General features: G+C 44.9%; 2 protein-coding genes and 1 long non-coding RNA gene across 3 annotated transcripts in view; all 3 read right to left on the bottom strand.

Annotated features, from left to right (window-relative positions):
- The window catches only part of LOC142565833 (uncharacterized), a 136,690-nt gene extending 131,520 nt beyond the window's left edge, over positions 1 to 5,170 (bottom strand). Inside the window, exon 1 of the long non-coding RNA XR_012824886.1 lies at positions 5,033 to 5,170. This is a non-coding gene — a long non-coding RNA (uncharacterized LOC142565833). The remainder of the gene's footprint in view (positions 1 to 5,032) is intronic.
- Positions 5,171 to 7,709: 2,539 nt separating this feature from the next.
- LOC142565998 (sentrin-specific protease 7-like) lies at positions 7,710 to 9,136 on the bottom strand. The gene has a single exon (XM_075676673.1). It carries the CDS (start codon positions 9,120 to 9,122, stop codon positions 8,040 to 8,042), a length of 1,083 nt encoding a protein of 360 aa, XP_075532788.1. The 5' UTR covers positions 9,123 to 9,136; the 3' UTR covers positions 7,710 to 8,039.
- A 29,755-nt stretch (positions 9,137 to 38,891) lies between these two features.
- Roe1 (grpE protein homolog, mitochondrial Roe1) lies at positions 38,892 to 69,746 on the bottom strand. The gene is made up of 3 exons (XM_075676864.1): positions 69,602 to 69,746; positions 67,382 to 67,523; positions 38,892 to 39,891 (listed from the first exon to the last, which is right to left on the bottom strand). Exons 1-3 carry the CDS (start codon positions 69,697 to 69,699, stop codon positions 39,463 to 39,465), a joined length of 669 nt encoding a protein of 222 aa, XP_075532979.1. The 5' UTR covers positions 69,700 to 69,746; the 3' UTR covers positions 38,892 to 39,462.
- Positions 69,747 to 72,089: the final 2,343 nt, after the last annotated feature.

Raw genomic sequence — 72,089 nt, 5'->3', positions numbered from 1 at the left:
GGAGGAGAAACGAGAAGGTCATTTGCTCAGGCAAGACCCCTAGCTTCTGTTGTCCGCCTGCTGTTTGTAGCGATGACTTCGGCGAGACATACAAGGATAGCAAGAAAGCTTTTCATTGTCGCTGTACAAGCCGCTATCTGGCAGGCCCATAGTGTATCGCTGAGACGCTGCAGCTCTATCACTGCCAAAGACAACCCTTTCTGCAAATCTACGCACAGAGACTGAATTGCAGGTGCACTCAAGAAAACATAGAGACATTCTAAAAGAGAGAAAAAAATCTCTCACCGGTTTTATCACCTTGCAGACATCCACAATGACTAGATTGAGGTGGTGGCTCATGCAGTAGAAGTACACTGCCTGCGGCACTTCCTGCCTGAACAGCCCCTGGACGCCCCTTGAGGTACCGCTCGCGAGACTCGCACCATCATATGTTTGAGCAATGCACACCTGAGTATCTATGCCACAGCGATACAACGTTTCCCTTACGCAGCCTAGGAGTGAATTTGCATGCAAGTGCTCAGCGTCGCGGAATCCAAGAAACCGCTCAAAGAAACTTGCGTGGAACCCTACTACAACAGATAATTGTTCCGTGTTGCTTAGGTCCTTGGTTTCGTTGACAATAAGTGCAAAGTACTTGGAGCTTTTCATCTCTTCCTTTATACTTATTAATGTGATGTGGATCAGAATTTCGAGGATCTGGTCTTGTATCGAATGATGAACGTACTTCGTGTTCGCTGCTCCACCATTCAGTTTGTTTCCGGCAATGTCGTCATATTTGCCAAACAAGTTCAATAGCTCAACGAATTTTCCCTTGTTTTCACTTGTGGCACCGTCATCGTGGCCCCTCTGAGCAATTCTCTGAACGGCAGTGAATCACAAAATATGTGCGACTCTTGCTATATAGAGGCAATTTTCCTGCACCTCTTTTGAGTAAGCGTCGCTGAGATGTGTTGCAACTGACTTGCTCTGTCCTCCCGACTTCATCGGCGTGCAGAAAACCCACGATGTCTGGCAAGACTTATGCGTGAGTGAGTTTTCTTGCTTTTTAAAACCAGCATTTTTTTCTAGGGCCCTTTCTCCAGTTACTGTATTCACTGTTGACAAATGCATATTTCTCATTGGCCCCAATAGAAAATATTCTATAAGGCTAACAGAAAGCTGCGTCAGCCTGCACGCTGTAGTCCAACCAAGGAAATAGGTGGTACCAGCCCGAGTGGAAGCTTCTGCTGAATTTTCCGTACTTCTTAGATGGAAATGGGTTCAGTATTGACTGTGTGGGTCCAACTGTGTGGAAATGTCCAGCTGGCCTGCATGGTCGACATCCACATCCGAGGCGGTGAATTCGGTCGCGGAACCAGGTTCATCACTTGCTACCCACGATGCGGAAAGCTGTGCACTCATTATCCATTTGCATCGACGAGGACGGACAAGCGTCGCCAAAAGTGATGCTATTCACCGTCTCTTCAAGCGGAATCAAAACGGAGCGCTAAGAAGGATTTTCTTGTACATGGAGCGTCTCCGAATCTCCCACTGTTGAAGCAGAAAGCTCGGTGTGGACGCATTGTTGCTTGGCCCGTTTGCTTGCATTCGAAAAAAAGTCGGTAATGGACCTTTTCTACGACATCCTAAGGCAACCCAAAGGTCCTGTGGCGTCGACCACACGTTGGAGCCTCTTCCGGTGGCGATATAGGCTGGCGTTTCTTCCCACGATACGAGCACTGCTTGCGAGCGAGCAAACGAATTGGCAAAAGTGCTTGGTGCCCCCGTCACCTTTTCTTTTCCTCTTCTTCGCTTTCTTTTCTTCTTCCTTCGACTTTCCCACTGCTGCTGCTGCTGTCTGGGACACCACGTCGAGGGGTGGTTCAGAGCGCGTGTATACATGACAGGAGTGCTACAGAAAGGCGACGCGAGAAACTCGTTTCGACTTTTCACCGTGTCGAATGTGCACATACCCTCTGGAGCTCTCTGGGCATCGCCACACTAGCCTCTTGACAACTGTAATTATCCGTGAACCCCCGCAAAAGGATTGCAGAAACTGCAGCGCTTACCTTTCTACTAACGTGCAAGTCTATAGGCTAGCTAGATAGAATGGTAGAGAGGAGGGAGGAGTGGAAGCAAAGATAGGGTAGGATAGACGCAGTCGCTAAACGACTGAATAACAGGCTTTCCGCTCTTCGCTCACAGTTCCCATTTAACGAGAAGGGAGGGGGGATAGAGAAAAGATGGCATAAGAAGGCAACGAAACGCTACTACTATAGGCACGACTGCGGCTACTTTGCGGCTATGGCATTGCTCGAGGTCGCGGATTTGACCGATCGAGGCAGCCGCATGTCGACGAGCCTAAATAAAAAAACATTCATGCACTTTGATTTAGCGACACGTTAAACAACACCACGCTGCCAAAATTAATCCGGAGTGCGCCACTGCGGCCTGCCTCATAATCCGGTTGTGGCTTTGACACGTACAGCCCCATAATCCAATTCAAGTTTAATGCTTCTGCCACGATGCGATGTGCCATGTGAGGCAATGACAATACTCAACCCTCTCAGACGCTATAAAATATGGCGCACAACAAAGCCTCAAGCAAATACCTCACCTTGTGGGTTCTGTGTACTACAGGTGGAAAATTCGGGCCGCACCATAGAGGCCGCGCCTTGAAAGCGATCTGCGATGCCGACAAAGAGTGCCGACTGCTGATAACTTCGCGCGATGTATTGTCGCCGCTTAGCGTTGAAGAGAGACGCACGGACCCGTATCTTGAAAGCGATCTGCGACAGTAGCAGAGTGAGGCGTGCTCTGAGAGCTCCGTGAGCGCTGTGTCCTCGCCGCTTTGTGGGCGTTGCAGCGAGAGGCAGCACGAACGCGAATTCGCTCGCTGCTGCGGGCGCTACCTCGAAAGCGGTCGTCTTACGGGACCGAGGGACAGTTCTCTCGTTGGCTAAGCATAGAAATGCTTACGCATTTAAAAATTGTTTCGTGTCTACAGTGGAGGAAGGAAAAAACTGAGGAGAGGCCCTACTCCGTCCGCGCGCTAGGGAAGCCACGTGGTATTTTCTCCTTTTTCCTTTTTTTTTCTTTCTTCTGCTGCAGCGGACGTATTCTCAGGCCACAACGGTGGCTTTGTTATGGTTGTGTGCGCTCACACGTGTTGCTCCGTGAGTTTGGCACCATACGTGGCAAAGGCGCAGTGTGTGCAGGATTGCGTTAGTCTCCGTGTTCTGTTCCGCTGTTTTATCTAGACCGCGCTCTACCAGTTGTTGCTGTCGCCAGCAACAACTCGGTGTAGGACTCGGAGTAAAAAGTGCGAAAGAGCGCGCAGGCAACGCCGTGCACCACTTACCCCACCACGGACGAAGGACGATGAGCGCATATGTTTCCCGTCTTCGGTGAATTCGTGCTAACGTGTCATCACAGACTGAAACCTCTGTACTTCAGATTATGCACGATAAACACCTTGCACGTCAGTGACAGCTGTGTAGTGTTCCTGCTTTTGACAGCGGACGATGCAATTGTACGCGGCACGTAAGAACAGCCATGTGGATGGGTGGGAAAGAAGCGGTTGCTGTGAGTAATGAAGGGACGAACCCCCTTCACTACAGCAACCTTATCTGTGTGCTCGAGGGGGCGCAGGGAAGTTAAGGTTGGCGGACGCGGTGCAAGAGTGAACAAGGTTCGACAGAAGAACGTTAGCCTGCGTGCACGTCAAGCGGCTGATGGTACGTATACGTTGGAGTTGGAGTTGGAGTTTATTTCACCACAGCGTTTCAATGTTTGCATATTCCTACATGAGGCAACGATACAATGTCTGGTGCGGAAAGCGGGAAAAAAGCTGCGATATAAACGCAGCTTGACTGGCCCCACATCCCAGCAATACAAGGCAGAAAAGTGACAGCATTCATAGTCATGAAAACAAATAAATAGGCACATAAATACAACGTGAAATTGGCACAATAAGGAATATAACTATCCAAAAACGAAAATGCAGAAATGTTTGCACTCCTCGAGAAGAAAAAAAAAATTAAAGGTCGTAAAAAGAAATGCAGCATTTTATGCCTCATTTTTTGCACCAAGAAAACAACAAGAAATACATCATGTCAGTAAAGAAAGATTGGACATATCCTGTCGCGAAAGAACGCGCAATCGCTCTACAGAAAAATTGAATTTGTTTAGTTGTGGGGGAGTGAATGTTTCAGCATTTGGAGACCATAGTTTGTTCGGCATCGAGGAACCTTCCAATAATCGCTCTGTCTAGTAGGTCGAGACAAGGTGCTGCGCTCTAAGCATGCTATGGAAGTAAGATTATTATTTCCTTTGTTGAATTCAGTTTTCAAAGACACTAATAAACACGTACTTACGTAAGCCCGGTCAACGCGCGATAGCCGCACGCATACGCGCTTACTACTTGACACCGCAGAGCTTTCTTTCTGTGAAGCTGCACTTGCCGTGAGAACAACAAGCTGCACTTGCCATGAGAACAACATCCCTAATGCCGCAGTCGGTGTATTTAAACGCGTAACGATGTTCTCCTCTGCCGGACTGTTCATCGGCGCGATGTGGCCCGTCACACCTCCTCTGTGAGTGGCCGCCAGAAAACGTGTTCAATAAAGCAAAACGATTCCGATGAAGCCACGGCCAGCATACGTGTTTGTCCTCATAAACTGCGGATGGGCTTGTCATAGGTCGTATCGCGATGGAATACACCGCGATTGGACCGTTGGTCAGATCGCTACGGCGCGCAACGAAACCGCGCAAAATGACGGCCGGCGTGGTTGCGCCTGTAGTTGCGCGCCGAAGACGAGAAATATAGAGGAGAATCTGGCTCGACACGATGGCGGAGTAAGGCCGACTTCCAGCGTCACTTGGCTTCACAAAGAGCGACGTCAGGGCTCCTCCTTCGATTTTCCTTCATCTATGGTGTCTAGTGTAGGCCAAAGAAGCGATTAGCGCCTATGTGACGCGTTGTAAGCATATGTATACACAAGGTGTTGCATATTTCGCTGCGCATGTTTGAAAAAAGAAGATTTGCGCTCACCGCTGCACTGTTCTTGCTGAAAGTTTGCAGAAGTATCGCATGTTGAAGTCGACGTCGCTCAGTGTAACACTTGCCACAGTTTATTGCCTGGTATTTAGGAAAAAAGTACAAATTTGCCTGCACTTAAGGGGATGCGAGCTGCTTCCGCGACGGCGCAAGCATAAGGTTGTATCGCCGCCTACCGGCAGCTGCAGAACGCAGTGCTTCAGGAGCGGCCAACACACGGCAAACCGCGCTGAGCGGCTGCTTTTTGTATCCGCCGGCAGGCAGCGATACAACCTTAACTCGCGCAGTCGCGGCAGCAGCTCGCATCCCCTTAAGTGCAGGCAAATTTTCACTTTTCTTCTTAAAAACAGGGCAATTAACTGTGGCGAGTGTTACACTGAACGACGTCGACTCCAACATGCGATCCTGCAGCAAAATTTCAGCAAGAACAGTGCCGCGGTGAGTGCAAAACCTTTTTTCCGAACATACGTAGCGAAATATGCAGCACCCTGTACGTGCTGTCGCCGAAGGCTGCCAGCCGAACTAACCGACGCTTGAATGACTGAGATACGTACACGGTCGTGTCGATTGAAACGCATTGCTGAACTAAGAAAATGCTGCATTCCCCTGCGCGAAGAACAAGAAACGGCTATCGAAATCGGCAGTAACAGCCCGTACAGCGTCCTGGGTCTGCGTTTCATTTAAGAAATTTTTCAAAGTTAAATTACGATTAGCAAAAAAAAGAAATTACTGTTTAGATACCTCCATGCCTACTCCTGAATGCAGGCAACTTTCTGATAGAGGCGTAAGCTTCAGTTATGGTGCGGCAGCGCGTCTGCCGTGTCCGTGCGAACAGCTGGTGCGAAACAGAAACTGCGCGTGCGTATCAACATAGTAAATTAATCTGACTCGCCATGTGCGCGCGTGGTGAAGTGGTAAGGTGTTCGGCTTGCGATTCGCAGGTCAGGCGGTCGAATCCTGGTGGTACCTCTTTTTTTTTTTTTCATTAGAACGCTCTCTTTTGGTTTCTGTATTTAAAAAACATATGTATCGGCGGTATCCAGGCACCGCGTATTCCTCGCTCTATAGCTGCATTTCGCACCAGTACCCAGCTCCTTTGGTATGCCGCTCCTGTCCAGCGCTCCAGCATCCCGCGCGCGACACTGGGCCCATAATCCGGCATGGCACTAGACACTGGATATGGGGTTTCGCAATAAGGTCAAAAGTTGATTAATTAATGGTAAATAATTATGTGATTAGCCGAAATAAAAAAAGAGTGACTTGCTCCAAGCGACGGCAAACAACATTCCATTGGTTCAGTGCAGCTACGTGGCACTTGCATACTTTTTTTTTAAATTTTGGCACAAGCTACGTGGGATACGTGGTATATAAACGGGATCATAGACCTACGCTTTTAAAATATTTCTTTTTTGTACTCTCAGGCAGCTCAGAAGACGTATTAAATACCTCTTTCAAACATTTTGACATTGTGAATACGAGCAGCCATGACGTCTCTACTAGGCAGCGCTTCGTTTCCTCAGTCTGCGATAGAGCTCCCCGGGGCGTGTTTTCAGTGGTATAAGAGCAATACGCAGCGGCGCTATATTTATATATATATGTATACGATGCACCATGCTCTCTGATACTCCGCGTTTCTTTTATTGCGACAGCAATTACTTGGACCCTCGAGACGAATTTTCGTCGTCTTCGCCGACGTCGGTGCAGGTTCCGTGTAAAGACAGTGCGATAGAATCGCGCCCATGCTCCGTATGCTATGGGTGCGAGGGAAAGCGTGCGAGAGTGAGCCGGCAATAATGATGGCTCGATGCGCGCCGTCTTCTCGTGCGCACAAGAGGAGGAAGGTGAACGGCACTAGGGGACCCGGGGGAGGGGTTGGAAGTGAGACAGGTGAGTGAGAGTCTCCTCTTCAAGCCTGGCCATGGCTGCGCCTGAGCAAGGAGCCGCAGGAGGTAATCTTCGGCGGGTGCAAATTGAGGCGAGCCGAGATGGCTGGTGGCTTCGCGTGCGCTGTGCTCTCGCGCGCCTTTGTGTTGAAGGTCGCGTAAACTCAATTTTCCGTGAGGTATCGAAGCAAGAGCCTCTGCATGCTGCTCTTAATCCTGCCACCGTTGGCAAAGCACGTTTGCGCGTCATCGAGTAACATCCGTTCATCTTTGCCTGCGCACGCGCGACAGAACGCTTGTTAATTTATTTAGTAAGAGAATACTAACTGGAATTTATACGGCCGGTAAAACTACGAACCTTGGTTCGTGTAGTGGTGTGATGCTATCGCTACCAGTGCTTCGCCTTTCTGGCGAAACTGACATTTTTTTTTTCCTGCAGGGTAGCTGTCATTTTGACGCGTGAACTGCCGCAAGAAGCACTGTCGCGACCCGAAACCTATCACCTCTGTGAAAGCAAGTGCTACTCGCACTGCCCTGCCACAGCTTTTTGAGCTCTATAGAAACCGGAGCGACGCTCTCAAGTATGCACCAGTGCCCTGTAGTGAAGGCGCTGCTGGTTTATGCCCACACCACAGTTTGCACTACCTTACTCGAACGCATCAGAGACCGACCGCTTCAGGTAACATTACCAAATACCTCGATAAAGAAAGCAAGAAAGCTCGATAAGAAAGCAAGAAAGATAAAGAAAAAGAAAGTCACTGCATTGTGAAAATTTATTTGCACAAGAAATAGCATGCGAAGATATATAGTTTACTCAAAGACAAAATAAGATAAGCATTAATAAAATGCGCTCAATCAAAAACACGTCGAAAAAGAAGCCCTTCTTCGTCAAAGAATTGACGGTCGCGTACCATTGACGCCCGCATACCAAAAAAAGAAAAAAGAATTCCGACAGCAAAAACAATGTTTTTAGGTAATGAATAAACTGTTGCTTCTTGAGAAAACCGTGTGAGGTGGCTCACCTCCCCCCCCCCCCTCTCCGGTAAATACGTATCGCTCATGCTTTCTCAAGTGGCACTGTGCTCGTGGCCTCCAAGATCGCACAGGAGCGCTGCTTTTCAGCCGCATAACGGCAGGTGGCACATTTTCGCCGGGGTTCTCCTGCGGATGCTGCGACGCACGACGTCAGCAGGACGAAGCCCTGCACTCGCAGTCTCGGGGGTCTCGTGTTGGAGCTCAATGCCTGCAGCCCTCACACGCCACTTGGAATGTAAGTCGGACCCGGGATGCTGTTTCTCGTGCAACTCGATAATGAGCTTGCTCATGGTTGTCCGCTTTAGTGCCACGTCTCCCGATGAAAAGAGGTTGCGGCTCATTTCGACAGGTTCGCCGTGCTTGGGCGCGTTGCGGAAGAAAGCTTCCATGTTCATCAGAACATAGACGCCGCAGTCCGTGTTGTTCGTCTGCTGCGGCGTTAGCGGAACGTACAGTGGCATGTTTGCCTCCGTGAACACAAGAACGGATTCCCGTTTCCTCTTCCACTCCTCCGAGAGGTAACCGCGTATATTCCTCGCTATATCGTTCAAGTTTCCGACGTACCCTCTCAACGAGTCGAAGACGAGTAGGTAAGCGTTGGGACTTTCGTGTGGTGCCTGTTCATGTGGGAGGGCGCGTCCCGCGAAGCAGACGATCGCCAGAATCCAATGGTTCTTGACGTTTACCGGGACGACTATGTAGTCCTTTGTGAAGACGTCCACTGAACGCGTCCACCTTCTCACCCGCTCAAGTTGTAACGCTCCTATAGACAGCTCTGGCGTGGTAAGAGCCGAAGCGCCGAGAGGCCCGGTAAGACAGCTATAAAAATGAGGACCGAAGAGATGAGTGGCGCGGCCCAGTTCTTCACTCATAACTTCGTGAAAGATGGTCTTGCAACCAAATTCAATTATAGTGTCATTCAGACATTCACCTGGAAGCAGTCGCTCCAAGTCCGTCGTTCGCAGCTCCAGGGCACCCCTCACCGCCGGCGATGGGTACGTTAGAACGACCTCGGAGGAGCTCGACAGCTCGCTCTCCGCATTCTGGGCCGTCGCCATGGGTGCTGACGCTCGGGCCTCGTTGCTACTTTCGGGAGACGACCCAGTCAAGTCAGTGTGCGCGCTGGGCGACAACGATCGGTTTTCAGTTGCGCTAGCGGCGTTCATTACTGTCAGGTTGTTTAATTTGGATGAGTCTAGATTATCGACCAGTGTTGCCAGAGCCACTAAAGATTACCAACAGACTTCGGCCGAAGAAGCGGTAAAATCAGTAGATGAACCTAATATATTTATATTTTGATATAATGCATTTCAGGTTCGTTGCTTTACTTTGAGGCCCTGAAAGTAACATTCGCGTGGTATAGACTTCCTAGAATAGATTATATTCAATGATTATTGCCACAAACACAAGTGACAATTTTACGCGGACTCCGCCAACTCCTAGCCGTAGGCTTGTTCTGAGCCCAGTGTTACTAAATATCTTAAGCAATTACGTACGGCATGCTAGAAAAAATATTCATCAGCCATATCAAGTACATACGACCCTGATATTTGTGCACTTACGCAGTTCCGCTTTCTTTAGATTAAATAACGTATCACGTTGCGCTTGTCTCTGAGGCCTGGGGTTTACTTATTTGAATGCCAGACATTTGTAGCTGTTAGTAACGTAGCTGTAGCGTGCGTCGACTGGTTACTCGGTCCCACCCCTGGCGCTTCGAAATTGGAAATGTCGGTGACAATAGCCTCCTGCCAAAACTATATGCTTCAACTGCAGAATGTCTCGAATAAGTCTCGAAGGGTGTGTTCTTGCTGCACTGTGGGCGCCGGACGCGGCTGCAGACGTGTTCGCTATTTGTTTTTGTTTTTTCAGCTTCACCTACTTGGGCTATTTTACATCGAGGAAGGAAAAACTTAGGAGGGAGCATCGCGCAACGTGATTGAAGCCAAACCTGTCGGCCCAACACGTGATCGTCACGTCCAATTGCGCGTTGGTTTTAACGCTCTCGCTTAGCAGGCAGAGCCACAGCAGGGTAGCCGAACAAGTGTGCACCGAATAAGAGGGCTTTCTTTTTTCTTTTTTTTTTCTTCTTTAGCTACGCTTCGTGCAGGCTCGTGCAGACGAAAGTAGTGTGAGGCACAGGCTATGACGTCGTGTGCTGCACTTGGCTCGCTGCCCTGTAGCCAATCAGAGCAGACAGCGCGTCATCTTCTGCATTAGCACACGAAAAGTGCCTGACTCAGCACTTCGCCTGACTTTTCACTTACTGGCTGCGTATACATCCTTGCCTGAAATTAAACGCCAATGTACAAGTATTCTTTCCTCAACAAGTCTAGAAAAACTGCAGTGAAGTACATCGCGAATGCGCAGTGCACGAAGACAACTTCTCAATGAGTATAATAACAGCGCGAAGTCTGAAACAGCCTGCGCCATCCGTGAGTAAGAAAATTTTGTCTCCTTAGTAGATTAGCCTACTCTGTGACACACGTTCCCGCCAGCACTTCGCTGCCGTCGCTGCAGCGAACATCCTCTATCAGCGCCGAAAGTCACAGACAAAACGGCACCACGCGTTTGCAACGCCAGCCTGTTTGCTAAAAAAAATTTAATTATGGGGTTTTACGTGCCAAAACCACTTTCTGATTATGAAGCACGCCGTAGTGGAGGACTCCAGAAATTTTGACCACCTGGGGTTCTTTAACGTGCACCTAAATATAAGTACACAGGTGTTTGCGAATTCGATCCCGCGACCTCGTGCTCAGCAGCCCAACACCATAGCCACTGAGCAACCACGGCGGGCAACCAGCCTGTTTGTCCTCTGCTGCCTACACTCATCGAAAATGCAGTGTAGAAAGTGTAGTTTTCGTGCTACACTACACCTACAAAAAGAAACATGGCTTCGTGTTGGTGGGCGGAGCTACACTTTTTCTACACCAAGTAAAAAAAATGGCGACTTCTTACACTAGCTACACTCGTGTAGCCAGTATTGGCCTCGAGCTCCACCACTAGAAAAGCTTGCGCCACCGTCGGCGTGACGTGCTATGAGGGATCACGTGGATATAGCGGCCGCGTCAGCTGCTTCTGGAGCGCCGAAGCGAGCTGAAAACGAAAGATTAAATTCCCTCGTACGCTGCGGTCCTCATTTAGTGGCGAGATTTTCCCGCTTCGATGTCTCCTTTACAACGCTTGAAAGCACTACAATAGGTAGTGGCTGCCTTTGAAGGCGCGCAACATGGTATGCTTATTGCTCAGTGCCGCAGTGCCGGACGTACGCAACCGAGCCCGGTGTCAGCCTTATTCACACGTAGCCGCAGGACAAGAAGCTGCGTGAAGCTTGGCTCGCGAAACATAAAACCGGAAAACAGTCATCGGCTACAACTCGGGTATGCAGCAAGCACGGACGCGAGGAAGATTTCTGCTACGGCGCCGGGTCTGCGATGTTCGGAAAACGCTCACTGAGACGCTCGCCCGAGTCCGCTGCCCGACTAATGTCATGACGGTTTGGTCTATTTCTCTGGTTAACCTCCTTGCCTTTCCCCTTTCCTCTCTCTCTCTCTCTCTGGTCTATGAACTTGTCGATGCTATAGATACTGGCAAGTTCACTGGAGTGGAAAGGGAGCGGTAAGGATAGGATAGGGATAACTTTATTAAAGTGCCGGCAAACGACGGTTTAACGCGTTGTGACGCTGGCCAAGCGTCGACCCGGGGTTATACCCTACTCTGCACTAGCCCAGTTGGGCCCGTTTGAAGTGGGTCATGAGGCTTGTGAGGGAGCGGTAAGAAGCACACTTAAAAAGAAAGCATGGCATATTGTCATGTTTCTGCTATGAATTAATGCACTGGATTACAAAAAAGAAGCAGCGGGAAATCGCACGCTGAGAACATCGACAAACATCCAGTGCGACGCAACTCGAGAAATAATATTGAAACGTCCAAGGATTTAGAAGAAAAAGAAAGATTAAATCGTCGCGACGGCACATCACAGTCCCCGTAGGCGTCGAAGTCTCTACAATGAAATTATTTTTGAACAGCTCTGATAGCACCCACGTAACAATGGTTGCTTGTATAACGTCAAATGCTCATATTCTGCGGCCTATAGCTCATGTCACGGTGCGAAAGCGCGCACGCGGCGAAAGCGAAACAGTGCGCGGACAAGCATGCAGACGCGCAGTCGGTCGCTGCGAACCTGTGCGATCGCTGCATCGCGGCTTCATTCTATTACGCTCCATTTAGTTATACAAACACTATAAGAACATATTTCACATAGTTTGCTCTCAGCGTTTGCCTACCTTTCACGCAAGAAGCCGGTTCGGGAGACTCCATCGCGGCGACCGCGCGCAGTGGCGTTCGCTGTACGTATTCGGTAGATAGCGTCTGTAAACGATTCTGTGCTTTCAGTTTGCCCAAGATTATTATTTAGACAGTAAAAAACTTCTCTCGCTTCGAAAGTACTTACATAAATGTGCAGGAGAGCTCCCGCGAGGTGTTTTCAGTGAGCGCTGACAGCAAAAACCCATGAGGAGCGAGCCGCGTGATCCCTCATACTACGCCAGCGAGGCGCTTCCGATAGATGGCGACTCCGTAACTCTTCGCCGCCAATAGGTAAAAAAAAAAAAATTAAATTGCCCTACTAAGTATTGGTCAGTATGACCAAGAATATTCAATATCTTTTCTTTTTTGTTAAATGTGCGGAAGCCATCGATCATGATTATCAATATAAGCGAATCGCCGTACACTTTTAAAAAGGTAACCGTATTATTCAAGGAATGATGCGCTTGTTGGCGTATATTCGTTAAACTAAAGACACTAGGTAGCGCAGCCGTTGACCAGCGCATCCATGGCGGTAGCATGAGAGGGTTTGTACATATGCGTGTCTCAAGCGGCGCGGGCGCCGGTGTAGAACTCGAGCGCCATGCACATGCTCGATCCGCTCCTGCTGGAGCCCTCCAGGGCTGCCATTGCCGAGCGCGAACCTTGAAACGGAACAAAGGTCACGCGCTACAGCACGTGCGTCTCAAGCAGAGCTAGTTGGCGTACAGCGACGACCGCGCCCCGCAACTCGGTTGCGCTAGGGCACGCACCTTTGTATCGCAAGTCCGACCACCGACTTCTAACCATGAAAACGAGCGAAAAGAGGCAAGAGAGAGAAAAAAGAAGCTATTCGCGTTTAAATATTTGTAGCTTTTGTCTTTGTTTTATCAGTCACACTGAAAGTCAAGGCTGGCTTTCAAAAAAAGAGTTGTTCACTGCACATTTTCCGCACGTGAGATATACGGGTTCTTTGAAGTTAAACGAACAGCAAATTTAAAGAAGGCGCTACACTATAGCTGCGCGAAAGCTCCTGGCAAAAGCGGTGTACGCGTTTTGGCGAACACAGTTTTCGAGATAAATTAGTCACTAAGCACCTAATAACAAAAACTTCTTCAATAATTATCTTGCTATCACTATTTGTATTATATGTTTATATTTGAAACATTAAGGCGATCGTATTTCAAGAGAACTCCGCGTTTCCACGGTACCAGCCGGTTACTTATATACTCGCGCTGAGGAACACTTTGCGGCCACTTCGCGATTGTTATACGTGATGCCTCTTGTTGTCCCGCGCAAGTTTAAACCGGCTGGAGCTTCCTCAGTGCTGAGCGATCCACAATATCCTTTGGTTGCCCAGATCCTCCAAAGGTGGCCTCAAAGCTGGCCAAACCAGAAGCCTGACCGCTGTCGCTCCTGGAGAATCGCCTGAACCACACTGGCAGAGAGAGAGAGAGAGAGAAGCGGGGTGGGAAAGGCAGGGAGGTTAACCAGAGAAGATTCTGGTTTGCTACTACCCTGCACTGGGGAAGGGAAATGAAAGACGCAAAGAAGAGCGGAGAAAAAACAGACAAAAAATTGGGGAGGTTGGGAACGTACGTGAGAACTAGAGTCTCCCTAATAGGCCACTCGAACGCAAAAATTTCAAGAGCGCCTTGACTGTCTTGTGGTGTGACGACTGTATAGTTCGGCGTTCCACACTGGCAGAATGTCTCATGCGCCATGCTTGCCCGTCTATGGAGCAGGTCCTCATCACGCATCATAGGCAGCCTATGCGAACGTTGTGCCAACGCTCTCACCGGATCCTCTCCATCCTGCCGCCACTACCGCACGAAAGGCCGCTGAATGTGAATGATTCATGGTTATATTGCGCTCAGTTTTACACAGACGATATTAAGTGAAGGACAGGACGTGGACGGACGTAGCGCAACGTTCACCAACTAGCCCCCTTCATTGCTTTACTAAGTGAATGATTCCCTCGAGGAACTTAACAAACCGCGCCTACCAACAGGCACCAGCCTCCAAACTGTGAGGTTAACCGGAGGGCCACGCCTTGTATACTCGGTTGGCTTCTTCTTTCCGTGGTTCGCCGGTGCCGCTTCCGTTGGCCCCTATTTCAACCACTCCCTGCCATGCAGACTCAAATTCTCGGTCAGCTAAACAGCGAACATTACAAGACTACATCCTGCTGACTGACCTTCTTGCGAAGAACACTCCTGACGGACTAGTTGCCGCTATACGAGAAGGACTGAAAGGTGACGAAAATCGTTTATTATTAATAATTCGCCTATTTCTTCAAAGATTCCAAAACATTCATCGCCTTCGACGCACTCTCTCAAAAACGCAATAAGCTTGCCCTACGGCTTCATTCATTGTTCAAGACTGTTATGGAGCTCTTGCAGCCTGATGCCTCTCAGTGCTTTCACCGTTTTCTTCTTTATCTCCTCCACATCTTGAATACGCTTTCCTTTAATTTCTTGTTTCAGCCTTGGAATCGCAAGGGGAAAGGTATACAGGGAATTGGCAGCAAAGAGTTAACGTTGCGTTGTCATCCGATTTACGTCAGAAAGCGGTGCATTCTCCTTTCTGTGTGCGCGATCTTTGGCATGGTGCACAAGCCACTCGCCTGAGTTCCGCAAATCGTGAATAGCTTTCTTTGGCTCTATCGGCCGTTTTCTTGGTTGGTCGGTGGTTGGACTCGGTAAAGAAAACGTTCGTTCGTTCGTTCGTTCGTTCGTTCGTTCGTTCGTTCGTTCGTTCGTTCGTTCGTTTCATCCTATTCGCTTACGTTGACAACATATATATATATATATATATATATATATATATATATATATATATATATATATATATATATATATATATATATATATATATATATATATATATATATATATATATATATATATATATATATATATATATACACAAAGGAAATTCCGCAGAGAAAACAAAAGTTCATGCCCACGCCATAGGCGTATCTACCAGGGGGGGGGGGGGGGGGGGGCGCCCGTTCCCCTCTGTCAGAAGCTTGGGGGGGGAGGCAAAGTAGGTAATTTTCTCTCCCGACCCCTACTTTTCAAAGCGGGCACTGTCGGCTCATATAGAGAGGTTCATTGCAAATCACAGATTTCTCATTTACCTTGTTGATACATGGACGGCATCCATTGTAGAATAAACCTTCCTAAAACCAGCCTGTTCTATTGATTGACTAAGTAAAGTGTTGGCCAGATTCTATTGAAAATGATCGTGGTGAATATTTTATACAATGGTAAAAGCAAGCACACTGGCACATCCAGCAAAAATCTGAGGGCGCTTGAGCACTTATGAGTTGTGAATGCGAAAACATCATGTCCCAATGGAGGCCGCTGAGCGGCCCTTCGAGTTTCGCGCTCCGAGTAACGTACCACAGCGGTACGTGCTGCCCGAGCCGGCACGCAGCAGCAGCCTGCGGTGCCAACGCCGCCATGCCACCGACGGCGTGCGCGACGAGAGACCGAGGAAGCAGCAGCGGCCAACAAGGCCAGCTGGCGCGCACAGAAGCTAAGCCCAGAATGGTACGAATTCTAATAGCACTGAGTATACTAATTGTTTCTTGGGTTTTAGTTATGAATAGTTAATCCCACTTCCTACTAGACGTATCCCTAGACATAGTAGCACACTCACTGATCATTTGATTTCTAATTTCCTGCCACTGGAACACCCTGGCGCACTTGAAGTGAATATCACTGATAATTATCCCGGTTTCATTTATTACGGACATTTTATTCATACTCGTGCTGTCAACCTTACAAAATCAACTCTGAACTAAGATGAATACGTTAAACGTGCAGCCGACATTGAGTGGCCTTTTTTTTTTAACGTATACTGAAGCTAACGTAGCATGTGATTAATTTTCTTCCGTATTAAGAAATGCCTCTTCGAGTCTTCTGAAGTTATGAAATGTCAATAAAAAGAAAACATACTGCTTCGCATGACGCGCGCTTAACAAACAACCTATTGTAGTACATGCGCAAAAAATAAATAATAATAAAATAAATAATAAAAGTCAAGAACAGTCCTTATAACACATTAAATTGATATCACGTTACAACCTTTACTCCAACACACCCAATATACTACAGAAAGCAGCTAAAAGGAATTATGAAGCAAAGATAACGCGTGCTGGTAATAACTGCCAAAGGAGAATGGAAAATTCTCACTTCCCTTTTAAACAATAATACCTCCGAAGTGATCGTCACTCAGCTCCCGTCTTTAGGCCGGGTTTTCGATCAACCTTTTGACATTACACATGAGTTCAATTCATACTTTCGAAGTCACACCTCTAGACCTTCCGCGAATCTTGACCAATCTTTCGTGCGTTGTTCACAGTCGTTCTACCTGTTTCCCACAGGCACTAATGAAATACCTGACATTATAAATAAACTAAAAATCCCTAGTTTTGAGTTTGACAAAATTCATTCGTATAACATTAAATGATTTGCTCACTACATTGCTGTCCCCCATTCGCTCATGTTCAATTTAATTATTAGGACGTGGGTCGTTTATATTACAACTAAATAAGGCTAAAGTCATCCCAGTGTATAGGAAAGGAGATAGAACGTGCATCCCAAGTTATCGTATTATTGCAACTTTCTCATTTTTTAGTAACATAATTGAAAAGTGTGTCGAGAAACGCTTAACCAAAGACTTCTTAAGGCTATATGAATCACCGTTAAGGCGCTCTCTAATAATTTTCATCTCCGATCCAGAATTATCTTTCTCCGTTCATTGGCCCACGTTTCATGAACAAACACTTCTGTTTAAGCATTTCTTAAGCCACTAAATGTACGAATTCGCGATGTGCTTCCCATGAATACGTATTCTGATTCCCCGGAAATTTCGTTTGATAACATATTTCCGAACCAAACAAAAGTACTACCGCACGGCATCTTGAATGGATCATACAAGATCATTTAAAAACACTAGCCAAACGTTGTGATTGCGACGGGCGCATCGCAGTGCGAGGAAAGGCGAGCAATCGAATATTTTGCTCTGCACCCGACTGGTCTTGTTCATTAAAATTGCCTGATTTGCTTTCTTTCTGTTCTTTCTGCTTGAGTTGATGGTAGTCAATTCTAGCTCTACGTAAATTAATCCAGGATAGCTGCCTATCAAGTATTACGCCAAGAAATCGATGCTGTGTGACAATCATTAGAGGGTGTCCTTCCAGATTAAGAGTGAAATTTTTTAACTGCCTCCGAGTTTATGCAAAGTAATGGAGAAAATGATTGACGCGCGACTTCAATGGTGGTGTAATGAAACGAATGTGTTGTCCAACTACTTAGTAGGTTTTAGAAAACATAGATGCACAATGGATGCAATATTAGATATAGTAACCTGTGTGGAGCACGAGCGTGCATGTGGAAACATGACTATAGCAGTATTCCTGGACATCAAGAGGGCATTTGACACTGTTAGTCACGTTCATGTTTTGCTAAGCATGTTGGAACTTGGTCTATCTGGCAGGTCCTTGCGATGGATTTCTGAATTTCTATCAGGTCGCAAAATATTTGTTCAGACGGGTGAAGGAAAGAGTGCTGAACATCTCGTCAAACAGGGAGTACCACAGGGAAGCGTACTCAGCCCCTTCCTTTTTAACTGCGTCATGGCTGATTTAACACGAAGACTGCCATCACAGTTAAAGTTTTCTCTGTATGCAGATGATGTGTGTATTTGGACATCTGGATCTAATGCTCAACTACTCCAGATAACATTGCAAGACGGCATAAATATCATCAACCAATTTTTGAGAGAAAGAGGAATGGTACTATCACACGCAAAGACTGCTGTATTGCCCTTCACTCGGAGGCAGTTAAAAAATTTCACTCTTAATCTGGAAGGACACCCTCTAATGATTGTCACACAGCATCGATTTCTTGGCGTAATACTTGATAGGCAGCTATCCTGGGCACCCCACTTAAAAAAACTCGAAAACGAGGTCAATGTCACAGTGACTGTACTTCGCAGACTTGCAGGCACATCATGGGGCGGATCAGTATCGTCCATGCTGACTGTTTACAATGCATTAATACGACAAAAAATTGCATATTCCGCGCCCATCTTACACGGACTTTCCCACACGTCAGAAGAGAGACTTCAAAGACTTTTAGCTAGAGGACTACGCCTATGTCTAGGAGTTCCACGAGCGACTTCGAGTTCTCTTGTAATAGCTGAGGCTCGCCAATCACCATTTCCTGTTATGCGAACTACAGAAACATGCCGGCATTATTTCCGTCTTCAAACCCAGCATAAAAACCACCCATTGGCTCTAGACATAATGAAACGAGATAGAAGTTATGTTCATATAGAAATTCAAAAAAATCTTCACATATTGCCAGGAAATGAATTTTGGAACTCAGACATCGAATATCCTCCATGGCTGCTTACAGTTCCAAAAATCGAATTGTCAGTAGAAGGAATATTCAGCAAAAGAGACATGTTCATTCAAGCTGCTCAACAACTCGCACTATACCAGATATATATGCGGTATTCAGGATACACACACGTCTATACAGACGGCTCCAGTACAGCAACCTCTTCAACTTCATCATTCATTATACCGCACCTCAACAAACAGGAATCATTTAAGTTATCTCGTGCGACTTCGTCCACAACGGCTGAACTGTTCGCAATCCTATGTGCGGTAAAATTTATATTGTCAGTAACAGAAGCGCAAAAATGGGTAATTTTCAGCGATTCACAGGCGGCTCTAACATCACTCTGCAGCACAAAGGGGAAAGCATTCAGCGACAGTATAATTTATGAAACACTTAAAAACCTCACAAAGGCAAGCGAAGCGAAACATGCAATAGCACTCCAGTGGATACCAGGGCATTGCAACATTCCTGGCAACACAGCAGCCGATGAAGCAGCACGACAAGCGCACCTGAAAGATGATACGGCTCCGCTCCCAATATCAAAAAATGAATTACGCTGCATTATAAGGACAACGTCTGTCAACATGTCTAGAAACACTTGGTTTGACCAGAATTCTAAGAGCTCTGACTTATATCATATTGATCCATTTATTGAATTCAAATTTTCATTGTCATTAGATAGAACTATGGAAACGCTTATTCATCGATTACGGCTAGGCACTGCCTACACAAAGCATTTCTTACACAGAATTGGCCGAGCGGAAACCCCCGAATGTGATTGTGGATTTGTAGATGAAGATATATATCACCTCCTTCTAGATTGCCCACATCACGACACACCAAGATGCCGACTTAAATCAGCGCTAAGTAAATTAGACCGCAGACCTTTCAGTTTAAGGAAACTTTTGGGCCCTTGGCCAACAACGGCCTTGCAGAAGAGCGCTTTAAAAGCACTAAAGACTTTTTTTAAAGACAGTGGCATCGTTGGACGTTATTAGTGCTTTCATTGTTCTGTTCATTTGAATGTCACTCTATATATCCATCTGTTTGGGAATTATGTTATGTTGACTGCTTTGTTGTGACTGTATGTGCTAATATTTTAACACGATGTATATACCACCCGCTCACTAGACAACGTGTTATTAGGCGACAGTATCGATTGTACTTTTGAGACTTTCGACTACATAAGTGTGAAGACATTTGCCATGTATATTGTATGTACCCGCTGACCCGCTGACTAGAAAATGTGCTATTAGGCGACAGTATCGTTTGTACTATTGAGACTTTCGACTACATAGGTGTGGAGACATAGTGTGCTAAGTGTTATTAGGCGACAGTGTTATTAGGCGACAGTATCGTTTGTACTTTTGCGACTTTCGACTACGTAGGTGTGGAGCCATAGGTGTGCTTGTGTGAAAAGGCTATTTGATATGTAACCGTGCACCCTGAATGATGTATGACGGAACCACCCAAGAGATAAGGAGTAGCCGGCGCCTTAAATTGCGCTCCAACATCTCCTTATATCATATGAATAAAAAAAAAAAAATCTATTCAACTGCAATAGCTGCTATTGTGACCGACTCACTATCTGTGTGCTCTTTCTTATCCACGTCTGGTTATTCTTCCGTGCTAAACCTCTTTCACTTGCTAGTTCGCGCCCATCTTCAACGCGTTCGTTTAATTTGGGTACCTGGTCATGAAGGTTTGTTTTTGAACGAAGCTGCCAATTAACTGGTAAAAATTTCGCTTTGCGGCTCCGTCCTTCCTGTTATATGGGTATACCACTGACAGCACACATCACGGCGGCAAGATTGCGAACGAGTTCAATAATAAGAGGCACTATCAGACTCAGTACTCCCTGCTTCTCTAGATTATAAGCACCTGACATTTCCCTGGCGTAGCGAATTCTGCAACACAAGGATTATTTAGGTCTCCGTCACAAAACTAGGTTGCCGCCTTCCCTACCTGAACTTTTACTCACACAGACCAGATTTGATGTCTTCCCCTCTCTGCTCTCATTGTACTGAGAGGCACACAATGCATCACTTCCCTCTATCTTGTTGCCGCTTTACTGCGCCAAGAATACTGAAACTATACCTCATCGAAGAATTGCCTGGACCTAACATGAACCAGTTATTCTATCGTTGGGCTCTCTACTGTGAGATTCAGCAACAGGGATGTTTGCTTCGCTGTCCAGGAATTTCTTGTGGAATCCAACCGAATGCCTTGTTAAATTTGCATCTTTTCCTTTCTTTTTTTTTGAGTGTGTACTTTTCAATAATTCATTATTGATTCTTCCTGCTACTATTGATCTCCATTTTAACCTGTAATTCCACGTTTCAACAGCACTTACTCTATATATAGCGCTGTCTTGAAAATTTATTTTTGATTATAAGCTGGAAACCCCCCCTTGGATATGAGCCATATGTTATTCGATGGGGCAACAACAACAACAACAACGTGGTGGTCTTCACTGTGGGAGGATGCAGCTGTCGCAGTAATAAGTGCAGAGCCGAAGGAATCATAGGTGCGCTGTGCCGCGCTTACCTATACGCGCAGTTGTAAATTTACATATCACACGTGTGCGTTACTGTTGAGAAATGGAAATCCGACGCAAAAAAAAAAAAGTGTCTTGCCGCGATGAAACGATATATAGCTTACTTGCGTCGAGGCCCGAGCAACACGATACTGAACGCCGAATTCGTCTGTGAGCAACGGTTACTCGTCATATCTGTGGATTATGAACGTAGCACGTTAATACGATCCCAGTAACTTTCCCGTCGAACATTTATTCTCACGGGATACATTTACGCGGAGCACGTCTGTTTAGTCACTGCGGGCTTCTTGGAAGCAATTTGTGTGTTCCCTTTCTTGTTTCTCGAACGAGTACACGGCGTGGCACCCCTTAATTGGTTCGTTTCTAAATAGGCACACAACTGCGGGCGCAGCGCGTGATATTCGCGGCGGTATACGTTGCGAGCGATATTGCGTGGCAGGAGACTGCGGGGCATCGCCAGCGGGAGTCGGCGTCGCATTGACGCGAGCCGTCACTGTCGTGGGGAGAGCGGCCTGCGCTGATGACGGCGGCGCGCGACAAAGCGTCGCGCGCATTAGAGTGGGAGGGGAGAGACGGGCGGCGCCTCCATTTGTTTGGGCGCCGCGAGGCAGGGAGCACCTGACGATGCAAATGGGGCCAAATGATGAAATATGCCGCCTGCCATCCGTCGGCCGCGCAGACCGCAAATTGAGTTTGCCGCGCGCGCGCGATCCGCTTTGTTTGCGCCGCGCGGTGACAAATCGAGTTGTGACACGTCATTTGTCGGCGCTAATGCGTCGGAATTCCATTTGTGCGGTGCAAATTACTCCGGGATTTCGGGCGCGCGCGTCTTTCCGGCGCCTCTCGGAGACCGCCGCCCAATTAGGTTTTCCTCCCCCGCACCCGTGCGCGTTTCCCTAATCCCGGCCGCCATTATTTATTCGCCCGATCATTGTCCTTCGATCCGGCGGCCGCTTTAAGGAACTGTTGCATCGCCAGGGAGCCGGCGGCGGCCAAGCGGGGTATTAGGCTCCATTAGGGTCGAGACCCCGCGCGTGTCGATCCCGCGGCGGCGACCAGCGTAATCAGCGCCCACTTGTGGCAGCAGGCCGCCATTAGAGACGCGCTCTCTCGGAGCCGTCACAGATCCATTATAAACGAGTGCGCCCTCCTGAGCGAGCTTCAATGCGGACCTTCATCAGTCGCGATAATTGAGCTTCCGCGCGCGCTCTTCTAATCCGCCGCACCGACAGTTCCGCCTGGCCGCGCGCCACTGTGGAGTCTCTGAAGCGCGCCAGCCGGGTCCACATGTAGCGTTCGCTTCCCCGGCGAGCTACGCTATACCGTGTCCCCGCGCCAGTGTAGAAAAATCCACACGGTTCGCGCGAGCCTGTGTATGCGTGTCCAGGCTGGTACGAAGCGAGCGGGGGAAGGGGGGGAGGGAGCTCGTGCCGGACACCCGGTAACAATTAGCCGGTGCCTGAAGTAAACTGTTGTTCGTTCCAGACTGCCAGAGAGTTTTATGCATATCGTTGCTAGCTGAATGAATGGTGTGAGCGTCCCCTTTGGAAAGAGGCGGCGGGTTGCCCCACCAAGCTCTTCTTATTATAATGCCTAATGCCCTACCTACTTAAAAAAAAAAAAAAAAAAAACACGATGAATTCCCATAACCAAACTTTCTGAACCCTTATTGTAAACTTTGTTTTTGCACGCCTCCTTTGTCGTTTCCCTACTATTCTTCCTCCAATCTTCCAATCGCCGCTTACTAATCTCGACTGCGGACACGTTAACTTTCCCCCTGCTCTCGCTGAACCGAAGGGTTTCAAGGAGTCCAGATATGCCTAAATTGACCCCTTGGCAGGTATCTTCACATTCTAATAAAAGATGCTCCATCGTTTCCCTAGCTTTAGTGCAGCAAGCACGCGCTTCTTCTTCCTTCTTGTATCTCTCTTTATAAGTGCGTGTTCTATAAGGTATCCTCAGATCTCGCTTCGAAAGGTAACGAATTCCCTTTGAGTTATCATAAGTGGTTTCTGCCCTGATTTTGTTTTTTTCCTCTTAAGTAGTTACTCATGGCAGGTTTCTTTTCCATTGCCGCCATTCATGAGATTATCTCAGCCTCTGTGACTTTCCGCTTGACGCTCTTTGTTGCCGTGTTGCTCACCCTACAGGTCACATACTTGCTGGCAAGCTTCCTAGTTCTTTTGCTCCACTGTGAATCAATGTTTTTCCTGCACAAATACATGAAAACTTTCCCAGCCCATTCACTTTCTTCAATATTGCTCAGTCGTTCTTCATACTCAATTTTGCTGTGAGCTTCTCTGACTTCAAAGCTTGTCCAGCCCATATCACACTGCACAGCTTCATTTGTAGTCTTCCCGTGAGCGTCCAATGCAAGACGTCCCAATGACCTTTGGTTCCCGTCGAGTCCTGATTGTAGCCCTGATTTCAAGCAAACAACCGCACTTCCAAATGTAACTCCTAGAACCATTACACCTTTCCACATACCCCGGAGCACCTTGTACCTATTGCATCCCCATAGCGCTCTTTGTTTCATCATGGCTGCATTTCTCTTCCGCTTTACTGTTATTTCTTCCTCTGTTTCCGTATATGTATTGTCTTCGTTTATCCTTATTCCACGGTATTTATATTATTTTACCCGAGGTATTTCTTGGCCCTGAATTGACACTGTCTGTTCACTGTTTTCATTGAATACCATAACACCTGATTTTTTAACGCTAAATTTCAGATCTAAATTTTGGCCTTCCTGTCTACGGATATTATACAAACGTTGCATATCACTTTGCTTGTTAGCTAGGAACACAATGTCTTCAGCTTAGAACAAACCTGGAAGCTGCTGCTCTACTACTATACCCGCCTGTTTGTATGAGAGATTAAACTCGATGTTACTTTCCTCTAGCGCCCTTTCCATTTTCACCATGTACATCATAAACAGCAGCGGGGATAAAGGGCACCTCTGCCTCAGTCTCTTGTTGATATCAACTTTCTCCTTGCTCCTCATCCCTTCCCATTCAACGCAAACGGTATTTTCTAGATAAATCTCTCAAAAGCTGTATACAATTAATCGTCGCCCAAGCCTTGACCTTGCAGAATGTCACACAAAATGTTGCGTTTACGTTATCATACGCTCCTGTAATGTCTAAAAAGGCCACATATATCGGTCTCCTTTCGACGCTGGATATTTCAATACTGAGTAAGGACAAATAAGTTATCGTACAGACGCCTACCTATTCTGAAGCCATACTGAAGTTCTCCAAAAAATGCGATTATTCTCTGCCCATGCTTGCAGCTTTAATTTAATTGCCTGCATTGCTAACCTTATATTACCGACAAGGGTGGCGATATGGGCTTGTTGGTCGGTCATCATTGAAATGTATCTGTATAGCGCAATAAAACAGGGACACAAGAAGAAACGAAGATAAGCGCTAACTATAAACAACGAACATTTTGCTTCCGGGATCGGCCATACTTATACCCCCACGCACACTATGATATCAACCATGAGTACGCACTTGCGTACATGACGGTATGAAAACAGTCTAAAACCGATACAACAGGAAAACACAAGAAAATCTAAATGACATATGGAAAATGCAGTTCGGCCTATATGTCATGCGCAAATAATCCAACTATCTCGTGGACAATGACAGTGAGGTTTGCTGATGCATTGGTCAGCGGCCGAGAGGATCTGCTCCGTTTCTATTATTAGACCTACGCATTCGCGCTTATCCCTATCTGTAATAGTGGTATTCTGTGTTTCCATAAATGTATTTGCCTTCGTTTATTCTTATTCCAAGGTATTTATATTATTTTACCCGAGGTGTTTCCATTGTAAAACGTGTCCATGTCGGCCATGTCACCCATTTCTAGAAGATAACACTGTTATAGATAGGGATAAGCGCATGTGTAAGACCAATAATAGAAACAGAGCAGATCCTCTCGGCCGCCGACCAATGCATCAGCAAATTGTCACTGTCATTGTTCGCAAGAGAGTTGGATTATTTGCGCATGGCATAAAGGCTGAACTGCATTTTCCATATGTCATTTAGATTTTCTTGCGTTTTCCTCTTGTATCGGTTTTATACTGTTTTCATACCGTCATGTACGTAAGTGCGTCCTCATGGTTGATATCATAGTGTGCACGTGGTTGTTTGGGGGTATAAATATGACCGATCCCGGAAGTAAAATGTTCGTTGTTTATAGTTAGCGCTTATCTTCTTTTCTTCTTGTGTCGTTGTTTTATTGCGCTACACAGATACCTTATATTAGCTATGTAATGGTTAACGATCTATAATGAGTGAATTCTATCTTTCTCCCCCTTAACTTTATAAATTAAACTCATTCTACTTTGTCGCCAACTGTGTAGTATTCGTCTATCTTTTAAACTTTTTTCTACTGCTTTCAACAGAGCTGCCTTACTTTTTGGACCTAGTTCATTGATCAGCCTAACGGGAACCTCGTCTAGCGCTGTGGCTGTGCGCTTCGGAATTTTATCCTTGGCTTTCTTCCAGCTGAAATTTGTCGGCACCAGCTCCTTTTCCGTCTGGTTCTCATCCATGCTCTTTTTTTCCTCAAATACAACCTCGCCATTGCCTTGGAAATATTCGGCTGTTATTTTTCGGATGTACTTTATTGCCGCGTCCTCTTCCAGTTTGTTTCCATCTTCGTCTAGGATATGCTGCATTGTGCCAGACTTCATGCCTAATAAGTTGATGTGGTTCCAAAATATTCTATGTGCGGCCTGCTTTTTCTCACGTATTTCTAACAACCAAAGTTCACTTTCATCTTTTATATTTGCTTGAACCAGTATTTGAACCATAGATTTTTTCTCCCGGTATATTTCCTATTTTCTGGTTACTTCATCCTGTGGCAGCCGGGCTTTATTATTTATTTTTTTTTTGCCTGCCTGTGCTCTCAGGATGCTTTCTGTCGTTCGACGATCGCTTCTCCTATTTCTCTGTTCCACCAGCTTGTCCGTTTCTTTAATAAAGGGCCCCTCACCAGGCCCCATAGCGAATTTGGTTATACACTGGAAGTTGTTACGTCCCCTCTAGGGAGCGTTCTGCCGCAGAAATTGTTCAAATCGGCTCATTAATAGTCGAGATAGAAATATTTCAATGCCGCGAACCCATGATTTCGGCAGGCGAGCTCGACTGCCAAGTGAGACACTCTCTCCACTCGCCCTGCCTAGCCTCTGCAAGCGAAATCATCGCGTGACGCATTTCAAGCCCAGCTGCTATTCCAGGATATAGGCAACACAACGGAAGCGGTTGCACGTCAAATCAACACTTGTGTGCCCGCCGCGATAGCTTTGCAGCTATGGCATTGCTCGAGGTCGCGGATTTGATCGATCGAGGCAGCCGCATGTCAACGAGCCTAAATAAAAAAAAAACATTCATGCACTTTGATTTAGCGACACGTTAATGAACACCACGCTGCCAAAATTAATCCGGAGTGCGCCACTGCGGCCTGCCTCATAATCCGATTGTGGCTTTGACACGTACAGCCCCATAATCCAATTCAAGTTTAATGCTTCTGCCACGATGCGATGTTCCATGTGGGGCAATGACAATTCTCAACCCTCTCAGAGGCTATGAAATATGGCGCACAACAACGCCTCAAGCAAACAGCTCTCCCTTTGTGTTTTGTGTATACTACGCAGATAAACAGCAGTGGTGCACGCAAGGTAACGTGTAACATCAACTCACCACTCTTGCGTTCGATAAAACGTTGAAGAAATTAACCATTCGCCGTCAACATCACCGCTAATTACCGTCAATCAAAGCAAACAGCACAGAAACCTCCGCTTACATCGATTCTCACAGTGCGTGGGATCTGCATATTTTCCTTTACAGCGAGCATGTTGCTTCTATTTCGGAGTTTCTGTCGTTATTCACTTAGAAGCTCACTATATTCCCACTCTTTGCTTGGCCATTTGACAAGTTCTTCCTCGACTCTTGTGACTATATTTGTTATTTGCTCAACGATCAAATTTGGACTGGCGATTTTGTGCTCCTTGCTCTCTTTCCACACTACATATCCCATATTCAATATGATGCGTTTATGGTCACTCCCTATGCTGCTATACCCTTCCTCGTCAATGACCATTTCTCTCAACTTTTCATGAATTACTTCTGTCATCAGACAGTAATCAATGGTCGATTGCCGATTTCCCACTTCCCGCGTGGTCTGCCCGTCACTCTTAGGCCCTGTATTCACGATAACGAGGTTATGTTGCTCACAGAGATCTAGCACTGACTTCCCGTTGTTGTCGGTATAGCCATCTAGATCCTGTATGTGGGCATTCATGTCACCTAATAGAATAATTTCGGCACCATTCCCGAAGCCCTTAATATGGCACTTCCTAACTCTTGATTCTTCTCTCTGCAATTATTTCCGGTCCTCAAATAAGTTACCCCCAGCCAAGTTTTCTTTCCACTCATTGTACATAATAACCAAGGATGCTCTTGACATTTTGAATTTACTCTTTTCCATTTGGCTCACTGATGGATGAGCATTCCGACTTCCCCTCCCTTTCTTTCCGATTTAGTTCTGTTGCACCCTTCCCAAACGTAATTCTCAATCACTGGCGGCTCTTCAGAGTCTCTAAGGTGCGTTTCTGTAACTGAATACACCCCTATTTGTTCTCTGTTTAGCTGTTCCTCAATCTCTACCCAGTTTTCCTTTCTTCTGCCGCCCTGCATATTTATGTAGCCTATTTCATGGCGAGCTCTTTTTCTTGTTTTCCTACTTTTTCTCTTATTGACGGCGATGCTATTCCGAGGGACCAATAGGGGACCTTCTTCATTACTACCTACACTGGCCTTCTGATCGCGCGTGGGCCCCCCAAGAAAGCAACCGCGCGACCAGCAAATCACCAACCCACTTCTCGTCCAAGCCTATGATTGAAGTAGATCCCGTCTCGTTGGAGACCACCACACCTTCTCACCTCCCTGTTTACTTCTACAACCTCGAAACCTTTCTCTCAGGTTCGTAGCTACCTGCAGATGCGATTGTTCTACGTGCTCACCGGGGATGGCCCGACACTCCAGTATTACAGCAGCCGCGGAGTCCGTCAGGGCTGAGTACTAAGCCCAACGCTTTTTAATGTAGCCCTTATTGGACTACTCAAGGACCTGTCAAGCACCGTTCGACTTTCTCTGCGCCGACGACATCTGTATCTGGTCGTCGGGGGTGGCACGGCTTCAGCTTCGTGCTCGGCTTCAGAAGGCAGCGTCATCGACATCATGCTACCTTCGTAAACAAGGTTTCTGGAGGTGACGTGAGAAAAGTGCGCATTGGTGGCATTTACCCGGAAGCCAATGTCTGTATACAGTATATAAATTAACGGACAAGTGATATCGTCCAGAAGTCGCAGGTTCTTGGGTGTTGTGATTGACAGAGACTTGAACTGGACACCTCACGTGAACCACGTGAAAAAGCGACTGGTTACTATATGTCATCTGTTCAGGTTCCTTGCAAGAAAGAACTGGAGGTGTCCACACAATCCATGTTACAGCTGCACAGGTTGTTGTTTGCTGGGTTCCTCCGGTACAGCCTACCTGTTATATACAACACCAACAAAAACGATTTGCGTACAGTTCATAGCATTCATGCCCAAGCTCTGAGGATACCTTGGATTACCACGCAGTGCATCAACGGCTGAAACTATTGCCATTGCTGAAGATTATTCAATCGCGGCGCACATCGTCGTCAAGACAATACGTGCACATGTCAGGCACATTGCCCGCTGCCCTTGTCATTACCTCGCCGCACTCACCTTTGCAAGACTCCGCACGTCATTTAGCACAACTGTCTGAGCATATCGTGCCTCGCTTACATCGGGGTACACACCTGCGGCAAGGTCGGTGTCTCCTGCATGGTGTTTGTGCCGCCCTGAACTACACCTCATAATTCCAGGACTTCAGAAAAAGTCAGATCTACCACCGCTTACACTAAAACAATTGAGCTTACTCCTGTTGTACGAGAAATACAGTAGCCACGTACACATCGACACTTACGGATCGACCACATCGACCAGTTCTGGGGTGCTCCGTTTATACCGACACATAGACTAACACTGCCATTCAAGACGTCACATGTCACGACGTCCACGGCTGCAGAACTCACGGCTCTGCGCAGTGCGCTTCAGTTTATTGACAAAGAAAGTCCTGGTACATGGGCAGTGTTTTCCGACTCGATACCGGCTTTACACAGCACGCAAAGGGAGCTACCCATCGCTATTTGACCCCTTTTCCGCCACTCCCTTTCTTAATAAAGTTTTACTACTACTACTACCCGTGTACCTAGACTTAAGTGCACGTTAAATAACCCCAGGTGGTCCAAATTACCGGAGTCCCCCACTACGGCGCGCCTCCTGATCAGATTGTAGTTTTGGCACGTAAAACCCCATAATATATCCCCCAATAACCTGTGTATAGGTCGATAGTTCTACGCGTATTACTTGAGCGCACTCCGTTACTTTTATTGACGTTCGAGTGCGTGTCTTTGAATGATAGAGGACAGTTACGATTATTTTATATGGACGCTTCAAACGCACCAAGCGTTTATGCCCACGTCCGCATCTAATTACCTCCGGTAATGAGTATTGCGTCATATAAATTTGAGCCAGCAGCAGTGATCATGCAAGGCTGAGCAGTAAAGCCTGTAACTTCCTGTACATCTGTCAAGTAATCATCTCTACTGGGATAAGCGATCCTGTATGTGTTCCCGGCGGCCATAACTTCCGCTCTTGTGGAATGAACTGATAGTTCGTTTCATAACATCGAGCTTTCAGGCCTCAAAATTAGCGTGCTCCATTATCAGCGGCTAAAAAAAGACATATCGACTGCGTAAAATTCCACTGACAGTTACGATACTCCCTGATGGGAAATTTGAGCGCAGCTCTATACGTTTTCATTTCGCGATATATGGGCTTGCGCGGACAATCTGTCGCGTGCGGCACGTTCCAAACCTAGCGAAGTGTGGCGCGACTGCCTCGCTAATCGGGAGATCACGAGGGGCAGCACGTGGGCGACGCGTGGGCGCAATTTACAGCAGCTGCCGCAGACAGACATCCGCTAATGCAGCGCTTTCTTTCCAGACTTACCCTTTTCACGGAGCAATTTGTTCTAGAGAAACGAGATGGCGCTTCCGGCGGCGCGCCGCACGTAGCCTCAGCGACACCGCACGAATACGAAACCTCTACCGCGTCCACCTTGCTTTTGTGCGATCAGCTGTCGGAAATGCAACCGAGTTTTCGCTAACGCACTGTGCTCCAATCATGCTGGATTGAAGACGTGTGCAGTAGTTGACTGCAAAAATAGTGACTGGCATATTAAGGAATTGAATGAATATGTGTGGCCAAGTTCGCGGACCGCTGCTGTAACTCCGCACGTGTTACCGGCACTTCGAGATGTACATCTTTCCTCGAGGATACAGAAATTCGCTCATCCGCCAGCGTTGTATCGCTAACTTTAAAAAAAAAATGTGCTTCAGTCCCTGAACGTCAGCAAGAATGAGAACCGCTCATTAAAGAATGACAAAGGGAGCGCTTTTGCATGTTCTTAGACGCTGTGGCCAAAGCTACGTTTCGTCCACCCAGTCACCGTCTACGATAGCTCCCGAAACAGAGGTTTGCTAAGCCGCACAGGCGTCATACACACCCATTGTAAATACGGAGGCAACGGAGGCAGTTGAGGCAAGCAATGGATGCGTCACCACGTGAACAAACATGGCAGCGCCTACGGGATCGCCGCGAAAAGGGTCAATATGGTATCGGTGGTGTCATCCCGTAGCCGTCGTCGCCGCAGAGCCCCGTCTTGCGCGGCACTACGTTTTTCTCACACTTTCGCCATATCCTCCTCGCGCTCTTCGCTATTGCCGTCTTTCATCCCCCGCTGCGCTCCGCGTTCGCTCTTCCATCATTCGCTGTGCTCCTTCGCTCGGTTACGAGACGCCGACACCGACGCTCGTCGCAGAAACGGGCGCCTGAGAGCTCCGCTCTTAAACAGATATTTACGCACTTCCGTTCAAAGAAACACCTTCCGCGCCGTTTTGTCCCCGAGGAAAGTACTGCCCGTGGCCTTTACTCTCAACTGATGCAACAGCCTGTTACGAGATCACCACTCGGGTATCTTTTCGACCTGCTCCATGGGCTGCGCAGGCGCAGTACTTCGCTGTCATTGAGATTTATTGCGTCATACTGACTGAAACCGGTATTCGCTTGGAACGTACTTATGTCCTTTTACATCCAGAAAAAATTCGAATGACCCGGCATTAGTTACGTGCGAAACAACTGGACGCTTAGGAACTGAGTGAACAGGAACCTACGAAATGGGCTTTTATACTGTCGGGTACTTTGCAGGGTGCTTGCTCCACACCTGCGATGCTGGTCCGAAACGAACATTCAGATGACGTAAAAAGCAACTGCTACTGCGAGTAGCCTCCGTAGCCGTTTCTTAAGCACCATCTAATAGCAATCACAGTAGCTATACCACTACAACGCTTGCTCAAGTGCGGGCGTACTGGCAATTAAAGTGATCATTTACGAGCTTTTATTTTCTTGTCCGACATCCTTACCATTTTTCTTTTAAATCCTCTGTTGCCCGCATAGCGCGCGCACAACCTTCGGCCAGCAGCTGAGCTCTAACAGCGACATGCCACTAGCAAAGCCGTATCCTGAAATTATTTAACGGGTCGAGTCAGCCGCTTGTTGACATGGAGGATTAGTACGATCAAAACATCAGCAGGTCACGCTGCGAGACTCGACGATTCGAGCGCAAAGTCGTAGCCACGTGCTCCGTTTTACGCCGCGCACGCAAGGGAGACGGAGAGAGAGAAACGGGAGCGCGGCAAACGAGATAACTACAACGGGATCCTCTCTTTCTCCTCGAGCGAAGTGCGCCCCCAAGAAAGCGGTTTGCAGAACCGTTGCACCGGCAAACGGAAACGCACTCTCCGAAGACTCTCAAAGGGAACGGGAGTTTGCGCGCCGAGCCAAGTACGGCCAATCCATTTAAGACGGCAGTGATTAAAGCGCGCCGCCCAAATGCGCAAGGGACGCTCTCGTCATCGCGTTACACGTCCATTACGGCCATTTAAAAGCAGGGCGCAGAGCGCCCCGCGAGATCGGCGGCGGTCAATACAGTCATCTCGCACGCGCGCCAAAGGCTCTCCGGCACCACATTCAGCTGGGCTTTACATTCAGCGGCGCCATCGCGGAGAGCGCGCTCCCGCCGGACCCCAGACCGAGCCATTTTCCGCTGAATGCGCTCTCATATTGCGGTCTCGTTCCTACTCTTCTTGACCCTGGCCCGGGCAAACAAAAGCAAGAGCGGGGATTCCCGGCAGAGCACAGAATGAAAGAGCCCAATGGGGAGACTCCCTGAAAAGAAGCCCTCCGCCGAGCCCAACGAGGAAAAACAGGGCCGTGGGCTCTCGCAGCCAGGCGAAGAGTGCTCGCCCCTGTTGGGGAAAAGTACGGGGGCAAGGGTGGGGGTGGGGGAGGAAAAGCGCCCATCCGCCAGCCGTTCTGCTCGTGCTCCCTCGGGATTCGGTTCCCCCTCCTCCACACCGACGAGCGCACACACCGAGCCAGACCACCGCTCGCTCCGGCGGTGATAGGCGACTTCCGATGGCAATCTTTCGGGGTTAGAAACGAGATTAAAAATCCGTATCATTAAAGCGCGCTCGCCCCTCGTCAAAAGGGGCTTGAGCGCCTATGCCATCACGAAGGCCCGCGCAGTGGGGACTCAAGGAAGCGCGGATCGAAAAACGGCGAATCGGAAAAAGGAGAATCGCACACCTTGAGACGGAGAGAGCAGGGCCACAAAAACGGCGATAGAGTGAAATCAGCCTCGCTCAACCCATTGAACACGTTACAAAAACTTAGGGACGGGGTTAAAATAGGAGCTCCTATCAATGCAAGGCGCCCAAACGACATCCCTTTTCCCTTTCACTAAACTCGTTCATTGCAGTGAAACTCCTCAGACTGCGCAGAACAGCTTGTCGTTCGTGCGCGATAACTGCCACGAAACTCGCCCACGGCAGTTCAGTTTGCATAATTTCACTCAGTACAGTCGTTCAGTGGGTTCACCAGTGCAGTTTTTCAGCCGAGAGAAAGAACAACAGCGTCAAGATCAGGTGCTGCCCTCTTACGATAGGAAAACAAGACTGGAAACAGCGCGGTTTCGCCAACGCCTCCAGAGAGAGCGCTGCTCGTATCAATCAGGTTAAACCGACGTCTGAACTTTACAGCTTCTGCCCCCTCCCCCTTTTTATTTTTTTGACAGCTTCAAAGGGGGCCTTTATTAGCTGGTCTCTTAAGCATTGAAGACGAAATGGCACAGGAATAAGTTTGACCGTGAGCATATGCGGCTGCTGCTTCATGCCAAGCCACGGCGTTGAGCATAGTTTTGTACACCATAATGTCTTGCAACCACAGATAGACGGAGCAAGCACAGAGATGCGGGGAACTTTGGAATTTAAATGCAGTTAAAGGTGAAGAGTGAGGAAAAAAATATGCGAGAAAGTCAATGAGGTTAGCCAGCCTGTGGATACACCGGCTACACTGTACCTGGGTAAGGCAGTTATACAGATTTTTAGGAAAGAGTTAGCTAATTGTGTGTATGTGTGAAAAATTGCATAAGAAAGCCTATCATAAAGTGTGCATGTTATGGCAAAAAGGAGAGAGCACTACATGTATTTCCTTATTATAGCAAGGAAACACCATTCATAGTCTTGATATATGGGGGAAACCTCTGAGAATCTGACAACTGACCTTTACTAGGCAGCATTCACACTGCATTCAGTGTCCAACAAACTTAAAGGTACTGCCTACCATCTTTCAAAGCTCTATTCTCATAGCACAAAATAGTCTATCATTAAAAGTGTCTAAACATGCAGTGGTTTCTCGGGAAAGCGAGTAGAAAATTTTTAAATCAATTTTTCTATCTGCGTAAGTCTCTTACCAATTACTGGACACAATGGCAATGCCATGCCAGTAAAGGTGAGTTACCTTTATTAATATGATCCCAAAAGCCATCCTTAGCATATAATCAGTTGCATAAGCCATTAGTCTTTTTTTTTTTCCTGATCACCTATAATCTCATTTGTTTCCTACAAGCACAGTCTGTGTAGTCAATTCGAGCCTTTCTTGTGTGTAACGAATTAAAAAACAAAACACGAAGTATTTCCAACATCCTGGAAAAAACTGAAACTCACACCACTCCCGCAACATTACTAGCACTGTTGCGCATCACCATGTCAAGAGGGAACACTTGAGGACCCCTCAATGCATCATTCATAGGCACAAAGGCACCGCCACTTTTCAACAAGCGCCAACTGGACATAAGAAAAATTAACCTCTGACACAAAGAAAAGTTAGCAGCATATAAAATACAATTTCAGGCAAGACGTCAATGTCTTTTAACAAAACAACTTTCCCTTCGTGCGTTTTTGGTTAGATGACGGTAGACCGATTTGTTGATACTGTTTCACCGGCAAGCGACGCCACATGCCATTTTTGCACAACTTTCAGTATCAAAACATGCAATTCCTCATTCAAGGGACACAAGCATGCTTGTTTCCGTCAATGTGAAGCACAATCTTCTCATTCCCACCACAATCCAAAGTTATGTTCTGAGCGGTACACAGTCCTTAAGGTGATAAACAAGAACAATAAATTTTCTCAGAGCAACTGGTTAAGCCCCTCAAACAAAATATTTTAAAAGGAATAACTCTAAAGGGTCAAGCATTGATTTCAATTTGAAGAGAAAAAGAGCAAGTCGAGAAGAAACAGGCCAACCCAGAAGCAGTCGGAGTAAAAGCAGATGAATCTAGGCTAACGCTTGCAAATAAATATGAGGCTTTAGAACAAGAGAATGAAGGTAACAGATAATGAACTTACACTTAAATAATTTAATTTCAGAGGTGACAATTCAAGTTAGAGGTAAGTCACCAAGGCAACAAATAGGCAAGCTCTCGCAAGTGATGAACAACCTAGTAAAGAAAATAAGCAATATTTGAGGTTGCGCCATCGGAAGGATTGAGGAAGCAGTAAAAAAAATGGGGGCAGCATGAAATCAGTGAGAAAACTTGGTATTAGAAAGAACACGGTGTACACTGTGAAATGTTGTCGGCAGTTTCGATGACATAGTAAAGGCAGCAGAAGGATTGTGTACGGAACTGCTCAGTACCCAGAGCAGCCATATAACCACAATTGGACGTAGTGACAAACAGAAAACAAAAGTTTCACATAAAGCTAGCAATGAAGTTTGAAGACATATCTTGGGGAAAAGTGGCAGGAGAAGATGGAACAGTCGAACTGGCCAAAGATGGAATGCATATTATACTCAAAAAGCTTGAAACCTTTTATTCGCAATGCCTCAAGGCTTCACGTTTAACAGATTTGTAAGAATGCCAACAACATACATAAGAAAGGAGGTGCTAAATTGAATTATAGGCCCATTAGCTTCCTTTCGGCATTGTACAAGATATTCACCAAGGTAATTTCCAATTGAATCAGCGCAACGCCCAATTTGAGTCAACCTAGAGAGCAGCTTCAGGAAGGGGTATTCGACTATGGATCACACCCATGATATCAATCAGGTAACTGAAAAATCTGCAGAGTAAAACCAACCTCTTTATACGGCTTTCAAAGAATATGAAAAGGCATTTGGCTCAGCAGGGATGCCAGCACTCACGGACGCATTGTATAGTCAAGGAGTCCAGACAGCATAAATAAATATCTTGGAAAACACCTAGCAGGGGTTGCATAGCTACCTTAATTCTTCCCAGAAAAAGCAAAGAAATTCCAATAAATACAAGGGATCAGGCAAAGAGAGACAGCCTCTACAATGCTATTCACTGCACTTTTGGAAGTATTAAAATTGTTAGAATGGGAAGGATTAAGAGTGAGGAACAGTGAGGAGTATCTCGGCAACCTGTGGTTTGCAGATGACATTGTCCTGTTCAGCAATCATGGAGATAACTTGCAACAAATGACTGAGGACCATAGCCAACAAAGTACAAGAGCAGGCCTAAAAAGGAAGTCTTAGCTAGGGTGCACCTGTCTAAATACATGTAAAAGGAGAATTCGTTTCTCTCGGCAACCACTGCCAATTTGACGAAGTCTGTTGCATTTCAAAGTAAAACTTCAAATCTAGTGACGGTCGGTTTCAACTTTTTGGTTTAGGTTGTCAATTTTTATTAAAAATTGGCAAAAATCGAAAATTTTTAGAAAAACAAACTATTAAGTTTAAAACTCTAACTCAGCAATGAAAAATGATATCACAATTCTGTGAACTGCATCTAATCGTACATCTAAATCAGACAAAACTGATATGTTACACATGAATCTAAAAAGTATTAATATGAAAATACAGCTTTTGCAGAACCCTTGTACACAATGTAAAAAATTCACAGAAGATATAAATTGACATATTGAATTTGTCCGCTTTGAATTATATAATGGATGCCATTTGCACAACCGTCATATTCGTTTCTGATGCAGAGCTATTAATTTGTAAACTTTGTGCGTCTATCTTTTTTTGAACTTCCGAATTTTTTAAAATTGTTAAAAAATTCAGAACATAGAGCGAAATTTCACTGCCAGTAGCCACTAGAATTTAACTTTCTCTCTCAAATGCAACAAATTTCATTAAAAGCAGTCCAGGGGTTATCTCAGAAAAGTGTTTCTGCGTTTTATATGTATTTGAATAGGCAGTGTCTGAGTTGGGCCCGAGCTAAAGCTTCCTCTTAAGATTAATATGCAAAAGACTAAGGCAATTCTCATTAGCCTGGCAAAAGAATGAGAATTTGTTAGTGGCAGTGAACCTCTAGAATCTATGCACGGGTATGTTTACCTAGGTGAATTAGTCACAGGGGACCCTGACCACGAGAAAGAAATTTACAGAAGAATAAAAATCGGTTAGAGCACATACGGCAGGCATTACCAAGTCATAACTGGTAGCTTACCACTATCCTTGAATAAAAAAGTGTACAATCATTGCATTCTACCAGTACTAACATATGGGGCAGAAACTTGGAGGTTAACAAGGAAACTCTAGAAGAAGGACAGTGCAACAAGCAATGGAAAAAAAGTGATAGGCTCAATCTTAAGACATCAAGATGGCAAGTCGGGCCAGTTGGTTAGGATTCATTGTAAGGTTCATAACAGCACAACACAAGACAGGAACAAAAGGAAAGTAAAAACAACAACAGAGCGCCACACGACGGCACGACGGCACAGCGCCGTGTCGTTTTTACCTTCCTTTTGTCCATGTCTTGTGTTGCGCTGTAACGAATCTCACAATCAATCTTAATCTTAAGATACTGGAAGACAACACGTAACCAAGCAAAAGAGCAAATGCAGGGTTCGTGCAGAACATTCAACTAAAAAAATTCAAGTGTAATGAAAGGATATCAAGGATGCTGAAGGACAAAATTCAAGGAGGGGGCAAACAAACCTTATTCGTACACACACACTGAATAATAGCAAAACTTCCTGCTTCTTAATGTAATTTGTTGCAGCTTAGCAGCTGCTGAATGGTACACACACTTCAAACGCTTCATGTGGCATATTTTAAAAGTTGACTTTCCCATTGTAATGATGTCTATCACCTTCTTGCATAATGGTTAGTAGTGTCCGGCTTCAGCCTAAGACAGTCATGTTAAAACCAAAGGGCTAAAACTTACTTACCGCCAGGCATTTCTAGAGCCTAGGGCTCAAAAACAGAGCCATGATTGGATGCAGTGTGAACCAACTAGCAAAACAAAATGGAGCTACAGCTGATCTGGCTTCGTCTAGGTTCACAATGGCAATTTAGATTAAATAAGCCTATCATTTGTGGCTGTAGACATGCCCCATTGCATTCACTTAGCAACACTCTACAAAATATCTAGGATCATTTGCCAATAGACAGTGTCCCCGGCAAAACCTGTATGCGGAGTTTGCTACTTTCAATATTCAAAAGTCAGCCTTCCCCCTTCCTGCCCCAAAATCCCAGCTTTCAAGGAATTCGAAGAGCATTAAGTTTAAGGATATTTAAGGGCCCTTGGATCTCTTTTTCCCAACTCAAGGGTTTTGAAAGGTTTCAAGGAGGTGTAAGAACCCCAAAAACGAGGCTAGGCAATGTGCTAACTGACCTTAAGAGGAAGAAATGGAATTGCGCAGGACATGTAATGTGTAGGCCAAGTAATTGGTGGTCTATTCAAGTTATAGAGTGGGTGTCACATGAAGGGAGGCCTAGTTGGGGATAGCAGAGAACTAGGTGGTTTGATGAAATTAGGAAATTTGCAGGCAGAAGATGAGAGTAGCTGACACTAGACAGAGGTCATTGGAGATCACTGGGAGAGGCCTTTGCCTTGCAGTGTACTTAATTAAGATTACGAAGATTAAATTTTAACAAAACAAAACAGTTGTGCTGTAAGAGCAGCACATGTTTAAATAAGGTATAAAACAGGGCCAGCATCTTTTGTAACATACCAATTATGTACATCCCAATAAGTGCAGGACATATGCAGCACACCATCAAAAACATTAGTCTTCTGAACGCATCTCTGGATTTTATAAATAAGTGCACCGTGCACTGTTTGGCGAGCCAAAATTGATGCCGTAACACTGTAAACAAAATATATAAACTCGCAACAGAGAACCTAGTAACAAAGTTAAATTTATTTCAGCCGCACTTCATAGTCACAGTCAGTCAAAAATCTGCCGGCTGCACCCCAATTTCTAAAACAGGCACGCTATTACACACGCACCTGACTACTAGTGGAGTTGCAAGCTTCTCAGCATCATACTAAATTGGCCAGCCACTTCCTTTTGTCTAGCACTGCTTGGCCTATAACTGCAAAAAAAGCAGCACAATTAGCAACAATTTATAAATGACCTACACAAGTTATCATTCATTCACCTGACTATTTGTCTACTGAGTACAGGCTGGCTCTTGTCTACAAGGCCTTAAGGAAAAGCCCACAAATATAGCAAGCCCTTGAAAATGCCTAACTTACAGTTTCTTTAGCTTGTTTATCAAATACTTTGCCCCCACACTTGGAATGATCAAAGTCAAGTCCAAAAACCACAGCCTGCATGTCATGCAGTTGTTTCATGTTTCAGCTGCATTAGAACACATCTGCTCCTTTCCCAACCTGAGCTAAATGGCCAAGAAGACTGCAACCCAAGCTACATGTAAGTGTCGGACTAAATTTGCAAGTCCAGTTCCATCAGGTTCGCTCAACCACACCAACCATGGCTGGACGAATGGTGCGATCTTTGAGCTTGTAGCCAATTTTAGACACTACACCTACTGTACCGGGCTCTTTGCTTTCATCATGGTGCACAAATACGGCCTGATGCTCATTGGGATCAAATTTCATTCCGATAGGATTGAGTTGTGTAAGTCCGTGGCGACGAAACACTGCCTGCAGTTGTGCCTGAGTCATTTCAAGGCCAGTGTAAAGGTTTTGCAAATGCGGATTGTCAGGGGTCACAGCTTCCTTGGGAACACTTGAAAGGGCACTACTCAGCACATCGGCAACGTCTAGCAGGTCCTTGCAGAACTTCTGAATGCCAAACACACGGGCTTCTTCAATCTGTTTCTGCATCCGCACACGCAAGTTCTCGTTCTCTGCCAGCGAGCGCTTGTACTTGTCCTGCACAAGAGCAAAACATATTTTGTATCACTTATCACTGCAAGAGACTGAATGGCACAGCAAACCTTTGAACTACACCATATTTAGCTTAAGGCAAAAACATTATGCAATGTTATGAAAGGGCCAAAAGACAAGCATGATACAGGCGTAACATCACCAAAGAACTTATCGCAAAGCAGGAAACTAAATCTTTCAAGGAAGTAGGAAAAGTACGCAAAACAATTTGACCATCCTATGTAAGCACTATCTCTGAAATCTTCAGAAGCCTTAAATTCCTTCTACCTAAATGCATGGAAACGCGAAATATTAACTATTTACCTTCCAGAAATGAGCTGACTTTGTCGACACTAAAATGCATCAATTTTTCACACCAAGGACCATCCTAGCATGTCCATGCATCAATATCTAGTTAGGTTTTTAAAGGGATAGCTTTCCTCGGCTCTTCCCCCTACTTTGCAATTTGTCAGTTTCAGGCTGTTTACAGCAAACTTCATACACTGGGTGTCACTAGGTACTACTAGGCACCCAATGAAAGTACCAATGAACAGGCTTATATAACCCTTGTACGCTGAGCAGGTATGCCCATCTCTGTTTTGCATTAAAAAAAAAAAAAAAAACTTCTGACATAAAAACTGAACATATATGTCATTTGACAGGCATTTCTAAAGCACATTGATCTGTTAATAGAATAGTGAATTATACTCAATGGAATCTTTCACTTACTTTAGTATGTTCTTTCATTTAGCCAAATAGTGAAGTAGTTTTACTAAGAAATACTCAGATGCTAATATGATAAAAATACCGCAGTTTAGCAAAAGAAATTTGGCATCACTATTTTCATTGAATAAGCTTAGTATTTTCTTTGCTTTAGCCACTCAGTTTGTGCCAGTTAGTGTCTGCACGTTCTTGGCTAATCATAAAGAATAGGTATATGCCACTATGATTCTCGCACAAAAAATTATTAAACCAACTCAAAACAGTCTTCGTATAGCATCAAATAGGCATCATTATTAAACTATTGTGAAAACAATAAACATGTGCATATGTAAATATGTAACAAATGTAAGTAAGTGTGTGTGTGTCTGTGCGTGTGCATTACTACATAACACACGTTGAAAGATGCTTCCAAAGCTATAGCTTTCAGAGATATTAACCCAATGTTGGTTCTACCTGAATTATTTTATATTACAGATGGCACTAAAATAAAATAGAACTGTGGCTTGAATTATTTGTAATTCTAGCAACAATAAAGATAGAGTTGTCATCAGTCAGCGATGTTTCTTGTGTTTTCTTAACGATTCAAACAATCTAACAGCACGACTTGTTGCTTATAGCGTACTATGGTACATCCCTGCAGTCTAAATGCCAGAAGCCCACAATATGCTGCTTTGTGTGTTCAAAAATATAAGAAAAACGCAAGAGAAACAGAAGAAAGGAAACCCAAACATGGTACCATGAATGTTAGGTGGTGTTTGTGCCATACCTTGTTTCGAAATACACCACACAAATTCAAGCCTTTTAGCATGTGTCACATATGTGTGTGCACAGCTCTGCACCAAACCAAGGACATGCATTGTTTAAGTCCATAGAAAACGAGGACAAGAAATTACACACAAGCGCTATTCTCGTTGTCTATGCACTTAAACAATCCAAAGTATGTTACACCAACAAGGTCAAACACCCACGCTCGTCAAGGACACAGTTTTGTTCATGGAATTTTTACAGGGCCTTTCTTGAACAATGTTCTAACACTAATTGGTAGGCAGCCTGTGCAGGGAAGCCAACTTTTTCGTACAAAAGTTTATTGCGATTTTAAATAAAACTATTCCTTTGAATATATTTCTAGTTTCGTCTTGGCATGCCAATGACAGCGGGCACCTGAAAGTTTCTACATTTTGGGAAATTTTTTTTTTCAATGCGATAGCTGAACAGTTAAAATATACATATACACATATGGGGTTTAACGTCCCAAAGCAATACACAGGCTATAAGGGAAGATGCAGCGAGGGGTTCCGGATTAATTTTAACTGTCCAGGGTTCTTTAATCCTTTGACTGCTATGTTTGTTCTTCCAACTGTACCTCAGCCCCTGTCAGGTTTCTTTTTTTACGTGTTGGTTCAATGGACATTTCATGCTACGCAGAAGCTGGTTCTTCGTTTTCACTTTCTACTGTTTGAAAATCCACTAACAGTTAGTAAGCTCCCGTCTCTCATAATCTGGACGAACTTGATCTACCAAACGCTGGCTGACCATGGCTGCCCTACTGATCTTCAGCCCTTGCCTTTTTTTTTTTGCATGTTGTTTTTAAAAATTAAATTCTAGGGTTTTATGTGCCAAAACGACGATATTATGAGGCACGCCGCAGTGGGGGACTCTGGATTAATTTGGACGACCTGGGATTCTTTAACGTGCACCCAATGCACAGTACACAGGTGTCTTCACATACCACCTCCATCGAAATGCAGTCACCGCGGCTGAGATTCAATACCACACCCTCATAGTGGCTCTGACATTGGGCTGCTAAGCCCAATGTCAGAGCCACTATGATGGGTGCGTGTTGTTTCTGTGGATATTTCATGCTATACAGAAGCCAGTTTCTCACCACTTTCTTCCGATTTAGAATTAACCAACAGCTCATAAATCCCTTCCTCTGTGAATGTGCGGATGCACCCACCACACTGGCTCCCCATGGCTGCCATGCCAAGACAGCATTAAGGCGTTTGCTCCACCTGCTGCAACAACTTAATCTAGAAGTTTCGTGTGCTTAGATGACCTCTCCATAGATTGCACAACAGGTATGCAAGAGTTCCTTCAGAATCAACAGCAGTTCACTGAAAACACAAAACGTGTATGTATAGACCATTTTATCAGCGAGGAGGAACCTAGCCTCGAACCAGCGTGCCGCACCGCTCTCCTCCTCGCACTGCTATGTGCAGATTCTGCTTTCTCCCAGTGACAGCTTGGAAAGGTAGCGGTTTAATTGTGAATTAGTGCAGTTCTAACGTGTTCTGTCTGGCATTTCTGCGGTCAGATGGTTCAAGATTGACTGGCTACCACTCTGCTGTATTCGGCTGTAAAAATAACTTTAGGAAGCAAGTGTGAAGTGCATCTTCAGCCGCGGCGACGTCGTGGACACCATTGCTGTGATAGCAGAGAAGCGTCCGCTTTGTATTACCAGAATGAACTGAAAGGACTTGATACCATCGCGTGTATGTTCTGAAGGTTTTGTTCCCAGTGAACGCTCAGCGATGAACTCTGATCTCGGCACCCATGATCAAACTGGGATATCAAAGAAAAGTGCGTATTCGAGTCGGTGAACTGTAGCAAATAGATGAGTCTATTTATTCATGCACGCACATTAAACTTATTCTGTTCAAACGTGTACAAAGATTATCATGCTTGGAAACCCATGTTCTGTTGCAAGTTGACTGAGGACGTATTATGAAAAAGAGTACATGCCGACTAAGGAATGAAAGTGTGCTCTTTTCCATTCTGTAACCAAAGCCATGCCTATCATGTTCCGGCCAGCCTTAGTTCACATGGGCTCTCCCGTGCTTCCGAATCTCGCCGGCAAGCTGTCGACGCCACTCATCGCACGTCGTATTACTGCAGAAAATAAAGTTGCTGTTGTAAAGAATAGTTATTCCTTTTTCAGCTCTGCCGAGTAGGTGAGGTGCCCTTGCACGCACAGGCACCATTCGAGACCTAAGAGTGCTCATAATCTTCCAATGTGTCGCGTGCATCTGGTTGACCGTGGCATATTCGCAGCTACTATTATCAGCTCATTTTATCCATGTTAATAGCCCTTTCGATCAAGTTATTTTGCAGTTCTTTATTTTGTAAAGCTTGATGCCCAGGTGCCAGATAAAGAATGTTTAGAAAATTGTACTGCGAGAATTTTAGAACCATGAAAGCTAGCAAAACATGTTTCCTCGGAGCTTGGCAGTTACCTGGATTGGGATGCATGCTGGTGCGGCACACTGCATGACACATGGAGACACCTCTGATTGTTGTTGCCTGAGTGATAGCTTAATAGAGCTCAAGGCTATACTTGCAATTATTACACGTTACATGTGTACGTTACATATCGACAATGTTCAGACTTGACTCGCCTCCTATTAATATTGTGGGGAGAACTGCAGGAGCGCCTCTAGGCCCGCCACCGTTCAATATTGCGGTTATATCGAAGCTGAAAGCTTAGTGACGACACGGTAAGAAGTTTTCCAATCCAAACAACTTGTTGACAGCTGTCAGGAAAGTGCGAAAACTTGCCACTCATCAACAGCATGTTCACCGTGCACACTCCGGCGCGATCCCACATACCGTCATGGCGCCGCACAATAGACGGCGCTGCGATCACAAAATGGCGACGCCCTCAATAGAACGGTCTATACTCAGGAGAGGAAGGGGCTGTGTGAGGGTGGGTGTCAAAGTTCTTTCAGGGGTGGCAGTGCAAGGGTTAATGTGCAACAAAAGCATGGTATGTGGCCATTTCTGCATTCTGCCCCCACTGGAATGCAGCCACGAACAAAACCTACAACCGTGTGTGCGTCTGCAGGATGCTATAGCCCCCGAGGCACTGCAGCAAGTGAAATATCTATTACACAAGACCTCATACCCCTGTGAACAGTACTGATTCTTTTTAGCTGCTTGTAGAGGATGAACTGCTGTCATTCTGAAGGCACTGAGCCACCCACTTACAGTACTATGCCAGAAAATAATGTTGTACCCAAGGTACACAAAAAGCAGCGCTGAAGAGGCTATAAGGGAAAAAAAAATATTATAACACGGCATGCAGCCTGCTTCTGCACCTAGACTCTTTTGTGCCTCCAACTGCCAGTGCTTGGATGCAGACACTAGAATATAACTACAGCAGTGCTTCAACGCATATGCAAACTTAAGCCTGCCAAATGCCCCATCACCAGGCCACCATCAAGAATGCAACCAGTATGACTTTACAGATCCATTAACCTTTTATTGCCAGGCATCAAGAATTCATGATGTGCTGTTCTTAACCTGTAGGCCAGGAAATTTTTAAGGTGCAAGCATCAGCTTTAAATTATAAAGGACAAACTTTGACATTAAGCTTTTTACATTTCATAGCACCTACAAATCATTGTCAAGGTGACAACCATTGTTGCAGGACACAGGGAGGGAATGTTGAGCTGTGCAAAAGCCTTGATTAAACAGCCATTTACAGATGAATAAGTGGTATTGCTTGACTACAAAAAATTTTGTTAGCCAACATTATATAGGACATACTGCAGTATGTTGTAAATTCGTCACACTTGAGTTAAGTCATTGAATGCCATCAAAAAAGATATATAGAGACATCACAGTTGACAATGTTGCCCATTTCTTCAGAGCAGATTATGGGTACTCTGAACTTCTATAACCAATAGTCTTTGTACATGCTAAATGTGCATGAAACATAAGATATACAAAGCAGAAAGTGCCATACATAGCAGAAAGAAACATATCTATAGGAAAGCAGTTTTCTACTTTGCTTGAGATAAGTTGGGAAAGATAAAGAAAAAGATCAGAATTACCGTGATGCAGACTGACATTAAGAGTTAGAGCGTCCAACCAAACATGTGCACAGCCATGACCTGATGCATCAGGAGAGGCTGCATGGCTAAACAATGCAAAAACTGAGCGTTGTCGAGGAACCCACGACCAGTAAACTTTGGTTTCCATCAGTAGGTCCATTTAGGCATGCACCACCGTGCAGACATGAGCAAACGTTTTCTGAGCGCTGTATTCATGCAAAAAGCAGATTTTCCACTAGCCTGTCATACAGCCTATTACTGGTCAGTGGACTGCTACAGTGCTTCCAGCATCAAAGTTGTGCTGCACTTCTGCATTTCAAGCTACATGCAAATAGATGCATACAAAGGGGGAGCACTCACCAATCCAATTATTTACTTGCGTATGCACCTATTTACTTGTTTTGTTTGTTCATAAGGCTCGCAATACTTCGTTCCCCTCTGCCAAAACAAGACAGCTGCAATCTTTTGACACCACATACGGGTCATGTGAACAATACGCAAGAATGCCTTTTCCGTTTACATCTGCATAGAATTCCATACTGCTTATAGGATTTTTACCACTATAAGACATCGAGAAGCACTGTGGTACCCCACACTTGGGGCAGGGTACCACAGGGCTTGGCATACTAAGCATTGTGCTAAGAGTACTTGGGAAAGTACTTCAACACTATAAGCAACACATCATCACAGAAATATATTTTCCCTCTTACAACCTTCACTACATATCACTTGGGCCCAGTGATGGGTGCTGCCAATACACAATGTGCCCAAAATATTCCCTCAAAGGTTATTTTTTTTAATTCAAATAATTTTATTATGGGGCTAAAAATAAGGCAAAGGGGCTCACAAGAATTTTTAAATGCTCGTCCTTCACAATTCAAGCGTAGAGAATTAATGGCGAGTTGTGCTATTGATAACACAACCTACAAAAAGTGATGTATATTCAACAAAACCTCTCACTTATCTGCTGGCTACCAAAGCAGCAGGCGAAAAGCTTACACTCGGACAACAAAAACGCAGGCTTCCAAGAGGCCTTCCAGGACCACACGTAAGTGCATATTTTCAATTGTATGAGATCAGAATGGCTCGTTGCAATGTGTAGTGTGACACATCAAAAAGTAGACCATTTGGCTAGCTTACTCAAGCAGGGAACACAGGTCCGAAAGATATTTGCTGATTTACAAATGTGAAGAGAACCCCTACCATGATTTTAAAAGATACAGTAACTGTGTAACATGAGTAAACTGCTCATTCTTTTAAATAGGTTACTTTTATTTTGTGACGGATCTCTTACTAAATAGTCAAACCACTGTAGTGTGGCTGTGCTGAGTCTCCTTCAAATGCTTCCTTTGTTTACCGACTCCTAATAAACTCAAGCCTCCACCTTCCCGTGACCCCTCGTCTTGTCAGATAGATGGATGGGTCATTTATTTTTCTGTACATGTCAATGCAGTATAATGCAAGCACTTGTCACTGTGGTTTGATTTTAGCCGGTAGCAGGAAACCAGGAGCAGTGTAAACGTAGCAAGTTTAATGCACCACTTTACAAGCGCACCCCCCAAAAACACACTAATGGCCATTGCAAAACACCTGCTGCAACCTCTGCTCAAACAAACACCGCATGTTAAAATTCAATTATGGGGTTTTACGTGCCAAAACCACTTTCTGATTATGAGGCAGGCCGTAGTGGAGGACTCCGGAAATTTCGACCACCTGGGGTTCTTTAACGTGCACCTAAATCTAAGTACACAGGTGTTTTCGCATTTCGCCCCCATCGAAATGTGGCCGCCGTGGCCGGGATTCAATCCCGCGACCTCGTGCTCAGTAGCCCAAAACCATAGCCACAAACACTGCATCTTGTTGAGCAGCAGAGTTTTAAGCCAGCCAAATGCATATTAGGCATGCAGCGATCATGAAATTAACACAAAAACTGAGTGGAAAAATGATAGCTCTTTTCAACTCGTGGCACCGCTATTACCATTATTATGTGACCCTGTCAGCATTAAAGGAACACCAAAGAGAAAAATTGAGCCTTATTAAACTACCCTTGTACAATACCAACAAAACACCTCTTGTAGAGGAAGGCTTTGCTGGAACTTACCCTGCTAGCCTGGTAAGCCAGAAAAGACACAAGAACAAAATTTGGGTGATGCCACTGCCTTGAATTTCCCACACCAGCCTGGCACAACATAATGGGTTTCGGTGGCAACTGCTTGAGCTTAGTTTATTTTTATTGGTAAAGGTAGACTACACTGTATTCTAAACTAGCCAAAAAATTGCATACAAAGCTACTCCTTGTCTGCAGGTACAAGAGATCCTGTGGCCTCCTCTTCCACATAGGACTATTAACCAGAGGGGTAAATACACCATTGTGATGTGTCTATGTGCATGAATGACCTTCCAATAGAACCCTTTCAGGTCAACATCCTTTAGAGTCCCTGTGTGTCATGGGTTTGAAAATACTGCTACACGCGTGTGATATTTGATTGTTTGAACGAGGCACGTGGGCGCCATCACCTGCCTTTTTTTTTTTGTCTTCCTTTTTTAAAGATAGCCCTCGACTCAATAATTACGATAATGAAGCCTCAATTCCTCGAGAGCACCACAAATAATTACAGCACCTTTTATATGACATGTTCAAAACATGTTCCAAGTGAAGAGCAGTTTCGGATGTGAAAAAAGAAGATTCATCGCACTGCCGAAAGCAGAGGTGGCAGCCACATGGTGTCACAGATAACTTAAAGGGCGCCTGAAACGGTTTGGGCAAATTTTGTAGAAGCGTAGGGTACAGCTTAAGTAGAACATTCGCACCACAATTTAAGTGAAGCGTTACGTATTAATGAAGCTACAAGCGATTACAAGTTACCCTCCTCCCTAGCCATGCTTTTCCTCTTCAACTCATTCGCCAAGCGATCGGGGCAAGCTCTGCCTTCACTGATTCTGCGTTACGATGCGACGTCACATCGTCCACTTCAGGTTGTTTTGGAGCCCGCCCCCACCCGCGCGAAACGTCTCCGCTAGCGGCTTGGCCGTCAACCTCAAGCGAGAGCTATCGAAGCAGCGTGCGTTGCGAGCATTCTGTTGTAGCGCCGAACGTGTCTGGTATTCCGGTAATCACACACTAGCAGAACGTTTCGACGGAACGGTGAAGGCATAAACTCAAGCTGATGAAGGAACTTTAGCATAGACGTACATGAGCTGCCTGATCGGTCTCCACGGTCCAGTCACCCATTGGCGCAGAGCTTAACCAGCCAGAGAAAGAGCTAATATTGCTCTAACCAAGTGTAAAACATTTTAAACATTTACAAAAACAATGTATTAACGATTACGCTTTCTGCGAAAAATTTACCCCAGCAGCAAAGAAGAATACATTTTGTTACTGCTACTGTGTGTGGTTGAGCTCTATGCCACCAGATGGCTGCACCCTGCAGACCATTTACATTTGCGCTTCTGTTCATCCCCTGAAATGACATGCAAGGGGACACGGCCAGGCCCTGTCCCCTTGCGCTTGCGTTTACCCTAATACGGGACTCGCGAAACGTTATTGCATTAGTAATCTTCCAGTGTAAAGTGACGGCCGCAATCGCGCAAATCCTGGCGCCCATCGGATAGCGGCTGTCAAATGCGCTGCAGCCAGTCCGCTCATCTACTGGCTTGCAGAAGGACACGATGTCGCAGCTTGACATATTGCCAGTCGCTACGTTTGCAGTCCACAACGCAACAAAGTCGAATCATAGCGCTCGCGAAAAGACAGACTGACACTGACTGCGGAGCACGTTGTAACACAAGCAGACGACACTTCCTGTGTGCCGGAAGTGCTTAAGTGTACTGAAAAATTGTTCTTGTGCATTCTCTTTATGTTAATTTATTTTTATGAGAACAAATTAACTAACATTCCAACTATTACAAACATCATTTGTTTACCATAAAGTTGGAAAAATTATCGATCAAGCGCCCTGGTCAGCCAATCGGATAGCTCGCCCCACTGACGTCATATGGGCGATTTCCATCATATGGGTAGGGGCGGCTTAAAATTACGCCGAGTAGTGTGCTGCGATTGGCAGCGATGTGCATCTTTAAAACCTTATAATAAATTACACGCTTTACGCGGAGCACTTAGATGTGTCAATTAATGATCAGAAGGGCCTACTCTAATGACTCAGTACGTTTGTAGAAAATCGTCAAAATCATTTCAGGGTCCCTTTAAACCTGCCAGTCAGCCCTGTGCGATGGCTGAAGGACATACAATGACCATCTCACTGAAAGCTGCCAAATTGGTCCTTCCATTCATTCCCTTCTTTTGCAAACATGAGGGAATACTCTCTACTCTCGTCCTATCAAGCGGAATTCAATTTTTGGCAGCACGGCCTTAGTGTGTGTGTACGCATCTATGGTATTTGGTATCACGAGACTGCCACAACAGATTTCAATGACATGGTGAGTCTTCTTTTTCACATACAAAGCCATGCTGCACTTGGCACGCATTTTGATATGGCCGCATTAAAAGGCAATATGATTAATTATTTGCTTGGGTCTCAGGGAATTGAGAGTCCATACCATTTACTGGGTCAGCAGCTATCCAATAAAGCAATAAAAACAATACAAAAATGTTCTGTTTAGTACTCTTTAAATGTACACAATGTGCCCCATGGCTATGGCTTCGAACACAGAAAGATCATGTAAGATAGCGACTGTTTAACTATGTGGCTCGCAAAGGTTGCAGGCAGTGGTAGTCATCAGTGATCTGAATAAAGAACTATTGTTTGACGCACTTAGTTCGTTATTTTTGTCTTCTTTTATCATGACAATGTGGCTTAACCGTTAAGGTGAGACATGGAAGCCAGGCGGAATGAGAAATAAAAGCAAGGATTAAATGATGCACCTCCCAATCCTCCCTATTAATCTGCTGTCCAAATCCACCACAGCATTCTCCTCGGCATTCCCCTCAAGTACAGCGGGAAAACAGCACGAGTTAACATTATGGTATCAGAAGGGCAGGCACAGATACACTGAGTGTGGTGAACTCGGTTTATTACTGCTAAGATTAATAAGTAAATTCTGAAGTTTTACATGCCAGAACCATGATTTGATTATGAGGCACGCCGTAGTGGTTTAATTTTGAACCCTGGGGTTCCTTAATGTGCACCTAAATCTAAGTACATACGTGTCTTTTGCATTTCAACCCACTGAAACACAGCCGCCACGACAGAGTATTAGTGTGCAACTGTGCATTTGGTGGTCCACAAAAGTTTGCATCTCTGATGCACAAGCTATAAGAAGCATTCGCTCTGCAAATGTTAAGCCACAAGCAGCATTAATTCAGTGTCCTATTTTCATATTGTCAGAGCAAAGCCCCTGCAGTTTCCTTTAGTTTGCATAAGTTTTATGAGCTCAGTACTGAGCTTGTGCCAACGATGGCTTTGGAATAAAGAATTGCTGGTGCAGTTGGTTACTTAATGTTCCCACATAATCCACTAAGACTAACCCCTGTATTCAGAAATGCATCTTAACTTGAAGCGCATGCTTGACTTGTGACTTGATATAAATGCCGCCTGGCGTAAACATGCCAAAGACACTCACTGCGTTTTCCTTGGTGCATTCACAACAGGCATCATTTAGATCAAGTCAAGCATGAGCTTCAAGTGAAGATGCATTTCTGAATACAGGTATAAGTCTTCACAGCTACTGCCACCAAGACAGTCTACGGTCGAGATGGCTAGAATTTGCACAAACAACATTCTTGGCTCATCGCTTTAACAAATATCACTAAAGAGACACTGATACCCTTCAGTCACAGCGCACACATTTGTGTAACCAATTTGTTTTTGCCATTTATGTCCAGCAGTGGCAAGAAGGAAAAAAAAAACAGACATTTAGCTGCACGTCAACTGAACCCTCCGTTTACCCAATACGACTCCAGTTCACTTCAAACTGCGGAGTACTGCTACACATAACTACTTCATAAAGGCACTACCATGTGTTCTGTCAAGAATATTTCTTTCCTTTTTTGTAATGCCTGCAGCCAATCTTTGTGCATGTGGTTTGAGCTGGTGGTTCAATGTTTTTTAAGGGGAAAAAAAACAGTATTTGTATGACTGATTGTGCAACAAATCAAAATTTTAAAATACTCTAATTAAGAGGACTCAGTAGAACATGCAGAAAGAATCGTCCTACCATCTTGAATTTCTTTCAATCGAGTCTGCAACACCTTGGAATGGAATTATGCATCTTTGACGCATTTTTTGACACTGTTTCATTATTTATTTATTTATTTAAAATGTCCTTACAGCCCTCGTATGAGGCATTGGGTAAGGGCTAAAACAAGGACTAAAAGAGTATATATACTGGGCATATAACAAAACATATACTACAACAAAGCAATCAATATACATACATTATTAATAGACAGTAGAAAAATGTATACATATACAAGCATTAAGGCATTGCACAAAAATAATAGGACTGGTAGTGTAGATATTAGAGAAAAGACAAACGATACAGTTCTTTTGATAAACAATGTAAAAAAATACAGCTACTCCAATACAAATAATAAATAATACTAAAATATACAAGAATAATGAGCAAAATAATGAGCGCATAAACAAGAGAGCACATAACTGGAAAACAAAAGAAAATGCATCAAGCATTTTACATAAGTTAGACAGTGGAATATGAACTGATGAGCTGGCGCAATTTATCGGGATTTGCTTCGGAGAAAATGACATCAGGAAGAGCGTTTCATAACCGAATGGCACGAGGAAGCGCCGACCAATTGAATGCATGAGTGTTCCCACAGATGCGCATAAAGCTGAGGTGATTATATAATCTGCGAGATGTGCAAGGTGCGACTTGAAGCCGCAAGATTTCCTATCCGCATGACCGTACTTGCGAAATAATGATATGAGCCCAAAATCACGTCGAGTACTTAGGGGCTGAAGTGAAATATCAAGTTTATTTATGAGATGCTTGAATTGTAGGTGTAGTTATGTGAGATAAACCGAGTGGCCCTATTTTGAACTGATTCTAATAAGCTGATTAGGTTGTTATGATGGGGAGACCAGACTGGAGAGGCAAATTCGAGCTGGGGCGAACAAACATATGATAAGCTAGCTTGCAGATGTTGGAGGCGAATTACATAGGTTTCAGCATCAGTACCCCAGTGACTTTGAAGCATTAGCACATATAGTAGTACCGAGATGGATCGACGAAAGGCTTGGTGCGAGATTAATGCCTAAGTATTTGTATGAAGTAGCTGGAGAAATTGGCTTGTTATTTGCCTGACATTGGAAGTTAGAGATTGAGTGCTTACGAGTGAAGGACATTACGTTGCATTTAGATGAATTAAGAGTCATTACACTATACTGATGGGCGACTTCAATGCCAGGGTAGGCAAGAAGCAGGCTGGAGACAAGTCAGTGGGGGAATATGGCATAGGCTCTAGGAATAGCAGAGGAGAATTATTAGTAGAGTTTGCAGAACAGAATAATCTGCGGATAATGAACACCTTTTTCCGCAAGCGGGTTAGTCGAAAGTGGACGTGGAGGAGCCCGAATGGTGAGACTAGAAATGAAATCGACTTCATACTCTGCGCGAACCCTGGCATCATACAAGATGTAGACGTGCTCGGCAAGGTACGCTGCAGTGACCATAGGATGGTAAGAACTCGAATTAGCCTAGACTTGAGGAGGGAACGGAAGAAACTGGTACACAAGAAGCCAATCAATGAGTTAGCGGTAAGAGGGAAACCAGAGGAATTCCGGATCAAGCTACAGAACAGGTATTCGGCTTTAACTCAGGAAGAGGACCTTAGTGTCGAAGCAATGAACGACTATCTCATGGGCATCATTAAGGAGTGCGCAATAGAAGTCGGTGGTAACGCCGTTAGACAGGAAACCAGTAAGCTATCGCAGGAGACGAAAGATCTGATCAAGAAACGCCAATGTATGAAAGCCTCTAACCCTACAGCTAGAATAGAACTGACAGAACTTTCTAAGTTAATCAACAAGCGTAAGACAGCGGACATCAGGAACTATAATATGGATAGAATTGAACAGGCTCTCAGGAACGGAGGAAGCCTAAAAACAGTGAAGAAGAAACTAGGAATAGGCAAGAATCAGATGTGTGCATTAAGAGACAAAGCCGGCAATATCGTTACTAATATGGATGAGATAGTTCAAGTGGCTGAGGAGTTCTATAGAGATTTATACAGTACCAGTGGCACCCACGACGATAGTGGAAGAGAAAATAGTCTAGAGGAATTCGAAATCCCAAAGGTAACGCCAGAAGAAGTAAAAAAAGCCTTGGGAGATATGCAAAGCGGGAAGGCAGCTGGGGAGGATCAGGTAACAGCAGATTTGTTGAAGGATGGTGGAGAGATTGTTCTAAAGAAACTGGCCACCCTGTATACGCAATGCCTCATGACCTCGAGCGTACCGGAACCTTGGAAGAACGCTAACATAATCCTAATACATAAGAAAGGGGACGCCAAAGACTTGAAAAATTATAGACCGATCAGCTTACTGTCCGTTGCCTGAAAACTATTTACTAAGGTAATCGCAAATAGAATCAGGAACACCCTAGACTTCTGTCAAGCAAAGGACCAGGCAGGATTCCATAAAGGCTACTCAACAATAGACCATATTCACACTATCAATCAGGTGATAGAGAAATGTGCGGAATATAACCAACCCTTATATATAGCTTTCATTGATTACGAGAAAGCGTTTGATTCAGTCGAAACCTCAGCAGTCATGGAGGCATTACGGAATCAGGGTGTAGATGAGCCATATGTAAAGATACTGGAAGATATCTATAGCGGCTCCACAGCCACCGTAGTCCTCCACAAAGAAAGCAACAAAATTCCTATAAAGAAAGGCATCAGACAGGGAGATACGATATCTCCAATGCTATTCACAGCATGTTTACAGGAGGTATTTAGAGGCCTGGAGTGGGAAGAATTGGGGATAAAAGTTGATGGAGAATACCTTAGCAACTTGCGATTCGCTGATGATATTGCCTTGCTTAGTAACTCAGGAGACCAATTGCAATGCATGCTCACTGACCTGGAGAGGCAAAGCAGAAGGGTGGGTCTGAAAATTAATCTGCAGAAAACTAAAGTATTGTTTAACAGTCTCGGAAGAGAACAGCAGTTTACGATAGGTAGCGAAGCACTGGAAGTGGTAAGGGAATACATATACTTAGGGCAGGTAGTGACCACGGATCCGGATCATGAGACTGAAATAACCAGAAGAGTAAGAATGGGCTGGGGTGCGTTTGGCAGGCATTCTCAAATCATGAACAGCAGGTTGCCACTATCCCTCAAAAGGAAAGTGTATAACAGCTGTGTGTTACCAGTATTCACATACGGGGCAGAAACCTGGAGGCTTACGAAAAGGGTTCTGCTGAAATTGAGGACGACGCAACGAGCTATGGAAAGAAGAATGATGGGTGTGACGTTAAGGGATAAGAAAAGAGCAGATTGGGTGAGGCAACAAACGCGGGTAAACGACATCTTAGTTGAAATCAAGAAAAAGAAATGGTCATGGGCCGGACATGTAATGAGGAGGGAAAATAACCGATGGTCACTAAGGGTTACGGACTGGATCCCAAGGGAAGGGAAGCGTAGCAGGGGGCGGCAGAAAGTTAGGTGGGCGGATGAGATTAAGAAGTTTGCAGGGACGGCATGGCCACAATTAGTACATGACCGGGGTTATTGGAGAAGCATGGGAGAGGCCTTTGCCCTGCAGTGAGCGCAACCAGGCTGATGATGATGATGATGATGATGACTAAGGGTTACGGACTGGATTCCAAGGGAAGGGATGCGTAGCAGGGGGCGGCAGAAAGTTAGGTGGGCGGTTGACATTAAGACGTTTGCAGGGACAACATGGCCACAATTAGTACATGACCGGGGTAGTTGGAGAAGTATGGGAGAGGCCTTTGCCCTGCAGTGGGCGTAACTAGGCTGATGATGATGATGATGAAGAAGCAAGTACTACACCAACCCAAAATAAGCTGAAGGTCGCTTTAAGGAATGAGGTGGTCATCGGGGCTGGTTATGACTAAAAGGCATAAATAGAAATACCAAGTGAAGCTGGACTAGTAAATAAAAAATTGTTTAAATTATATTCCAGGGTTACACGTGTCAAAAACCACAATCTAATTATGAGGTATGCCATAGTGGGTTATCCGCATTAATTTTAACTCCTATGCACCCAATGCATGGTACACTAACGTTTACACTTTTAGGACACCGAAAATGTTAGTCCTCCGATGCCCGCCAAGACGTAAGGATGGCGATGCGACCTTTAAGTTTCTGCAGTAGCTCACCGTGACATGATTTTATTTTTTAGAGTGTACTCAGAAGTAGTTAATTGTTTATTGATAATTCAGGATTACATATGATTCCAGAGGAACAAATCACAACCAAAAGAGTTTAGGTAACTTTCACTGCACAGAAATTACGTAAACATGTAAAAGCACTTGGAAGCTGGTGACGTTATAGTACTGATGTACCAGTGCTGTGTTTTGGCCATAAAGGTCAAAAGGGGAGACATTGGCCTTCATTTTCACCACAAGTAACAAAACTTTTTCTGACAAATATATGAAACCAGAGCTTTGGAAAAAATACTTCATTATTCTGAACTGCTTCAGCGTGGCTTTAGTGGCGGCCCCTCTAGATGAGCTCTGACTGCATCAGCCACTAACAGGACAGTTGTCATTCGAGTGAGCCGTTGTGCTGGATGTTACATTGCACAACAATGCAAGTATCCCTGAAAGCGACAAGACAATACCAGTCCTAACAGCATCTTTTCTTTTGAGAAGTATGGTATGCTGGAAGGCGCATTTTCACGGCTACTGCTGCTACCTGCTCCTATGTAATTCCATGGGCCTGCCATTCTACAGCTTCCTTGTGTGTGTCACTTATCACTGCTTTTGTTAACGAAGTACACTGTACAAAACAGTGCCACAGTGCACCTCTGAGAACTGAAACTGTGATAGGCTGACAGTCAGGAAAATAGAAGCAGACACAATATTGTACAATGGTTCTCATTGTGTGAGCCCCTCCTCTCCACTGTCCCAATAAAAATTTTGCTTTCTTGATGAAGTGATTTGCATACTTCAAATAGCAATAAATAAAGTGATTGAAAACAGAGCTTTGTTAGTAATTAGGACTCGAGTGCCAATTCATTACTCTTTGTCCATGTATCCTTGCACTATGCCTGTCAGAAAAGTATTCTGGTACTGACAAGCACAAGCATCCATAATTCATAAGAAATCATGCGTCAGCAGTGACTAATTTCCTATGGCATTGTTACAGTCAAGAGGAGCAAAGAACCTTGTGGTAGAGAAAAGGATGATGACAGACCATATTATCTTGCATACCTTCTCCTTGCTCAGCTAGCTTGCCGGCCTTCACTAAATAGCATTTCTTTTTACATATTTTCATGTCTCTCATACTGTTATGGCTTTTGTAACATGCAGGTGCAAGAAAAATCTGACTACAAGGTCAGCTTGTTCTCACACCACCATGAAGACAGCACAGTGTTGCAGAAACCTGTTACCTAAAATATAAAAACCACAATGGGGAAAGTCATGGAATGTGACATAAGTGGAAGTGCGATACCGTCAGGATACATAAAGAAATACTAATGGGATTATGTGCACAGAGTTGAAACGTCTGTCATTGTGCGTGAATCTCAGCAAATGGACTACGACAACAATCTGACACAAAGAGCGGCCACAGCGCATCGATACCATTACACGTGCAGTGAGAAGAGAAGCATGCACAAGTGCGCATGAGAGTATTCGGGGAAAAGACAACCAGCATGGCAGAAGTGGAAGGAGAAGATGGTGTCCATGGCACAAGAGTAACGGTCTGTCAAATTGGGCACATTCGTTTCATTGACATATGTATATTTTTGTGAAACCATATTTTGTGCAACACAAGAAAAAAAGAAAAGAATAAAAGAGAAAAACACATGCAGTGAAGCCTAACTAACTATGCACAGTAAAGGCAAACTTTTATATCAAGGTTTTACTTTGGATGAGCCCAGCATAACCTCAGAAGGAACGGGTTAATATGACCTGTTTAAAACTTGCACCATGTGCACAGCAGCTCGGCACATGAAGCAGGAGGCCATCTACATCATGAAGTTGGTGGTCATGTGGTTCCAAACACCATTGATGTTCCCACCCTGATTGAGCTGCGGAAAGACAAGTGTTTGAGCACACAATAAGGGGAGAGGGACCTCCTGTGTTCCCAGAGAAGGAACAGCAAAAAAATTTGGTTTTGCCCATATTGAAAGCAGAGAAGTGCAGAATAAAAAGGACTAAAAAGACTGATTTGGTGGCATGCAGCCAGCTTTTGGAGACACAATCACAGTGTGGCCTTCAACCACTGTGGCTGACTGACATACGCTTGAAGGGTTTGTGTTACATACCATGTTACAGCCACCTTCAATTTACATAGTGTAACCAGCCTCCTACTTCAAGTCCGAAACCATTTTGCACTTGATGTGTGTTTTTAACTGGTCGCACATTGCAATTACATGAAAAGATTTTGCACTAGTTACAGTAGAACCTCATTCATATGTTTTGCAAAAAAAGAAAGCGAGAGAGGCCATACCAACCAAGAAAACATACAATAGGAAGTCACTCAAAAAAACTGACAGACTGTGATTGGCAGCTACGTAATGTGAAGCGTTGCGCGAATTGTTGCAGCATGAGAGACTCCGAGCTGGTCGGGCTCAAGGGGCCGACCTGAGATGCATGTTCTCATTTTTATGGCTTCAGCTTTTGTGCTCCTCAAATTCAGCCAGAGTCATCAGCTTCTTCGAGTAGGCCATTCTGGTGGGAAGTTCTAATGTGCCCACTCAGTACGAATTGACACGGATCTGGATCGAGCCAGTAGGGCCCAAGCTACCAGAGACATGTCATTTTCTTATTGACTAGTGTTTTAAGACTGCAACGGGAAATATAAACGAAATCGAGCTGGTGGGCAACAATGGAATACAATGCCACTAGAGCGATACATGACGCTCTCTTTGCCCGCCTGCAGCATTGAACAGCTGCGCGCTTGGGTTGTTGCGTATTAAAAGCATGCAGTACACTTACAACGGCACTGAGGCCAACGTACTGTGAAACAGATAAGTGAAGATGCTTATCGCAATAGGGTTGGCGGTGATAGCTGTGAGCACGTGTGCAATGACCTGGGAGGAGATTTGCTGGTACTGGTGTGAGAAACTTAGTGCGCACTAGCATTTTCACAGGAGAAGGGTGAGCAAGTATTGCAGGGACTGCACGCACCTCGCGCCTTTCTTGTTTACACGGGAGCACCTCTGCTTGTTTACACAGGATATACAGGAGCGGTCTGAAAATGTCTAATATAATCGCAGTTTGGCAATCTACTGAGGGTTGTACCGAAAGATTGTGTTTTCCCGGATAATATGAAGTATGAACCAATAAACAATGAGTGTAATTGTTCTGGGTCATTTTTTGTGTTCTCGATCGCAAACGTTGGTGCCAGGAAATCATACGTAATGGGATCGTATCAATCAGGTTCTACTGTATATGTTGTGGTTTCAAAGAACTGACACTTGATACAGCAATTACAAAGGAAACAGTTAATAAAGGCAAAAAAAGGGACATTTCTGCATCTCTACTACTTTTAAATCATCTGAAGTTGACATGACAGTGAGAAGCATGTCACAAAGCAATAAAAGAAGGCAAAATGACAAGCTGGTTGACGTGCATGTACCACAAGTAAGGTCAATGATTTTAATTTCGGGAACGAGTTCCGCACTGATTGAAAATCAGGGTCAGGATAATGAAATTATTCAAGTCAAATTTTTATTTTATGTGCTTCGTCAGTGGTCTGAGTGGCGCTCTGCCTAGGTTACCTCAACCATCCACCAGTTACTAGTGGTGATGGATAAGAAATTAATAGAAAGGAGAAAAAGTGAATGACACATTTTATCAGCCCAGATGTATTTTAGACAAAGTAGACAGGTTCAAACACGTATGCCTCCGCTAACTCTTTTTACTAGTATGCATGGTGCTGCCATCTCTGTAAGTTGTGAAAAACACCTTTGTTTTTTCTAAACATGAAAAGTTCCTTGAAGTGATTCATTATCAAATAATGCAGCAGAATGAAGTACAGGATAGCCCCTCCAATCACCCATGTGTTGCATCAGCTAATTCCACCGTATGCCTACAAATTTTCTGATAGCATCACCCCAACTAATATAATCTCCTGCCACCTTGAACTGCCTTTCCCTTCCCTTGACACATTGCTTGCTTCACTAATGATCTAGACCGTCAGTTACCTGTTATGTACATTAGATGTACCGCTAACAACACTTCCAGAATATCAGCTACATATACGATCTATACTACTGTCTTCCAATCTCTCAAGTTTTCCTACGTTACACTGATCATTTGCTGCTCTATTGCTTATGAAATCCTTAGCTTCCTCTCAAGCTTTTGTCTACTTTTCTTCTTTTTATTACCAAGTTTTGGTGCCATAGGGGCATACATACTTTTGAAGGATATTGGTAATGCACTGTTCACAACTTGAGAATGCCTGCCAAGCTGCGAGAAATACACTAGCGTGGATGTTTCAATTCAATTACTCATAATAACAAGCACTGCAACAGTATCATGTCACAGAATATTTCATTTCCCTTGGTAACTGTCTAATAAAGGGTTCCTCACCAGGCCTGGCCATATTGAGCTGACAAGCTCAGTGCATACAATGCGCACTCAGAATCGTGTCTGCTAAGAATTACATCGCTACGCGACGTAGATAGAGCTGAAATTTCTAACTAAACGCTGTTTGCCCTTCTACTCGTGGGCACCCACTCCAAGAGGGGGATGACGTACAACAGCAAGTGCACCTACGTACATGTATATGCTGTGACCTCTCTCATAGTGACCTGTGACACTTCGAGAATTATTCAAGGCAACATCTGTTATTTGTCTAATCTGTTGCTTCAAAAGACATATTAATGTTTAGAGAAATAATAGAACCCACAAGCTGAATGTGTGCATGTTTTTGTTTTACTTCACACTGCAGCAAGAGAGATGTACTTCCGTTTCATCTGCTTGTTCCCACGTCGTGCAGTCGCGCACGCCAAGAGTGAAACAATGTTATTTTCTACTGTGTTCCAGCATGTGATCATGCTCTGTGATCCACTTGCATCTGCCTCAGTTCTCATGTAGCACTGACTTATACTGATACGCTCTCGTGCACAGCGCACAAAATCGTGCGCAGTGCAGATCATGACAAACGCAATTGCTCATGCACATGACCGCCAGTGGAAGCGCACCGCACTGCAATAAAGCAAGAGAGAAAAAAAGAAGGAGGGGCCCGTGACATATGCATCACGCGATCCTCCAGCTCTGGTATGGGAGAATGCAGGGAAGGAATTTCTCTTGCGGAGGCTAGATGGGGCATGTGGAAAGAGTGTTATGTTGGCAGCGACACTCGCCTCCTGAAATCATGGGTTCGCGGCACTGAAATATTTCTATCTCAGCTATTAATGAACCAATTTGAAAAATTCTTGCAGTAGAACGCTCCCAATAGGGCATGTAACAACTTCCAGCATATAACAGGAATTTGCTGTGTGGCCTGGTGAAGGGCCCTTTAAAGGAAAGGCCACAGCGTGCCAATATTATTTGGTTATTGTTAATGGTTAGTAACTGGGCTGAAATCTCTGCATTTGATATGCTTCTCGTGGTTTTCATTTAAAAGAATTATGTGCTAAGTGGTCTTCACTTGAATGAACCACTTACTGTGCTGTCTCCTGTAAAATTGCTGTAAAAAAAGGTTACACAACTCATTGGCAAGTTAGCCTCCTCCAGCTGTGGCTAGTGCACTCCTAACACAGCTGTGGAACATCCTAGCTACTTTAGGCGGCACAGTAAGCTTTTCCATAGAAGTTTTGTGACCAGAAAAAAAAGTCAAGGGGTTTTGCTCATAAGACTACTTACTCTGTTATTCAACCTTCTGAAATTCCTGCTACTTCATGTACACTGCTGAGCACTTATAAACACAATGGCCACTGGTCAAATTTCTTTAGTCTACCTGCCTCCCTGCAACATTAAAATTTTGTAAAAATACAGCTGGCACAAGAGATGGAGGGGCTCTTTTAAGTTTGCAATGAGCACACACATCTCTTGTGGAACACATACGCACTTAAACGATTTACCTTTAGAAGAATGTTAGCCTAAAAACTAAAATATGGCTAATTAACACTCTAGTTTCTCCTGTGGCGATTTATGGATGCAAGTTGTGGTTGAGGTGAGGCAATGATAAATAATTCCCTCCTTGATCACTAACGCTACAGGCTACAGTAATGTGCTACTCATGGCTGTTATCAGAAACTATCAAAACTCAAGAGACTGCAGGTAAAAATTTTTTTTAATTAAGGATATAGAATCTCAACACCTAGCCGCTGCTTGCCTCAGTGGGCACCTCAGTGAGGCAAGAAGTCTGCCACCAAGCAACCATTGACAAAGAGAGAATTAAAAAAGACAACAAAAAGAAACGGCAGTTAAATTGAGCAGGTTGCAGCCGGCTACCACTACAGGGTTCGTACACGTCTCGGAGACAGAAATTAAAGGATATTCAAGGATTGTAAAAGCTTTTGAAAGGGCGCAGAGCGGCATCCCATGTAGCAATCTTTAACCAAGTTGGTAAAATTGGCACTTTACTTTATCATATTGAAATTGGACCTTTTATGCAAATAAGTACAGTCGCTGGCAAATCTTTCCTGCATGAAAGGGGTCGTAAAACTTTTTGCTTTATCGCGCAACCAGAAAAAGAAACGAAATTCGTGATTAAGAAGTTCTTTTTTTAATTTACGAGTCCGCAACCAAAGATACGCTTGCATACCATGTCGACGATGTCTTACATCAACGATATGAAACAAAACCTGCGAAGCTTTCATGTCCACTCCACCGCCGTGGTTGATAGAGTTGCTCGCAATGGGATGACTTTGCACCTGCTATAGATTAACTTCAATGGTAAAGTGCGAGGGCTGTGTGAAAAAAGAAAAAGTCACAGTTTCGCACAGAAGGTGAAGCATCGATTACAATAGTAAATTAGTAGACAGTTATACAAAGTAAGGATAGTAGCTTTATCGGCCATATAAACTTGGAAACATTTGCTTACTAACTGAATTAACAACCATGGTGTCAGCGCGCACAAGCAAACCTGAACACATCACACTCGATGAGCGCTGACACTCGCTGTCAAAATGCTGCTATTAGCAAGCACGGCAGCAGCGGCGAGAAAGCACAGTGTGCACAAAGGTGTGAGTCATCTGCAGATCCCTTTCAGGATAGGGCAGTGCGCGACCTTGCAAAGTACACATTTGATGCGGAGTCGAAGCACCCCCCCCCCCATCACACACTGCCTCCCCACTTTCCTATGGAGCACGAGATTGAGCCGTGAAGGTCAGTTCCCCTTGCGCCTGGTTGCGAAATACGCAGCTGCTCCAGGAGCATAACACCACCCTGCCCTCCCTCTCATCACCCCACGGCCTTTTGCGCAACGAAAGACAGCGCATTTACTCTCTGCTTTCCTCCTTCGCGTGTGCCAGATTGAACCATGATTGTCGGCTCCCGTCGAGTGCTTTCACTCACACATGCAGTACATGATGCACGGCGACGATGTTATTGCCCTTGAGCTTTATTCAGAGCATCACGGTGATGCAATAATGTGCCTGGAGTGTTCATATATTTGCTATCGCAATAAAACGCGAGCCGCCGCACCCGCATTTGTGCCATGCATCAGATGTAGCAGGATTTCGCTGTATCACCAGCCTCGCGTGCCTTTCTCCCATCTCCATTCCACTCTTCTGAAACACGAGTCCGACAGCACCGACGGAGAAGGGGTGGAAGGGAGACGGGAGAAAGCGCGAGAGGGTACGACTGCGACAAAGTCGTGCCGTGTGGGGTGAAAAAATTCAAGGGTTTTCAAGGAAAAACAAAAAGAGTTCCAGGACTTTCACGGGCCTTGAAAACATACTTTTCAATTTCAAGGATTTCAAGGACGTGTGCACACCCTGCACTAGCTGTGAAATTGGTCAAAATACATTTGTGTTTATAGAAATATTTCCATAGAATCATTGGGATTTGCAAAAATATTCGCCTGCTCTTCTACATGCAAAAGTGTAGAGCAATCAAGCCATAAGGAGGCTCAAAATCGCCGCAGGTTAAAGACACTAAACAGAAACACTCAATCACTCTGGACTGATAAAAGTACTTTATCAGAACTCTATTTTCATTAATTTTGCATGTTCATTGTTAGAAGCAAACATGAAAGTCACAATTACACTTTTTAAATTTCACTACAAAATCCCAGCCATGGTATATCAGTGTGACGTCACGGATTTCAAGCCACTTTTCTATATTTGGGCCGTTGTGGCAAAGTAAAAGTTTTCGAAACTTTCTAAGTTCAGTCTTTGGCTCCAATGTAATACAATGTAGTCCATGCTAGCAGATAAAAACTTAGCAAGGCGTGACCAGACGCCATCAATATCCAGGATGTCCCAGCTGGCCAGTGCAAGAATTTTAAGGTGGTGGTGCCACCTGTCTTTCCTTTTTGTCCCTGTCATGGCTTACCAAGCCTCTTTTCACCGCAAGAGTGATTTTCTTGGGTATTGGAGTAGGGCAACTGACAATTTGCAAAATAGTGAGCACCCCCCCCCCCCCCCCCCACATGGTGTTTTATAACCACGTACTCTTATTCACAGAAAGATCACATTTCTCCCTCTAAGTGACCCCTCCCTTTTCAGGGAGGCGGCGTGAGCACAAAGGTTTTTCGAAAATTACTACGGAAATACCAGGTCACCATAGTTACCCCACACCCTGTACCTCGGTTCAGCGTTGGATTAAGGGGGTGGCTAAGGGGGCCGCATCCCAGCGCCTCACCTCAGACAGTAGGAGAAGGGGGCCCATTTATTCTAACCTGCTTAGAATATGGAACCATGGGCAATGGCAGGAAAGGAAAGAAGACATCACACGCGCTTTTGTCCGCATGCCGTGGGGCATGGAATGTTCACCGTTCGGGCTAGGGTTGTGGAAGAGTGATGGGGGAAGTTGGAGAGCTGGACACAAAGGCCTGTCTCCAGGGCCCACTCCTGCCTAGTGGCTGCGCACCCATAGGGGACCTGTATGCGCATTAGCCCAGGGCCCCCATTTTTCTTAATCCAGCCCTGCCTGGGTTTGAGTAACAATGTATATGCTGCTATTGGATAAACTCTGGCAGAGTAGAGGCATGTGCAGGGTTCGCCAGTATAAACGGGAGGATGTTGAATGGGAACAACAGTTTGTTCTGCTAGTCTATGGTCGAGGTTACATGGTTAGAAATATTGTTGCTCAGGCATGCGCACCAACATTTTTGCAAATAGTCAAGTTACTAATATAGCTCAAATAATTTTTTTTTTATCCCTTTAAGCAAGTGGCTTTGTCTTTCGTGGTTCACTGGTCCATAAAACATCTTGAACACCTTGATATACACTGCACCTAGGATGCTGCGAAGAAGGTTTGACAGCCCATTTATAAGCTCTCCCCACCAGGGATGAAACTTTATCAAAGGAATGTGCAAGAACTCATGCTACTGGCCTAACTCCCATTTCTACGAAGTTAAAAACAGAGCTTTCTTATACACATCGTAATTTGAGCCTAAATTCAGGAATACTTCACAATGGCCATGACCAAAAGTATAGCAATCCCCATGTGAACTTGACAAGCCATTGAGGTTTGGCTGACTAAACGACATATTAAAGGGCCCCTCACCAGGTCTGGCCATCTGGGGCTGACAAGTGCAGTGCATACAATGTGCACTAACGACTGTGACTGCTAAGAATTACATCCCTACGTGCTGCAGAAAGAGCTTAAATTTCAAACGCCATTTGCTTCTCTCCTCATGGGCTCCACGCTTCCAGGCAAAGAGTCAACGTATATCACACAAGTGCGCCTACATACATGGCAGTGCTTTGACGTCACTTAAACTGACACGTGACTTCGAGAATTATTCAAAGCAACATCGGTTATATGTTTATTCTGTTGCTTTAATAGACAAATTAAAGTTTAGAGAAATAAACATCCACACCGAAAAGTCTGAATGTTTTTGTTTTACTTCGTACCATAGCAAGAAAGATGTACACTTCCGTTTTGAATGCTTGTTCCCACGCTTGCACGCAGAGAACAAAACTCTCATTTTGTGCCATGTTCCAGCACTGCGATCATGCTCTTTCATCCTCTCACGTCTGCCTCAGTGCTCATGACTGTAGCACTGACTTATGCCGCTAATCAGGTGTTCCGCTGCAGAGCGCACAAAATAGTCCGCTGCGCAAAACGAGATACGTAACAGCTCACACATGAGACTGTCACCAAAAGTGCACTACTCAGCAAGAACACGAGTGAGAGAAAAAAAGAAGGCAGGGGCTGTGATGTATCCGTCATGTGATCCCCTGGCTTCGGTATAGAAGAAAGTAGGGAAGGAATTTCTCTTGCAGAGGTTACACGGGGAAAGTAGGGAGAGCGTCTATGTTGGCAGTAACGCTCGTCTTCTGATATCATGGATTCGCAGCACTTCAAGTACTTCTAGCTCTGCTATTAATGGACCAACTTGAAGAAGCCTTGTGGTAAAACACTTCTTAGAAGGCTTCCAGCGTATAACTAACATTTGTGATGTGCCCTGGTGAGGGGCCCTTTAAAGGTACCGAAAACCGATATTAAGGACCTATTTTTTATGGTGCAACGCAAAGCTCACTCTCGGTGGTGTTTATAACTGCAGCGGTTACTTCCAAAAGCGCATGGATATTTTGTAAGCAAGATATTTCTATCTATGCAGCCTCTAAAAACATAAAGAGTTCCTTCTCCAGCAACGCTGAGAAGTGAGAGTGACGTCATTAGCCCACCTCGCAAATTGTGAAAGCTGCCCAACGTTCTGCTTTCATAGTAGTGAGTGTAACTGTGATTAACCACCTACATTTTGACCTTTTCAACCATTTTTGAAAATTTAAAAATGGTAAGTTCACACTGTTGTACAGTCCTTTCTTATATTTGAACCGCGTTTTTCCCCAAGTACACACGCCTACAACATGGCTGGCTGGCCCCTGTAGTTGTTCTGTTGATAGGCGAGCCAAGCCAACTTATCGAAAATGAAGGCAGCATCACTTTTCTATTCACTACAATTGAAGGCCTATCTGCACCGCTGTAAGTTAGAAAAAACTTATACAGGAAAACGTGTACCACGTTTTAATACTAATAAAAAGCCCAAGAAACACGTACACTAATAGAAAGTCACGTGATAGGCCTTTTTTGCATTTTTGTTTTTGCCGCATGAGGCGCCAAAGGTTATTTTTCGCGACTTTTAGTGAATTAGAAATATAAATCCACATTTAAGGAAAAAAACATGGCTTGTTTTAGCCACTACAATAGGCAATCTTTCCATCAGTGGGTTATCTCTATTCATGTCCTGAGCGGCAACACAGAAACACAGCAACAATGTAAAGAAAGGACATGATGGCTGGCAGGCTTGGCATTGTAATACATGTTGTTAGCCATTGTTTAAGAGATGCTTTATTGTGTCAAAACAGACAGGAATTGAAGCAGCAAAAATATCAAGCTTAAATTTCAAGAAAAGCAACAAACATCTTTTTTTAATGTAATCTAGTACATGCTTGGTATCTTTGCGTGCATATTATGTGCATGCGTATGATGTATGCACCTGTTTCAAATAAAGCCTTGGTTACGTTAGTGGTGTGTGTGTCCACTTGCTTATCCTTGTTGCGAATGCACTTAAAGATCCTAAGTAAGCTACATACCATTTGCCTCACTTTGGTCTGCTAGGACAACGGGCTACGATGGCCAGCAAAGCAGCAAGAATTGTGTTTGTAACACTGATGTCAGCAAAAGCACAAACTTACGTCAATGGTCTTAATCTGTTCAAGAAGCTTGCGGTTTTCTTCTTGGCTTGCAAGTAAACTAGGATCAGCTGCAGGCTTCTCTTCTTTGGTCTCAGCTTCCCGTTCAGTGGGGGGTGCTGTAGTGGCTGTAGAAAATAGAAGCCTGAAAAGCAGATCAGTATTCTCATCAGTACATGACCACTGTGCATTAAACCCACAAGTTTCAGAGCCCTTCACTAGAGCATCTCTCATTGTGACAGAGTTCCTCTGGCACCCAGGGTACTTGAAGTCTCCCTTCAGTGGAGGGGAGACCTCGTAGGGTGGCAACCAGTATAGCGTGCACACACTCACACCATATATATGATATATGCCACTAATGTATATGGTGGTCCTGCCTTCGTCAGAGTGATTACTCTGACGAAGGCAGGACCACTTTCTGGAACGGTCCACTCCTACCTACCTACAAAAGTGGACAAAGTGCGTGTGTCTTTTGTATAACGCAATACTCACAATGCACAACTATACGAATTGAAATTAACTGGTAATGTTAAGAAACCAAGGTGAACCTTCACTAATTCATGAGCAGGTACCTTCACGCTCAGGGGCACATGAAACAGTATGTGGTGCCAAGAATCTTATTAGAAAAAGGGTGGTGACTGTCATGTGCAGTGCCTCGGGGAAATGCTTGCAGCAGCAGGACAATACATATTTACTTGCTTTTCCTCATTCCATATCAATCGATTACTGTGATTAAATCATTAATAAAAAATTTGAGAGTTATAATTGTCCTGAACAAGGCACTACTGGTAATAAGACCACCTCAAGAACTTGTTAAATGGGTGCCGCAGTGCTACAGCTGACCTGCTGGAGGGCAGCCTCGCAGGTCAACGAGAATGAATTATACAGTAGAGAAATTCGACATGAAATACTGTAAGCTGCAGTATACACAGAGCCCTGAGCAGCAAGCAGCAACTCGGGACTCAGTGTTAAATAACAGCTTTACAAAGGAGTGTGTTGACGGTACACAGAAATTTACCCAGCTAACCGTACCTTTTTTTTTTTCTTCTTCTCAAGTTCACAATGACTTTCAATTGTTTTACTGTCGAACATCATATACATGATTAGATCTCGCTGCACTGATTTATTTGCTTCTGATTTGGGGCAATGGCGACCTCACGTTGGTAAATGTAGGCAACAAAAGAGGGTGTTCTCATTCATTCACGCAAAAGTTAGAAGCATCAAGTATGTGTCACCACAGTTTGCTCACAACCCTATTTCCCAAAACCCCCTAGACTGGTTACTGTGCGCTTAGAAAAGGAACAGTTCACACACACAATGATGCGAAATTATATAATATACATATAAAATTGTTGCCCAATATGCAGTTGGGAATATGAAAAAAGTACCCAGCATAAAAGACCAATGGCAATTCATTATTATGTTGCTTCCCATGACCGTCTGGAAAGTTTCAAATAAAAATTTTTACTTCTCTGACTTCAAATCCATAAAAAGCTGCAAATGTAATGGCGCACGCCTGCTGCAGCAGCTCTTACTGCGACCTTACATGGTTGCCCTGTAGCATAAAAATTAAATCCAGTAAACGCTTGAATTAGTCGACCATACAAACCACAGTTGCAGTTAGCACACGGCCTATTCGCGACATAGTTGGTTATGCATTGGTCGCACACAAAACTTACGAATTAAGTCCGCTACCGCAAGCAGTACCACCACATTTCTGCAAAATAATTATATTTCACATCATACACTATGAAAACACGTTTTGCAAACGACGCATAATGGATTGACATTCACGATTTCACGGCAAAATAACGGTGCGTTGTCTGGCAAATACAAGACTAATTTAAACCCTCGTAAAGCATAATGGTAAAAACAGAGCCTATTCCTCTCAGCGCAAGGCCAATACAAGCAACCTAGCAGACCAATGAACCCACTAACTGAAAACTATAACCTTCAGCACACGATTGAATAAACCTACGATCATAAGTGCTAGCATCGCAAACAGGAAAGGACAAGACTTGCTTGACAACTAAGCTATATTCACCGTCAAGCTGTAATATACATCGACTGATAAACTTTACTCCTACTAATTTACCCGACGTTGGTCCCGGGATGAACCAAGTCATTGCATCAGCGTGCACAGTACGGCGTTAGAAAAAACAAACTACTAGCGTTTTGACATTAGACTCTGCGCACACCCCACAATACCACCTCCGAACTTACCTTGCAGAGAAGGGCGCGTATGATTTCGAAGAAACATAGGAGCTTAATCGAAATATTTGGCGAAGCATGGGGGAACACATGGCAGCGTGGGACGCCATCTTTCCGGATAGTGACGTCCGTGACGTCAGCTAGAATCTCGAAGCGCGCGAGACCTCCGAGAACATCAATTTCGCATCGCTCGCTGCCGTCGCTACATCAAGCGCCATGCGCAGAAACTATAAAAAAGATAACTTTGTGATTTCCCTCTAGATGGCGGGACTGCAATGTGGCGTTCATAGAGTTGGCGTTCCTGGCTGCCGGCTACAGCGACATCGAATAGAGAGTTTTAAAATAGGGGTCCCAATAGTTTGGGGCCCCAAAGAGCTTTGCGGGTGTTAGCAGACGGCGGTTTTATTTGATCATTGTCCCTGATCAATATTCCACCAACAAGAAACGTGCGTCAAATGAGCCTATATCAATAACGTTTTCTTACGTAGCTTCATGTTGCAGATAGGCGGCCTCTGTGGCAAAAATTACGTGTTACATTTAGAAAACACTGTTGAAAACAGCAGTTCACCTGGCTAAAACTACAATTGGTACCGGCCGACAAGATTCAGAGGCGCACCAATGCAAGTAAAACCATAAAAAATTTCCCTGCACAAACTTTTTGCAAGAAAAACTGGGCGTCCGCCAGCGTCCGCGCAACGAATGCGCGCTCGCTAGCAGACGACAGCAAAATTGAAGACGTTGTGTTGTATAACACAAGTCTGAAATATATATACGTAGCAAAAAAGATGTTAATAAATATTTGCAGTGGAAATAAAGCCTTCCTACAAGAGCGTACGCGCGCAATCGGTCTCAGGGCCCGCAGCGAAATTACGTTGAGTATGCTAAAGCCCCTTCATACAGGCGGTGGCGCGTAGATGCAGGGGCTATGCCGCGAAGCGCGTCTCCACCCCAATCCAGTTAAATCCAGTTAGGGTGCCTCGATGCGCGCGCCCCCGCTGGGCGCGCGCATCGAGGCACCCTAAATCCAGTTCGATCGCAGCGCCCTCGCAAAATTTTTCCACACGCGGCGCCTCAGCGAGGGAGCGCCCTTCGGCCCACTCGACCATATTATTGTATAAAACTCTATGCACTCGACCATAGTTTAGTACACTCTACTGCCGGCCTATATTTCACACAATGATTTGTTGTACTTTGTCGCAGTGCACTCTAGTCGCACTTGTTGCTCTATTTTGTAGCCCATGCCCTTCATGACTTCTCCTTCCTTCAAGGTTTCCCTACTCCCATGGGTTCCGAATTTGCCTTTCTATCTACCTTGCCCGCATGCCCTTCCTTTAACCAGTAGGCCGTGCCTTTAAGAGGACGCTTTAGCTCGGGCCCAACTCCGACGCGGCCTATTCAAATACATGTAAAACGCAAAAACGTTTTTATGAGATAACCCCTGGACTGATTTTGATGAAATTTGTTGCATTTGAAAGAGAACGTTAAATTCTAGTGACTGTTGGAAGCGGAATTTCCATTTAGGGCATGACTTTTTCTAAAACGATTTTCAAATATTTGACCGTTTGAAAAAAATAGAAGCACGAAGTTTACAAATTGATAGCTATGCATCAAGAACTGATATCGCGGTTCTGTAAACGGCATCCATTAGATCATTCAAAGCGGACAAATTCAATATGTCTTTTTTCATCTTACATGAATTTGTTACGTTGGTTACAACGGTTTTAGAAAAGTTGTATTTCCCTATGATTAAATTTCTTTATATTCATGTGTAACATATCAATTTTGTCCGCTATGGATGTACTTTTAGATGCAATTCACAGAATTGTATTATAATCTTTAGTGGTTGAGTTACAGAGTTGTAAACTTGATAGTTTCGTTTTTTGAAAATTTTTGATTTTCGACAATTTTTAATAAAAGATTGACGACCTAACTCAAAAATTCGAAACCAACAGTCACTAGATTTTAAGTTTTTCTTTTAAATGCAACAAACCTTGTCAAATTTGGTGCAGTGGTTGCCGAGAAAAACGAATTCTCCTTTTACATGTATTTAGATAGGAGCACTCGAGCTAAAGCTTCCTCTTAAGGCTGCGAACATGGCTGCGAACCCGGTACTTCCAGGTCATGTACGGAATCCGACGGCGTCCGCGTTAACAGCGTTACGTTGATTAGAGAGGTAGCTGTACTCTCTAGTTGTACCGACCGAGCGTAGTTCACCACTTCTCCAGATCGTGACGCAGAAGTAGCGCTGCGGACATTATAACGGTTGAGCTGCGCGCAACGTCGGCTGTACTGTAAAGACGAGCAGCGCACTTATTTGATGGTACAACTACCTCTGATTTTAGCTTTGATGTACGCGTTGTAATACCGTTCTGAGCAGTGTAGGCAAAACCAGAACGGAAAATTTGTTATTGTCGTCTAGTGACAAAACACGAAATGCGGAAGTCAATTTTCTAGCTTGGCGATTGGTCACATTTAGCGGCGCTCCAGCCCATTGCATTAA

The sequence above is a fragment of the Dermacentor variabilis genome, unplaced genomic scaffold, assembly GCF_050947875.1.
Source record: "Dermacentor variabilis isolate Ectoservices unplaced genomic scaffold, ASM5094787v1 scaffold_12, whole genome shotgun sequence".
Lineage (NCBI taxonomy): Eukaryota > Metazoa > Arthropoda > Arachnida > Ixodida > Ixodidae > Dermacentor > Dermacentor variabilis.
Note: the sequence above shows the minus strand (reverse complement) of the source record. Positions and strands in the feature narration are given on the sequence as shown.

Excerpts from the sequence above, each read along its gene's own strand:
- LOC142565998 (XM_075676673.1), bottom strand. The coding sequence starts at position 9,122 with ATGAACGCCGCTAGCGCAACTGAAAACCGATCGTTGTCGCCCAGCGCG.
- Roe1 (XM_075676864.1), bottom strand. The coding sequence starts at position 69,699 with ATGGCGTCCCACGCTGCCATGTGTTCCCCCATGCTTCGCCAAATATTT. Across the intron at positions 67,524-69,601 it reads TACGCGCCCTTCTCTGCAAG|GCTTCTATTTTCTACAGCCA; the intron begins GTAAGTTCGGAG and ends TCTGCTTTTCAG. Across the intron at positions 39,892-67,381 it reads AACAGATTAAGACCATTGAC|GACAAGTACAAGCGCTCGCT; the intron begins GTAAGTTTGTGC and ends GCTCTTGTGCAG.